Source organism: Equus asinus, chromosome 18 (assembly GCF_041296235.1).
Source record: "Equus asinus isolate D_3611 breed Donkey chromosome 18, EquAss-T2T_v2, whole genome shotgun sequence".
Taxonomy (NCBI): domain Eukaryota; kingdom Metazoa; phylum Chordata; class Mammalia; order Perissodactyla; family Equidae; genus Equus; species Equus asinus.
In genome coordinates this window covers 17,843,322-17,915,410 of record NC_091807.1, presented here as the reverse complement: position 1 = coordinate 17,915,410, position 72,089 = coordinate 17,843,322, and the positions used below count along the sequence as shown (strand labels likewise).

Here is a 72,089-nt window from a genome sequence, read left to right as displayed (position 1 = left end):
CCAACAAAAGGAACTAGGCCTCCTTGGGGAAGTTACTGATTGTAGTGCTGGCACATGGAATATGCAAGATGAGCCTGGAATATCTTGTTTTTTCAGAAAATAAGGAAGTGTTCAAAAACCAAAAGGAAAGACACAGGTCAAAGGGACACATGAGCTAAACTGAAAGAGCTCCTGATGGGTAAATTTAGAGCAATCTGAACAACAAAATAAGTAACATAGATTTGGATTATAATCCAAAATATAAAATAAGTAAGAAAGAACATACTGATATAAACCACCAAAAAAATAAATAAATGGGGAGAAGAGACAAAGCTTCCTTACAGAATTGCACATAATATATAGATACTGTCCCCTTCAGGAGATGGATTTTAATCCTCCTGCCCATCCTTCAGTGTGGAATATTCTTAGGGAATATGGATGGAAAAGGTAAAAAATAGAAACTTTAGATTGGAGAGACCTGGCAGACAACATCCCAATCAAGTGATGAAGTTTAACATCACGAATAATGAGTCATGTTGATATCTTGTGCCCCATTCTATCACTGATGCATCTCCTGTAGTGAGATGAGAAGGGCATTTCATCTCTGTGGTATTCTTCCTAAAATCCAGTCACCCCAGACTAGATGTGAGGAAGACATCAGATACACCCCAGTTGAGGGACACATAGAAATACCTGACTGATTCAAAACCATCAGGTTCATGAAAGGCAAGGAAAGACTGATAACTGTCACAATCCAGGGAGATGAAAGATTCATAGATGACTACATGCAATGCGGTATCCCTGTTTTGATCCTGAGCGGAAAAAGCATAGGGTGGAAAAACCAACGATGTCAAAACAAAACCTGGAGTTAAGTAAAACGTAAGGTGCCAGTATTAATCTCTTAGTTTGACACATGTACTGTCATTATGTAAGTGTTACTATTAGGAGAAAGTAGGTCAAGGATATATGGAATCTCTCTATTCTGTCTTGGGAACTTTTCTATAAATATGAAAGTATTTCAAAAATAAAATCTTTCTTTAAAATACAGGAGAGTATCAGGCCTAATCTTTAGGTCTTTGATCCATTTTGAGTTTATTTTGGTGTGTGGTGAAAAAGAATGGTCAATTTTCAGTCTTTTGCATGTGGCGGTCCAGTTTTACCAGCATCATTCGTTGAAGAGACTTTCTTTTCTCCATTGTAGGCCCTCTGCTCCTTTGTCGAAGATTAGCTGTCCATAGATGTGTGGTTTTATCTCTGGGCTTTCAATTCTGTTCCATTGATCTGTGGACCTGTTTTTGTACCAGTACCATGCTGTTTTTATCACTGTAGCTTTGTAGTATGTTTTGAAATCGGGGATTGTGATTCTGCCGGCTTTGTTTTTCTTGCTCAGGATTGCTTTAGCAATTCGCAGTCTTTTGTTGCCCCATATGAATTTTAGGATTCTTGGTTTAATTTCTGTGAAGAATGTTCTTGGGATTCTGATTGGGATAGCATTGAATCTGTAGATTGCTTTAGGTAGTATGGACATTTTAACAGTAAGTCTTCTAGAAGAGAATATAGGCAGTACACTCTTTGACATCAGTTTCAAAAGAATCTTTTCAGACGCTATAACTCCTCAGTTGAGGGAAACAATAGAAAGAATAAACAAATGGGACTTCATCAGACTAAAGAGCTTCTTCAAGGCAAGGGAAAACAGGATTGAAACAAAAAAACAGCTCACTAATCGGGAAAAAAATATTTACAAGCCACTTATCCAACAAAGGGTTAATCTCCATAATATACAAAGAATTTACACGGCTTAACAACAAGAAAACAAACAACCCGATCAAAGAATGGGCAGAGGACATGAACAGACATTTCTCAAAAGAAGATATAAATATGGCCAATAGACACATGAAAAGATGTTCATCATTGCTAATCATCAGGGAAATGCAAATCAAAACTACACTAAGATATCACCTTACACCCGTTAGATTGGCAAAAACATCCAAAACCAAGAGTGACAAATGTAGGAGAGGTTGTGGAGAAAAAGGAACCCTCATACACTGTTGGTGGGAATGCAAACTGGTACAGCCACTATGGAAAACAGTATGGAGATTTCTCAAAAAGTTAAAAATAGGGGCTGGCCCCATGGCTGAGTGGTTGGGTTCGCATGCTCCAGTGCAGGCGGCCCAGTGTTTCGTTGGTTTGAATCCCGGGTGCGGACATGTCACTGCTCATCGAACCATGCTGAGGCAGCGTCCCACATGCCACAACTAGAAGGACCCACAACAAAGAATACACAACTATGTACCGGGGGGGGGGGGTTGGGGAGAAAAAGGAAAAAATAAAATCTTAAAAAAAAAAGTTAAAAATAGAAATACCCTATGACCCAGCCATCCCATTACTGGGTATCTATCCTAAGAACCTGAAATCAGCAATCCCAAGAGTCCCTTGCACCCCTATGTTCATCACAGCATATTTACAATAGCCAAGACGTGGAACCAACCTACATACCCAGAAACTGATGATTGGATAAAGAAGATATGGTATATATACACAATGGAATACTACTCAGCCATAAAAAAAGACAAAATTGGCCCATTTGCAGCAATGTGGATGGACCTCGAGGGTATTATGTTAAGCGAAATAAGCCAGTCAGAGAAAGACGGACTCTATATGACTCCACTCATAGGTGGAAGTTAACATATTGACAAGGAGATCTGATCGGTGGTTACCAGGGAAAAGGGGGGTTGGGGGGAGGGCACAAAGGGGGAAGAGGTGTACCCACAACATGACTAACAATAATGTACAACTGAAATCTCACAAGGTTGTAATCTATCATAACATTAATAATAAAAAAAAAAGGAACCAGAAAAAAAAAAAATACAGGAGAGTAATCCCTGTACCTCTTCAAAACATTTTGTATGCATTCTATATTCTGTATATTATAAAAAGATATGACTGGGGACAGGCCCATGGTGGAGTGGTTAAAGTTCTAACTATCTTGCTTTGGGGGCCTGGGTTCTAGTGTTTGGATCCCAGTAGCAGACATACTCCACTCATAAGCCATGCTGTGGAGTCATCCCACACACAAAAAATAGAGGAAGACCAGCACAGATCTTAGCTCAGGGTAAATCTTCCTCAAGCAAAAAAACAAGAAGAATAAGATTGGCAACAGATATTAGCTCAGGGCAAATCTTCCTCACCAAAAAAAAAAAAAAAAGAAAGACGTACATAAGGGAACTAAACATTTTTTTTTAAATTCTATTTAAAATAAACTGAAATAATTTTAGCAAGAAAATAATATATCAAGTTTCTTTTTAGGTTCTATGTGGTTTTGTTGTTGTTGTCGGTATATTGTTCTACATATTCAGGTGCTAATGTTTGACTTGTCTTCATTTCAAACCTAACCAGGAATTCTGTGGAATCTAGATTTTTTTTGAACCCCATCACCTTTTTGGGTAGTCCACAGTGCTTCAGAACCTCCTATCTATTTTTTCATGATAGGATTCTTGACATCTTTTTGAAGTGTGAAAACATTCTCCTCAATTCCTCAGCTAAAACATCACCATCTCAAAGCATGCCCTTTGTGTGTAGTGATTGACCTCAGATAAATGAGATGGGGGTGTTGAGACTAAACCACCGAGCACATAGAGTCTTTAGCTGCTTAGAAAGATGGCAAGAATCGTGTCCCATGTTCCAGTGCAGTGAAATGTGGTCTACGAAGAAAAATATCTGCAGATGCAGGACACAGAAAGTCCAGATTAACAGTGGCCCCAGGAGATTTCTTCACAGGGATAGAGAACACACAGTGACAGTGCTGCCAGCCTTGTTTTCTAACCTGTTCAATCAGAGTTCAAGTTCCTCAGACGGCTCATGAAAGCCTGCTCAGCAACCAGCAGGAAAGTGCAATTTTTCGAACACTTCTGGTTTTTTAAGCATTCTACAGATTTTAGTGACTTACTTCAATTCACTTTAAGACTCATAATCAAACAAATCAACGTTCACATGTTCTCTAAAGTCCATGGAGTTGCAGATGGAATTTATACGATGATTTAAAACTTCATTTTCTTTAAATTTATCAAGCAGCGTTGCTCTATCTTTCTAAAAAGAAATCACCATTGCCATTTATGTTTTCTGTTGATAAAGTGTTTCTAGATGGGTGATTGTTGTACTTTCCATCATAGCTGCATACTTGAAAACAGCTCTCATCAATAGTATGAGTCATATAGGCTGATTGGCTGCATACCATAACAAAGCTAAAAGTTCCACAGATTCTTAATGAAAAATGAATTTTTCTGAAGTTTATTTCTTAACAATTATTAACATGCACATCTTTTACGCAGAATAGAACACATTATAAAAGAAACATGAATAAAAACGTAAACTTTCATTTTCTTGTATCTTTCTCTGAGGTATAAAGAGATGTGATTTTAAGACAGATTTTAATAATTTAGAATATTTCCTGATGAAATAATCAGGAAAAAAAAATCAATCTGGTACATTGCCCTTATTTTGATTATAGTTCTGAGTTCTATCAAAGCATTAAATAATTAGTATTTAAAATAATTATGTTAATTTAGGTGGAAAAAAACCACAGCAATTAATGATTCTCCGTATGGATTTCTAAATAGCCAGACAAGATATTCCTGCAATTTAGGTCAGAATGTACCTTTGAATCAGTTATTTTAGTTAATTGCAATAGAATTTTTACACTTTCTAAAATGTTATTCTGAATTTTTCTTAAATAATTTCACATATTAGTTTGTTGTACATTTTGGAAACTTCAGATAGAACTTTAGAGTAGCAATGTCCACACTAACCATTTTATTATGAAAGCGAGCCATTGACCCAACAAATCTTTTGATAGCTATATACCCTAGAAACTCTTACATGTTTCCTCTGGGAGATTAATACATTTAAAAAAATGAACTATAGCTCATGAATCTTGCAAATATATTCTGACAAGAAAAACAAAAGCCAAACCTGGAACTTTCCATAGAGTATGAAGCCATTTTTATAAGGACGAAATATAAGCAAAACTAAATAGCATATTATTTAAAAGATATTCACATAGGTAATAAAATTATTAAGAAAAGCAAGAAACTGATAAATAATTTATATTAGTGTTTTTTTGTGTAGGATGATGCAGGAATGGTAACACCATAGAACACGAAAGAAACAGAGAAGTCACTTCAATGATATTAATAATAGTATAGTTTTTCATTTTGTGCTCCATAGGTGTTCAATTATATCTTATGCTTTATGCCTTAGATATAATTACACATATTTTCTTGTATATTTCAAATATTTTGCCAAAAAAATGTATTTTTAAAAAACCCTTGTTCATTGGATTTTCTATTCTATATACTAGGCTATTAAACCAAAGGGCACTTGACTTCCAAAACATAAACAAATGCTTCTTTTGATCTCAGAGTCTTTGAAAAAGACTTCCGTCATCTTTTCTACTTAAGAGGGGGGAAATATTCAGAGTGTACTTGTTCCCGAACAGGAAAGTAGCTTCTTGTTGCTCATACCATTATTACTTTTGTTGATGCTAATACTGCCTACCACGTATACCCTCACCGAGTTCTAACTCATTCTAACATCCCTTTAGGAAAGAAGAAATGACCATGCAAATGTTAATGGCTTAGGCCTGACAAATGGTTAGCACTGACTATCTTGCTCCATGTCCTTTGGGGCACCCTCCTCTCCAAGTCATTTAATTTTTAGGGAATTGCTATTTATTGATTTTTCTATTACCCGTCAAGGGTGTCTTATTTTCCCTTTAGTAGTTTTCTTACTAAATCAGATTTGAGTCCATTTGGATCATATTGGGCAGGAAAAATGAATACTTATCAGGGGGAATATCATTTCCAAATGATCTCCTAATTAATTAAAATAAAAAGAAATTGCAATTTAGAAGTACTCCAGTCAATACTGGCATAACATATATTAATCAGGAAGGATAATGGACTTTAAATTTGATGTTGCACTTTTATCTTGTCATTGTTGCTTGTTCCACAATTCCACTGAGGTATACATATTCATATATGAGCAATTTAATTATCATGCTGTTGATCACAATACGGTTGAAATTAACTATACCCATCTCTTCAACAACTATGTGTGGCGAAGCCCGAATTAATGTCATGCACTTAAAGTATCAGATATGGACAAAGTAAGCTGACAATCCTAATTGTCTCTTGCAGGATTTTTGAAGCTTTACTTCTCTATTTTGACTTTAAACATACAAGATATCACTCTAGTAACCTAGCAGTGTCATTACACAGAAGACACTCTTCATCTAAACTTGTATTTCAAAATATTTACTAAGAATCAAAGAGGAACTGAGAAGATTGGAGGCCTCAAATATGTGAAATTAATCTTTACAAAAAATTTTTATTTGGGGCTATTATAAAGACTATATAAATCTACCAATGTCCGTAAATATCCTAGAACTCCAAATCATTATCGTTCCCTGTCACTTTTAAGTAACAGGGAATAATCCACTCATTACCATGAAGATCTTCGTTTCTTGATTTCATACAGAAATACAAGGAATGCTTGCCTATTTTTAATTTTTCTGTTTATTTTTCTATAACCAATTTGCTCTAATTCCTGTGCAATTCAGTTCAGATGGGGTTTTCCAGAGCATTGTGAATCTTGCATTTTTGAAGCATAATGTGCGTGTAATGATTAGAAGAAAATATAAAAACTGAGGATTGGAGCCAGAGAAAGGTTTTGAATGTCAAGGGCTTTGGATGAATACCCTGAGAATATGATCATTTGTTTTAAAAACAAGCAAACACTAACAAGCAAATCTAACGAGGATCTATTTTTCTCACATACCATAAAATCAAGGAATAAGAAATTGCTGGCACTGATTCAGTTACTTAAAAATTTTACCAAGGACTCCAGTTATTAATATATTTTCCTTATGCTAACCTTAGGCATATTGGCTTTGTCTTCATGATTGTTGCCTTATGGAATCAAGATGGCTACTGCAATTCTACACATTATGCTCCTACAAATCAGGCAGAAGTGTGGAAGGGTGACATTAGCTACAGCACTCCCATTTTATCAGGAAATTTAAAACTTTCCCACAAATTCCCAGTAGACTTATGATTCCATCTCATTAGCCAAAGCTGCCACAGAGCTAATGCTACTGAAATTGTTGCTCCAAAATGAATATGTATTAAAGTACATAGTCACCCCAAATACAACTTGTGACCTATTATCAGTTAAAGGTTTTTGTTTGAGATGGAGTTTGTGTAGAAAAATAGTAAGATTGTCAGGGACTCAAGAAAGTATATAAGCAAGTGAGAGTCAGGCCTAGAACTGAAAGGGATAAATATTAATCAGATAGTAGAGTGGCTGCTTTGTTTGTTTTGTTTTGAAGGCAATGATAACTCGCTGGGAAAATGGTCCCAAGAAATTAAAACTAAGAGAAGGAGGAAGTGACAATTAATAGCTGTTACTAGTTTAAATGATAAGGGGGAAGTAGAAGAGGAAATGTTAATGCATACCTCTAAAGTTTGAGATTCACTGATTTGGATCCTTATTTAAGCAGTAGTAAGAAAACCAGGAAAGTTACAAAGGAAAGCTTTATGGGAAATAGTGACAGGGAAGAATGAAAAGCTTAGCTTTTAAGAGTATCCCAGTTTATAAACATTCATCTGAAGTGTAGAACTGGATCTTGGGCCTAGAGACGGAGTCCTATTAGCAAATTGAACACAAATAATAGATGACCGTGTGGCAAGAGATAGTTCACCAACGATGAAATTATATAAAAATGTCAGAAATTAGGTCAAAATAGTACTTGACATTCTAGTTTGTAGGTGCTCAGGAGTAGCAGAGAAAAAACAAGGATGAAAAACAGAAAGAGGCAACACATACCTGTTACACAAAATTAAAGATTTCTCACACATCTGCTCTGCGCCTAGCATCAGGCTAGGGGTTAAGCATGCCACAAAAGAAGACACAGTTTCTATCCTCCTGTAGGTTTCCACTTGGAGAAGAAAACTAACAAATGGGCAATGCCAATGTAGTAAGATACAGGCCGTAATTGCAAACATACAATGCTCACTTGAAGGGAGCTTCACCCAGATATGGAGTCATTAGAGATAAAAAGTTTGTGGACTTAAAGAGACAGTATCTTAGCCAAAAAAAAAAATATATATATATATATATATGATCAAGTCCATGAAGGTTTTAAGAGTAATGTTAATATTCACTTGTTTTTTATACCACAATTTTTTTATCCATTTATCTGTCAACAGATGCTTAGGTTATTTCCACATCTGGGCTATTATGAACAATGCTGCAATGAACATGAGAGTATAGATATATTTTCAAGGTCCTGATTACAATTTTTCTGGAAATATACCCAGAAGTATGATTGCTGGATCATATGATAGTTCTATTTTTAATTTTTGGGGAAAACTCTGTGCTTTTCTCCACAGTGGCTGCACCATTTTACATTCCCACCAACAGCGTACATGGGTTCCAGTTTCCCCACAGCCTCAGCAACACTTGTTATATTTTGATTTTTGATTTGCTTATATCTAATACATGAAAAAATTATTTGAATAAACAAAGAAAATTATGAGAAAAATGTAATGTTAAGAAGATGGAGTTAACTGACAGGGATGCCAACAAAATGGGGAACTTAAATGGCACGCTTGCAACTACATATGAACCTAGGAGCTCAATGATGTTCCTCAGGAAAGCACTTATGACCTGGTGCAGGAGAAGGAGGGAAGAATGCAGAAAATACTAAGGACTGTGTGGGTAGCAGGGGCCCTGAGACAGCAAACACAGAGTATTCTTTTGAGAAGCCTATTGTTGACTAGAAGGAAAAAGGTAAAGATATAAATAAGTATGAGGATGGAGGCTAAGAATAGTTTATATTTATAGATGCAAGTGAATATTGCTTTGGATATTTAATATATTTCCAAAATATATATATGAAAGCTTATATTGCCAATTTCTTTCTTCCTTATGAAATTTAAACTCTGAAACAACCAGAGCAATCTCCATTTATTTTTTAACTTTCTGAAAAGTTGAAATCAACTCTATTTAGCAAAACAGCACACACTGCAGAAACACTCTTTAAAGTAATATAAATCTATATTTCTGACAGTGTTTCTGTGGGCAGTGTGATGTCACACAAGTACACAAGTTAAATAATTAGTGATTCAACAAAGGCCTAAGTGATGACCCTCTCAAATGGCATTAAGCATAAATGGTATAGAACACTGCGCCTCAGCTTGGCTGGACCACGCACTGTTCCTCTGCAGCTCCCCTGGTAGTTTGGCAGTAACCTACATTAACAAATATTACATTTACTATAAGCAATACAAACAAATTAAATTTGAAGTTTTTTCAAAAAGTTCTGATAGTCTAAGGAGTCAGGCTGTTTCCAGAAAGCCTGAAATGAGTTGTCTGTGTGTTTGTGTGCATGTGTGAAGGGAGGTGGACCTTGGTGCATCAATTGGTGTCACATGCAAAGCCACCTGGAGCATGCTTTTTTGTAGTCGTCTGTCACTGATAAGGGCTTGAATGCATGACTTATAATACACTTTAATAGCTTTGTGCAAAACTATTGCATCTTGAATGACAAAGAAGTGCAGAAGTTATAAAATAAATTTAAAAAGTCATTTAAAAATACCTTTTACTTTCACTTATTTGCTACTTCTAGGAAAATGTTACCTGCAATATGGGAAGTTTCTATCTGATTCCCCCCCAGACTCCATTAACTTAATCAAATCATCGTAACTCGGGGCTTGCCAACCTCATTATCATGTATTATGTAGTTGTGTTTTAAATTCATTAGACAGAGACCTTCCATTTAAAGCACATTAGTTTCTCCACTCTTCTGAAACCTTTTTAGCCAGAGGTGGAAATTTATAAGGTCTAATGCAGTATCCAAAAATAAAGACATTTGATTTGGGATTTTTTTGTTGGAGTAACAACTGAAGCAGTTTTACCTATGAAATTAATGAAGCCTATTCTTCACAGCCCCTTACGTATTCCTGTGTCTAATTTTATACTTTACACTTTTACTGCTTTAATTAGTACAGCATTTCTCAACAGGGGCACTATTCATACTTTTGGATGGATAATTCTTTGTTGTGGGGGGCTTTCTGGTGCGTTGTAGGCTATTTAGCAACATCCATACCCTCTGCCCACTAGATTCCAGTAGCTGTGCCAATAAACAATGCCCAGAGAATTTCAAACTCCTCAGCTTGGAGCCTGGGGATGATCGCCATTTGAGAATCACAGACTTAAAATCTCCCCTTCCTTCAAATTTTATAAGATTCCGCCACACAAAACCTGCATCTGGCCTGGATAGAAGTTATCAAAAGAAGCATCAAGGACCAGCTCCACGGCCTAGTGTTTAAGTTCATCATATTCCTCTTTGGTGGCCCAGGTTTGGTTCCAAGCAAGGACCTACACCACTTGTCAGCAGCCATGGTGTGGCAGTGACCCATATGCAAAATAGAGTAAGATTGGCACAGATGTTAGCTCAGTGACAATTTTCCTCAGCAAAAAAAAAAAAAAAAAAAGCATCAAAGTATAATATTCCTTTAATTATAACCTAGAGTACTATGTGTGAAGGACTTTTTTTCACTCCATACATTTTTGTGACTTTTAACTCGCAAAATACCTTAGAAGCTTGGTTATAAAGATTCAGTGGTCTAGCATGTAAATGTCGCTTAAATTAACTTTTTGATGGAGATATTGTTTAATGAAATAGAGAGAAAAAAATTCTACCTAGTATTTAAGACCACAAGTGCTTAACTACTATATGACTGACTAACTGGTACATCTCTGAACCTGAAGGAATTTTGCTCCAAATAATTTAGAGAATGATTCCTCAAAATGTCATTATTTCTATATGCTCTGCAATACCACAAATATAATAAATATCATTTTTTGCAATACTCAATAAGTAATAATCTCATACTTATTGATAACTCACTGTATGCTCAACACTGGGCTGATTGCTTTCCATGAGATCTCATGTCTCTTTTCATCTTTGCAACAACCTAGTGAAGCAGGAGCTATTATAACACGCATTTTATTGATTGGAAAACTTGAGTCTAAAGAGATTAGTTGGTTTCCTAAAGTTCAAGGTACTAGTATATGAAAAATAGCATGTTTCAAGTGTGGGGTGCTTGCAAATCCTACAGTGCTATGACTGATTTCTCCATCATAACTGTGATAACCTGCTATTAAATTACTAAGTAAGATGCAATTAATCAAAGGGAACCATCCAAAAAATGTATTCGAATTTATATTAGTCATTGTGCCATCAACTTTTTCCAGACACTCAACAATGCCAATAATTTCTCCTTCCAGACTTTGCAGTCGAAAGCAATAGAAGTATCTACAAACGTGTGTAAAATGTTTTCCTGCAAAACTGAACCAGGGCTTTTCCAAGTTATTGTATGGAATTCTGAGGAAGTCACATGCAGAAATACTAATCATTGAGCACTGAGCATTCAGCAATTGAGCATGTTCATTGCCTTTGCTATGTTGGAAGGAGACAGGAAGCATTGGAAAGGCATTGTAAAAATACCTGTTCTTCCCATTAAAATTGTGTAAGTTATCTGCCCTTTGTGGAGAGTGCCAACAGATTGTAGAGACAAGTGTCTCCGGATCACCAAAATCTCAGATTATAGAGACACACCAAAACCGTTACACACAAAACACTTCAAAACTGTGAAGAGACTAGATCTTAATTGTCCTCATCACAAAAAAGAAATGATAATTACGTGGTGTGATAGAGTTGTTAGCTAACGCTATGGTGATAAACATGCTGTAATAAATAAATGTATCAAATCAATATGCTGTATACCTTAAACTTACACAGTGTTATATGTCAAATACATCTCAATTAGAAGAAAAATACTTCCAGGCAAGCAGTTTCTCATTCAGAAGACAACTTTGATGCAGCTTATCTTTTTTATGCATGTCACTCATTGTATATACTCATATTCTATCTCAATTAATTCAAACTCACTTAATCTAAATAAAATCTTTCTGAAGTAAATGTCCCTATCTTGATTTCATATTCATGGACACTAAGGTTTAAGGATATCAAAACACTTGCACAAAACCTGTTTTCCCAGATACAATCTTTTGTTTTTAGCAACTTTTTTATAGCCCATCCTAAACTCTAGTATGGTCATCCAGGCAATGGATTTTAACATACCCTGTTTTTTCTTTTTTTAAGATTGACACCTGAGCTAACAACTGCTGCCAATCTTTGTCTTTTTTTTTTCCTGCTTTTTTCTCCCCAAATCCCCCCCAGTACATAGCTGTATATTTTAGTTGTGGGTCCTTCTAGTTGTGGCATGTTGGACTCTGCCTCAACATGGCCTAACGAGCAGTGTCATGTCCACACCCAGGACCCAAACCCTGGGCCGCCGAAGCTAAGCACGCGGACTTAACCACTTGGCCGCAGGGCTGGCCCCATAGCATACCCTATTATTTAATAATGTAGATTGAATCATATAATTTTACAGTTGAATATGTCTTAAAGAACACAAACAGGATGAATAATACAAGGGTGAAATTACTTGAATACTAAATTAAGTCCTCAATCCATAAACTATCTTTTGAAGATACAAAAAATATGTCAAAATGGACATATAGAAGAGAAAAGTGACTTATTTTACACTACTTCAAGAAGCAAAACTTAGAACAATAAATGGACTCAACAGGGAAACATAGTTTAGAAGAATTTTCTAGCAGGCAAAAAGAAATTACCTTTCTTATGAGACATTTAGATCCTAGATTGCCAGTGTTCAAGCAAATGGACAATGACTTGGAAGATAAGATATGCAGTCAACTTTGGTGTCTAATAGATTCTTCTGCTAGATGATATTTTCACTTGTATTCAACTCAGATGTTCTTTGAATTGCTCTGTAGTTATTCTAATTCAATGACATTTAAGCAAGTGTAATGCTCGCATTCTGGGAAAGACAAGACAAAGAATGTCCTATATACATGGATATTAGAACGCAAATCATCCCTGATATAAAGTAATCCAGCTAAAATTTTGACATTTCCATGCAAATAACACTAGAGATTAACCGAACATTTTTGTCTTTGGCATGGAATACTTTTGCTCCCTGGCTCTTCCCCTAGTTTAATGATTTTAAATTTCCAAATCAGGTATCACTACTTTGTGACAACTTCTGTCACCCTCTCTATGCTAACTTCTATTAATCCTAGCTGAGGCAATCACTTCCTCAGCTAGGCAACTTCTCCATCGTAATTATTTGCTTCCATGTTTACTTCATCTACCAAATAATGTGCTAGACGAAGAAAGTAAATAGCCATTTATTATTGCTTTTTATTCCCAACTGCCTAGTATAATATTTTGCAAATAATGGGTGTCAAAGAAGCATTTATTTTATAGAAGAAGGAATTAATGACTGCATGAATAAACGTTATTTGATATTATCATGTAATATATCTTCATATAAATGTTATAAGGTATTTATATTAATTTAAGACTTCATAGAGATATCCAATAAATTAATAATCTATTAAAAAAGAAATAGAAAAATTATCCATTCTGGAAGGAGATGTAGAAAGAAATTGGACCAGGAAGCAGTAAACTTGAACTTGAATTCTTGTTTGATTGTTTAAGAACTCTGAGTCCTTGTTTCTTTCAGCTTTAAAGTAAACTTATGTTATGCCTGCACATTATCTACAAATACCTTTAAATTAGCAATGTACATTGCCCTCAAACATTGAAAATACCTGATTAAAATTTCAACAAATTTAGGGTCTCTCTGATTACAAGGGAACATGATATTTCTAGAGTGAAAAAGCTATTTTAAGAGCTCCCTTATGCTAGAAAATATATTTAAAGTGCTAAGATCTAGTGAATAAAATATACTTGCTCTATTAGTTCATTTTCATAATATTAAAAATAATATTGTTTTAGATAATTCAGCATATTAAGATAAATTGCCTTAAAAGATTATAGAGAAAGAAGTTTGTTTTCTTTTTTCAACTAGACGCTATAAATATCAATTCAACTTATGGGTATAATGTGAATACCCAATATCCGCTTAAGCACAGGTTCAAAGATTTCAAAGGACCTTATTGACAAAATGCATCGTAACAGCTCATATAAGCTGTTATAGCCTAGCGAGCTAAACTCTCCCTTAATATTGATTTATAAAGCTGTAAGCACTATTAAAGAACAAAACATAGTGGTATTTTTAAAATTCTTTATTGGTTTACCTATCAGCTCAAGAATAGTAAATAACAAACATTTTTTAATACTGTAGACATGTGTGAAAAGTTTGTATTGCTGTATCTTACTGATCCAATATAACAGTTCAAAAAGGCGGGGGAGCGGGGGGGCAGGGGTGTTGGTTGATGAATTTTTATAGCAAAAGGAGAAAGTTGTGAAGAGATAGTAAGAATGAGTTTTGGGTCAGCCTCCATAGATCTAGTTTAGTGTAAGTCAGAATATATTTTCTTTAGTTCAAATCTTTAACTATGTAGCTCACAAAAGCATAGCCAAAGGAAAAATTTCTTCCATGTTGAAGAAAGGATTTTCATTTACAGATTTCTAAACTTATAAATAGGCTCAAAGATGGAGTTCTTAAATCAGCATGTGGTTTCAATTTTAGGAACATAATTGCAAAATGTCTTTAACTGTCCTAAACAAACTTCCTGATTCAAATCATCCAAAGGCAAATCATATTTCTGAAAGACCAAAAGTAAAATGCACGATATTTCAAAGCAAGATTGTGTATTTAGATTGACTTATACACATTTAACAATTATATTACATGAAGTGGTAATAGAGTGACTTCACTCTGCAGAAACAACACAAGCAAGTAGATTCAAGTCTTTAGTGTTGTATCTAGATGTAACAAACAATAAATTCCTCCTCCAAGGATCTTAAAATGACAGTAATAACATTCAAATATAATGTGAATTACAAATGCAAGAGCACACAATAACGTTCTAAAAAATTTGGCATTGCAGGATCTTTTGTGGTTACCCTACAGACATAGCATAGATTCCTCCACCGCAAATTGCGTGCGGACGTTGAAATTGGTGACACCACACACACAAATGAAGAAGTTAGGAAAAAGGTTATTCGTCACCTAACAGGCTTTCTAGGGAGCATAGGGAAGGCTTCCAAGAATGTCTGAAAGTGGCTTGAGAGCAGGGAAAGGAAACTGACTTGGAGTTTTTGGTGGTTACGGGGTAGGGGTTCAACGAGTGTTCCTCCGCGCTGGCTGAGGCCAGCATGTTTGAACTTCCCACCAGCATCGAAGGAGGGAGCACTGGACTTTCTCACTATCTTGTTCAGAAGTGGGCAGAAAAGGAAGAGGGGTGCTGAGATTTGAAAGTTGTTAGAAGTCAAACATGAAAAATGGAGTTAGACTCATTTTTACAGAAACAAATCCGGTTTTCAGCAGAGAAACCTCATATTTTCCACTAGTGCTGTCAATATCATCATCATCATTACCAGAACTATTCTCGTCAGCATATCATCATAATCACCATTATCACAATCATCTTTTGTATAAAAATCTATGCATTATAGATAAATTTCACAGTAATTTCTAAATACTTTTTCCAAGTAACAGAAGATTGACACAAATTTTAATTTTAAAGATAATAAAACCGGCTTTGCATGTCATCCTTAATGCACTTGAATTTTTCTGGTTCATACTTGAATAAAAATGAATAAATTATTACTTGCTTGATTATTTAGAATCTCTATAAAATAGATTTCATTTGGTTTAATTTAGAATCTGGTTATCACATCAAAAACCTTACATTTTAAGCACAAATGGTATTTTTAAGTTTGTAATAGATAAAATTTATGTACATACATTTTTGCTGCTAAGTAGATATATCTTGTTAGAGAACAAAGAAAAATAACCCATCACTATGTTATCACTGTATTCGGATATTGTAAAAAAACACGTTAAATTGTGGTGTATTCGGTCCCATATTTCTTATTTTTCTCTCTTGTGCAAAATGCTAATGAATTATATTCTAGACATATTGAATATATTATCAAGATCACTTTCAGCCTGAAATACAATCTTTCTTAAAATTATACCCTTGAAACATGTGGACAAAAAAAAATTGATTTTTCAGGAAGTTTGCTATAAGTTCCGCATTTCAAATTATATACCTTTTATCTGGTGAAATTTGTAACATGACAGTCACAAATATTATAATATATTTAAGATTCTGAAATCTGAAATATACTACTGCAAAGTTTTAGTCGACTATTGTAATATCACTAAGCCTTATTCTGAATCACTTTAATATCCCCAAATTTTCCAATATTTAGTTACTTTGAAAACACTAAGATAGCTATTTGGGCAGCTAACCAGTGGGAGTTATTTCTATGCATTTCTTTTAGATAATCTTATAACTGTTAAGTCAAAAGGATAAACTAACCAATCTAAGTCAAAATGCTTTCTAAGTAGGTCTCTGTGAACAAAATAGATAGTTTCTCTTTCTTTTGCTGCAGTTGAAATAGAATTTGTTTTATTTATTTCATTTTGTCATAGCTTGTGTGTTTGCCCTTTACAAGTATATGGCAGCTTTGCACTCTGCATCACCACAGCATATATGTAGTAAAAAACAGGTACGTTTTTTTCTTTTAGTTCAATAAGCCCGGTATATACATATCAATAAGTATAATTTGGGAAACATTTTGTACCTAAAGCTATTGGATTTCCAATAGTCAGAAAGAATCACAACTTTAGGTAATAAAAAGAAAAGTTTATCTTAACTGTGCATTTCTGTTTGTTTGTTTGAGGAAGATTAGCCCTGAGCTAACTACTGCCAGTCCTCCTCTTTTTGGCTCAGGAAGCCTGGCCCTGAGCTAACATCCATGCCCATCTTCCTCTACTTTATATATGGGACGCCTAACACAGCATGGTGTGCTAAGCGGTGCCGTGTCCACACCCGGGATCCAAACCGGCGAACCTGGGGCCGCCAAGAAGTGGAATGAGCAAACTTAACTGCTGCACCACTGGGCCGGCCTCTGGGTACTTTGTATTTTGAGGAATTATGGGGAGAAAATATAAGTAAAATCCTTTTTTATTCACATTATGCATTTTGTTTTTTTAGTTGGATTTCAAATAAGCTGTTCTTTTATAATTTTATCCTTTCACCCAACGTGGCTTTTTTTGTCATCCGAAAGCAAAGGGTATTAAAATAATAATAATAAAGAAATAAAGGCAAAAAATGTTTCAATTAAAAACATTTTTTAAAAAGTGTTAAACATAAAACTGTGTGTTGAAAGCTCTTCTCCCAGTTTGCATGAAGTAGCTGTTATTATTTTGCTAATGGTGCATAACAAAGTACCCAGAATTTAACTTCTTAAAAAGATGTCCATTGCTTAGCACATGGTTCTGTAGATCTGAAGTCTGGCATGGGACAGCTAGATTCCCTTCTTAGGGTATAACAAGTTTAAAATCAACATGTTGGTTAAGCAGAGTTCTTGTCCTGAGGCTCTAGGAGAAAATCTGCTTCCCTGACAATTCTTACCATTGCTATTATCAACTGTTAAGTCAAAGGGATAAACTAATCAATCTAAATCAAATTCTTTTATAGGATGGTCTCTGCACAAAACAGATATTTTCTCTTTTGCTGCAGCTAAGATTCTACTTCCTTGTGGCTGTAGGACTGAGGTGCCCCTTCCCTTGCTCCTTGTTACCAGATGCCGCTCTCGGCTTTTTGAGGCCTTCCTCATTCCTTGACATTGGCGCTCTCCATCTTTAAGGCAGAAATATTACTAAGAAGCCATCTTGTACTTGAAATACTGACTTCTTTGATCAGTAGAAGTACAGTAGTCCCCCCCATCTGCAGGGGATACATTCCCAAAGCCCCAGTGGATGCTTGAAATATCAGATAGTATCAAATCCTATATATACTATGTTTGTTTCCTATATATACATACTTATGATAAAGTTTAACTTATAAATTAGGTATAGTAAGAGATTAACAACGATAACTAATAATAAAATAGAATAATAATAATATACTGTAGTGAAAGTTACTGTAGACGTTAGCAACCTCAGGGTATGATTTTTTCTTTCCTTATTCAGGTGTGAACTTTCACCTTTTCACTTAAAGAAAGGACTTTACGCCTTCTCTTTGGCATATCTGAATTGCCAGCATCACTACTCTCGCACTATTCTTACTAATGCACTACCCTTGCATTATTAAGTAAAATAATGGTGACTTGAACACAAGCACAGCAATACCATGACAGTCAGTCTGATAACCTAAATGGCTACTAAGTGACTAAAACAGGTTATACAGCGTATACACACTGGACAAAGGGATGATTCACGTCCCAAGCGGGATAGAGCAGGATAGCACAAGATTTCATCACGTGATTCAGAACAGCGTGCAATTTAAAACTTATGAATTGTTTATTTCTGGAATTTTCCATTTAATCTTTTCAAACCTCATTGACCATGGGTAACTGAAACCACAGAAGGTGAAACCGTGCAAAGCAAAACCTCGGATAAGGGGTGACTACTGGAAACTCTCTGCTGTTAAAGGACTCATGTATAAGATCAGGCTTACCCAGATAATCTCCATATCATAAAAATCATAAAATGAACATAACCTAATCATGACAGTAAGATCCATTATATTCACATGGGCCCAGAGATTATGCATAATGTTTACACTACACAGAGGTGGGAAATCTTGGAGGCCATCTTAGAATTCAGCCTATTATAGTCTTCACACTATATCCTCACAGGTACAGAATACATTTACCCACTCCCAGTGTCTCCAAGGTTCTCATCCATCACAGCATTAGTTCAAAGTCCAAAAAGCTCATGTAAATCTTTTCATTACAAGAAAGTCCACAATTTCATTTTCTAAATCATCTGTCAGGAGCAGGTAACGCTACTGAGTGTCATCTGTTATTAAGTACAAATCCTAGGCACGGTTGAATCCATGACACTAAAAACACAAATAGTCTGAGCTGAACATTTCCAATATACAGTGGAATGGCAGGAATAGAATGACATTTTTTGACATTCTGGTTCAAAAAAGCAAAAAAAAAATGAGTAGTTAAAAAAAGTTCACCAGACCAAAGTAGTTTTGAAATCCAGACAGGAACTCAAGCTGGATTTCCTTGATTAGGATTCAAGCCCTGGGAATAATCCTCTACAGCGTTTGGATCGACCCTCTGAGCTCTTGGCTCTGCCCTCTGAGATTTTGGTTGTGAAATCTGAGCCATGAATATTTTTCATGAATGTTAGCAGTGTTTTTGTTTCTGAGTTGTTTTACCAGTCTAGTCGCCGGAAATAGAATTTATGGGTTTTAATAGCTTTCCTTTATTTTCTACTCTCTCAGTCCCTTTCAGTCCAAGTTGCCAGCGTCGTTGCTTATATAATCCTCTCTAAAGTCCTGTGGGCCTTTTGTGGAGTTCACTGATTTTCATCGGTTAGACAAAGCCATGTCCACATATCTTTCTGAGATAGTACCTTTGGCTCCTACTGATATGAATGAAGGATAATTCCTTTAAACTTCCTCGATGCCTTATGGTTGAATCAAGAATCAAGAGTTTGCAGTTTGGATAGGCTGAGAATTTCCCAATTCACCAGTACCTGATTCATCTTGTTTAACAGTTCTTCCCTCAATTCACCTCTTTCCTCTTTCGTTTTACTAAAAAAGCAAGAAGAAATCAAGACACAGCTTCAAAATTTTGCTTAGAAATCTTATTAGCTATATATCCAGTTTCTTCATTTACAGTTTCTGCTTTACCAATAACTACAGGACACAATTTTGCTAAGTTTTCTGCCACCACGTAACAAGAATCATCTTTCATCCAGTTTCCAATAACATCATTGTTGCTTCCCTCTAAGCCTTCCGCAGCAGTGTGTATGAAGTTCAGATTTCTGCTAACATTCTGTTAATGGTGATTTAGTCTTTCTCTAGGGCTATTTACAATTTCTTTATAATGCTCTTTACTTTTTTCTGAACCCTTACCTACAGCATCTTTAAAATCTCTATTTCTACTAAGAACCTGCTCAAGAAAGTCTAAGCTTTTAATACCATGTTCTTCGAAATTCTTCTGCCTCTTCCCATTGCCCAATTCCAAAGCCACTTGCATCTTTTAGGTTTTTGTTAAAATAGCACCCAACTTTGGGTACAAAAGTTTATATTAGTTTCCTGCTCTTGCATAACAAATTACCACAAATTTAGTGACTTAAAAGGCATCAATTTATTAACTCACAGTTCTAGAAATCAGAAATCTGGTACAGCATGACTGGACTCTTTGCTTAGACTATCATGAGGCTGAAATCAAGGTGTTGGACAGGCTTAGTTTTCTTCTGGAAGTGCTGGTAAAAAATCTACTTCCAAATTTAATCTTGTTTTTGGCAGAGTTCAGTTTCCTGTAGTTGTAGGACTGAGGTCTCCATATCCTTGATAGGTGTCGGTTGGGGATTTCTCTCAACTCTTTGATGCTGTCTGTATTCCTTGATATATGGTCACTTCCATCTTCAAATGAGCCACATTATATGGAATCATTTTTTGTGCTTTCAATCTATGACTTCCCCTTCTTCAGTTAGCAGAAGACTCTCTCCTTTCAAAAGGCCATGTGATTAGGTCAAGTCCACTCAGATAATCTCTTTGCCTTAAATTTGACCATGTTACATAAATAAGCTAACTACAGGAGTAAAATCCATAATACTTACAGTACTTGGGATTATGGAGCTCATAGAATCAGAAAATCTTGGCAGCCATCTCAGAATTCTGCATACTCCACCAAATTGTTACATTTTCAGGAAATATGTGAACCATTTGATGTCATTTTGACGTATCTGCCGTTAGTATTTACACTATAGATGTTAGCGATCTAAAGACCCAAGCTTTTTGTTGTTGTTGATTATTGTCTTTGTTGAATTTGTGTGTGTATGTAGAGAGTTTGCCAGCACATCATTTCATGTATGTATGAGATATATATCTATATCTATCTATCTATCCACCCATCTATAACAGATAAATACATATAGATAGAGAGACAAATACATGTAGATAGATAATAGATACATTGATGGAAAAGTTGAAAAAACAATACAGCACAATAGTCCATTCCTTTGCCTAGATTCACCAAATACAACATTTTGTCACATTTGCTTCTGTCTGTCTTGTTTTCTTATAGGCTCAGCCCTCTGTATCCACAGGTTCTGCATCTGAAGATTCAAACAACTATGAATCAAAAGGCCTGTGATGGTTGTGTCTGTACACATATAGACTTGTTTTCCTTGTCCGTATTCCCTAGATAATATAACAACTATTATATAGCATTTGCACAGTAGTAGGTATCATAGGTAATCTATAGACGATTTAAAGTATATAGAAGGATGTATCTAGGTTACATGCAAATACCACACCATTTTATATAACAAAAAAATCATCCACAGATGTTGGTATCCACAGGGGTTCTGGAACCAATCCCCTGCAGATACCAAGGGATGAATGCATGTGGAAATACTGTTATTGCATTCCAACAATAAAGGATTATTTCCTTGCTTTTCACTACTCCTTATTTGTGTGTTTCCTTTCTGACTGCGAAAGCCCTGGCTTCTACAACATCAATATATTTAGTCATTTGTTCAATACTACAATATGCACATGAACACAAAAGTAGTTTCAGAATATCTATACTCAGACCACTACAGCAAACAAAGGTAATAAGTAGAATTCAAAATTAGTATACAGTTCCTATTTTTTTTTTCCAGGAAGAGTAGCCTGAGCTAACATCCGCCGCCACTCCTCTTTTTGCTGAGGAAGATTAGCTCTGAGCTAACATCTATGCCCATCTTCCTCTATTTTATATGTGGGACGTCTGCCACAGCATGGCTTAATAAGCAGTGCTAGGTCTGCACCTGGGATCTAAACCAGTGAACCCCGGGCTGTGGCTGAAGTGGAGCACATGGACTTAACCACTATGCCACTTGGCTGGCAACTACAGTTCCTGTTTTTTATTTGACCAACGATATATAAGCAAAGTATTGTGTTTAAATTAACTTAGATGCTTTCTTTTCTTTTCTTTATTTATTTATTTAATTAATTTATTTATAATACAGTTAAATTTTGCATTCTGTTTGTATTCTATTTGAGCAATTTTTCCCTCCATCCTTGTTGAATATGTGAATTTTTGAATACGTGAAACACTAACATGGTTATAAAAGTGAAAACTGTAAAAAAATATATATACTGAGAAAACTGTCACTTCCTCTTACATGCCTTCATCTCCATTCCTATGCATCTATTCCTCTATAAATTTCATAAGTTCCTGGTTAATTTTCCTCTATTTTTAAAAATTACTAAAAGCACAAAACTATGCATGCTGAGGGTTATTTTTTCATTTTGTCACTTAGAATATCCTAAAATTCACTCCATATCAGTTCACAATTTATTCAACAATAATTTATTTATTTTAATTTTAATTTTTGTAGCAGTAACGTTGGCTTATAACATTATATAACTTTCAGATGTACATCATAATATATTTCGAATCCTGTGTACATTACTTACGTTCACCACCCAAAACTAAGTATAGTCCATCACCACACAAAGGGGTGAGCCTGATTACCCCTTTGCCGTCCCCCCTCCCCCCTTCCACTATGGTAACCATCAATCCAATCTCTGTTGCTATGTGTGTGTTTGTCGTTGTTTTTATCTTCTACTTATGAGTGAGATCATATGGTATTTGACTTTCTCCCTCTGACTTATTTCACTTAGCATAATACCCTCAAGTTCCCTCCATATTGTCACAAACGGCTGGATTTCATCATCTCTTATGGCTGAGTAGTATTCCATTGTGTATATATGCGGCATCTTCTTTATACATTCAGCCCTTGATGGGCATCTAGGTTGCTTCCAAGTCTTGGCTATTGTGAATAATGCTGCACTAAACATAGGGGTATATGTAACATTATGCATTTGTGTTTTCAAGTTCTTTGGGTAAATACCCAGCAGTGGAAAAGCTGGATCATATGGTAAATCTATTCTTAATTGTCTGAGGAAACTCCATACTGTTTTGCATACTGGCTGCACCAGTTTACAGTCCCACCAGCAGTGTACAAGGGTTCCCTTCTCCCCACATCCTCTCCAACACCTGTTGTTTTCTGTCTTGTTAATTATAGCCTTTCTGACCGGAGTGAGGTGATACCTTATTGTAGTTTTGAGTTGCATTTCCCGGATAGCTAATGATCAATTTCTTGTAGGAACATGTATAGTTTTTATTTTCTCTATATTTTGCAATAATAAATAATATGGCAATTAATAACATTGTACATACAAATTTTGTAATATTAGAGGTATATAACCTGGGTAGGTTTCTAGAAGTAAGATTGCTGGATCAAAGAGTAGGGGCATAGATACTAATGATACTGTCTGGTTCCTCTCCAGAGGAGAGTCTATGGTTCTGCATTGCCATAGCGATGTATCAGAATGCTTGTTTTCCTACAGCATTGCCAACCAAGGATATTGTCAGACTTTGTAATTGTTGTCAAACCAATAAGCTAGTAATGTGTATTTAATTGTGATTAATTTATGTAATCTATATTATGCAATGATTTTTAGCACTTACACATATTCTACGAATATTAAAAATTTTAAACTTAAAAATAAACTCATTCTAAAGAAATATGCATGTATACCTATTGCTCACTTAGAACAAAGGTTATATAAAAGCTTCAGGCTGGCTGGTGTTTAATTAGGCATGTAAATTTACTTTTAACGTGATCTATTTCTTCAGAGAAGTCTGATTAGCAACATACCTCATATTCTATAATAATTAGTATATTATGGCCAATGACTGAGTATGTGGAGTTTGTTGGAGAATGTAGCTATAGATAACAGCGTAGAAAAGAAATATATATGTGTATACATATAAAGGAGAATATGCCCTTTTTTCCTTCTTGCCCGATTGCTTGAGCTGGACACTAATCCGCCTCCCTTGGTGGTCCAGGTTCTCAGGCCTTTGGACTTGGACTGAATTACACCACTGTCTTTCCTGGGTCCTCAGCTTACAGATGGCAGATCGTACGACTTCTCAGCCTCCGTAATTGTGTGAGTGAATTCCTTATGATCAATCTTTTCCTATACGTATGTACTATTGGTTCTAGTTCTCTGACGAAGACTGTGGCCACCAGGAGAGTCTCATTTTCAGGCTAGCTCACAATTCATTCTCCATAAATTCATCAAAATTACCATTTACATGTTCCTATGACTTTATGGTTCTGGGAGCTTCTGATCCAGGCAATCATATCTTGGAAATATCTCTCTGAATGCTCAAAATCTGGGAAGCCAGATGTTGGGGTAGCGATTTGACCTACAACCTAAATCTCCAAAGGATCTAAAAAAAGATTTGCTTTCAGTTTATTCAGCTTTTTCTTCTTCTAACGGTGGGGTGATGACTTCCAATTTCTTTACATTTTAGAGCTGAACCTGGAAGTCCCATGATTTTTCTTAATAAATTCTTTTATTATAGCTCCAAACAAAATCCAAAATGTATACAGATTATGAATGCATACTTCAATGAATATTACAAAGTAATTACATTTGTGTAAATGTGATCTAGATAAAGTTACAGAAGTTGAGCAGAACCTTAGAAGTACCCCCATTGACATCTCCCAATCACTATTCTATCCTTTCTCTACAAGGGTGACCATTACACTGACTATACATGGTACTACTAAAATATTTGTATAGTGTTGTTCATTTGTGTAATTTATATAAGTGGCATTGTTCATCATTTATCATTTTGTGTCTGGTTCTTTCATGCAATCATTTATTTGAGATTTATGCATGCTATTGCATGTAGCAATAATATTTTTATTTTCATTGCTATATAGTATTCTACAGACTAGAAACATCGCAATCAAATACTTTTAACTATTCAGTGGCCGTTCAATTTTTCCCCCAGTTTTTAATCTGTTTCAATGCTGGTGATCATTCTTGAATGTGTTATTTGGTACACATATATATACACATACTTTAGCATTATTTCAGAGTGATGACTGCTAGGTCAGTTACATGAATATTTTATTTCATGGATAGTGCCAATCAGCTTTCCAAAGGGGTTGCACAAATTTATACATTTTAATACATTTCATTGTATATGTTATATGAATTTAAAAAAATTAACTGCTTTTGTTATATAAGGAAGATAAAATCACATGTAATATAAGTTAATTTATTACAATTGTATTTTTTAAAGTGTTACTAAACCAAGTTTTAACAACTCTTACTGAGGACGTGTCAGTTAAGACTAGATAACCATCTGCTGTTATGCCTATAGGAAGGTTGCTGGAATATTCTGAAAATGATATGGTGATTTTTAAGTCATTTATACATTCTCTTACATACGATTCGACCTCAATATTCATCCTTGGTTATGAATCATTATTTTTCACTAATTAAATTAACTATAATGTATACCTCTTTTATTTTATCATAGCAAATTTATTTAAAAATTGTATTTGTATTACTAGGTTCAAAATAATATTTGTATTATGAGGTTTAAAATACTATTTTAAGCACTACCATAGTTGCTTTACTTACTCTGGCATGCCTGTAGGCTGAGCTTAGCTTCTTAAATTTACATACTTACATAATAATAGATTCATACATATGTGTGTGTGCCAGTGCTGCAGGCCTTCAGGGCTGGGCCCTGTTGCTGCTTCTGTGCTCCCTGTACCCTGGGGGGCTTCCCAGAAGGATGATGCTGCCTAAACACCACCAGCTGGAGGCCCGGGCCTGTGGAGACCACAGTAGAGGGCTCTGGCCCCGTCCCTCTCAGCCCTTGGCTCAGGCTAGTCTACAGCTGTGATGTGATGGGTCCCACATTCTATAAGTAATTGGTATATTACCCTGCAGGGACGTGCGCTGGGCAAATCCCCTGGCTGGGCCCACAGAAGAGAGGTTTAGGGGAGCAGGACAGCCATGACAGCAACCTCCAGAGTAGGCTCCCTCAGGAAGCCCAGTTTTTCTCCCAGAATTGCCATATGCACCCTCCGCTCTGCATCCCGACTCAACTTACCACAGACCCAGAGAACCAGGGATGAAAGGCTCTTAGCTGGAGAAAGCCAACAACCACCCATGGGGTTTTGCACCCCGTGGGCCTGAACCCCCCAGTCTAACCATGCCTCTGACACCAGGAGCCCTCCAGTGCTGGAGTCCAGACAGACAGCATGTCACTGCGCCTGTGTGGATTGCATCTGGGAGGGCGGGCCTTCTCAGCACGTGGGGACCCTGGCAGCATCAATGACTTCCTCTTTTCTCCCGCCTGCTGTGGCTACCAAGTGCAAATGCATCTCCCGAGTGGCCTCTGCTGGCCTCTGAGGATCACAGTCTCCTCGGTCACCCTGCCCCAGCTCGGGGTTATATTTTGTGGCACCTTTGGCTCCAGTCTTAGGGGCAGGTGGGCTCTGGGATGGGCTAGTGAATGCAGGATCAGGAGAAGCCGCTGTCTCTCGTAGGCCTGGCCAGGGTTCGAACTGGTGACCTGTGAGCAGAAGGCTGTCACAGGATCTTTCATAAAGGTGACTTCAGTGTCCCCAGGCTGTTTCTGTTATGAGGCCAGCAGATACTTTTATGGTGGTCTGGCAGGCGCTGCACCTCGGTTTTAGCCCCTTTCAGGCAGGTGGAGCCTCAACGTGAGAAATTTATCCAAAGAACTTGAAAACACAAAGGCATAAAGATACTTGCACCCCTATGTTCATTGCAGCGTTATACACAATACCCAAGACATGGAAGCAACCTAGGTGCCCATCAAGGGACAAATGGATAAAGAAGATGTGGTATTTATACATGATGGACTACTACTCAGCCATAAGAAATGATGAAATCTGGCCATTTGTGACAACATGGATGGACCTTGAGGGTATTATGCTGAGTGAAATAAGTCAGAGGGAGAAAGTCAAATACCATATGATCTCACTCATAAGTAGAAGATAAAAACTACAAAAAAAAAAATCACATAGCATTGGAGATTGAACTGGTGGTTACCATTGGGGAACGGGGGTGGGGGGAGGGCAAAAGGGTTGATTAGGGTCACATGTGAGGGGATGCACTATCATTAGTGTTCGGATGGTGAACATGATGTAATGTATCCAGAATTTGAAATATGATGTACATCCGAAAAAAATAAAAATTAAAAAAAAAAGAAATTAAGGAATTGTGCCTCCAGAAAACATATACTGAGGACGGCAATCTGCTTTACTGAGTCCATGGATTCAAATGCCAATGTCATTCAGAAACATCCTCATAGACACATCCATAAATAATGTTTAATTGCACACCCTGTGGCCAGTCAAGTTGACACATAAAATTAACTATCACCAAGGCCCGCACTCTTTCATGGGCTTTACCTCCAGGCATGCCACCTGGTTTTCAAGAGGAAGATCCCGAAAAGATTCCCTCATGGTTCTGACAGACGGAAGGGAAGAATAATCATTTTGAAATTTTTTCAGAGTTCTGCATAGTAAAGTCTTGCTTTGCAGTGGAAAAGACTTTACTAGAGTCTTATCTTACTGAGTGAGGAGCATTCCACCAACTACAGCCCCTTTTAGCCTCATGTCCTACTAAAGTGGGAAAAAGCTGTACCTCTAGCGAAAGACTTGTGAAGGGCACACCTCAGAGACACATGCTCATCAAAAGACTGAAATTTAGGGGGCCAGCCCTGTGGCTCAGTGATGAAGTTGGCGCACTCCACTTTGGCTGCCTGGGGTTCGCTGGTTCAGATCCTAGGGGTGGACATAGACACTTCTCATCAAGCGATGTCAAGCCATGCTGTGGTGGCGTCCCACACGGAAGAACTAGAATGATTTACAATTAGGATATACAACTATGTACTGGGGCTTTGGGGAGGAAAGAAAAGAGAGAGGAAGACTGGCCATAGATGTTAGCTCAGGGCCAATCTTCCTCACCAAAAAGTATACCTTTAAAAAAAAGAGCTAAATTTAATCATAAGATTCTCCTGCCACACAGCTTACTACCACACCAACAGGGATAAAGTATAGTTGATTCCCATTATTTGCAAATTCTGTATTTGTATATTCATCTACTTCCTAAGAATTTATTCGTAACTTCAAAATCAGTACGGTTGGAGATTTTTTGGTCATTTACGGACATGTACAGAGTAGTGAAAAATATTAGTCTCCTGACATGCATGTCCCAGCCGAAGTGGAAGAAGGAGACGCTCTCTCTTCTTGTTTCTGCTCTCATACTATAAACGTGCCCTTTTTTTTGGTCTATTTACTGCCACATTTTTAAAGTTTTTGTGTTGCTTTTGGCGATTTTGCTGTTTAAAATGGCCCCAAGTGAAGGGCTGAAATGCTGTCCGGTGTTTCCCAGTGCAAGAAGGCTGTGCCTTTCCGAGAAAATTAATGTTTTACATCAGCTTCACTCAGGCATGAGTTACGGCACTGCTGGTTGTGAGTTCAGTGTCAATGAATCACAATATGGTACCTCCATAAAAAGGGAGAAGAATTGCACTGATCTGCACATGAGGCTGCTCTGGAAAGTGCTAAAGAATCATCTATAGTGTGTGATAAAACTATTGAAAATATGGAAAAGTGGCTAAATTTTTGGATTCACAAGAAAAAATATACTAAAAAAAAGATAGTGAGGCTAAAAGCTAAAGAAATTTAGGATCATGTTACCCAGGGTCAGGAAAATGCTAGACCCTTCTCGGTTAGTGCTCGCTAGCTTGAACATTTGAAAAGGCAACATGGCATAAAAATGTTCAGCTTATAGATGAGGCAGTTTCTGCAGCCCAGGAGCTGCAGAAAAACTTTTCAAAAATATCTGTAAATGCCGTACTGGAGAAAGGTTATGTGAAAGAGCAGGTTTTCAATGTTGTGAGACTGGTTTGTTTTTAAGGATGCTGGCAAATGGACCTATATAATACAAAGAGCATTCCAGTTAGGGGAAATGTTCTGATCAGAGACTCAGAGGAGCCTAGCCCTGTCTGTCCTCTAACAGCATTAGTTCAGTATATGTTAATTCAGTGTCCTGGTGACTTTATAGAACATAAACTATGGTGAATGATGAGAACTGACTGTATAGTAACAGTGGTTTACAGCTGAAAGAGTTTCAAGACACAAACTGTCTCTAGGGCTCGGAGAGAACAAAGGCAAGAGGACACAGATGAGGACAGTAGAGGAATTTGATGTTTCTGACACCTATACATGCATCAAACATTAAATACAGCCCAGCTCCTAGCCAGACTAACACAAAACCGTACACTAAACGGCCAGTCGGACAATGTCAAGGGATCGAATGCAGAAGCGAGCAGTAGAAGAGAGGAGAAAGAAAATATATTTGAAGAATAACGCTAAAATTTTTCAAATTTTGAGGGAAAATATAAGACGTCACACCTAAAAAATCTTAAGAAACCCCTTAGCAAACACAAAACTGGCATGCAGAAAAAACAGCAAATTATAACATAAACAAATTCCTGAAAAATAGTGATAAAGACAAAAATCTTAAATGTTATTACGTATCCAAAATTTCAATGATCCTCACAAAGAAGAAATATGAAAATAACAGCTGCAAGAAACGTCACAATATTTGGATTTTTGAAAAACAGTGATAAAAAATATTAAAAACAGTCACAGAAAAATGACACATCACATACAGGAATTGCAAAAAAGAATTGTAGACGACTTCTTGTCAAACACTATGCATGCCAGAAGACAATGAAGTGACTCTTTAAAGTCAGGGGAAACAAATGAACAAGCAAAACACAAATTCTAATTCAGAGAAAATATTTTTCAAGAATGAAGGCAAAACAAAATCTTTTACAGACAAAACAATGCAAAGAGAATTCATTACCAGCAGACTTGCAATATAAGATACGTCAGAGGAAGTTCTTCATGTAGAAACTGAGTTTTACAACGTGATATTTTCTAAGCTTGTAGAGAGTCAATGATTCTAAAACAGGAAAACAAGCCTACTAATAAAATTGTGAATTGAATATCCCAAAGCACCAACTAACCTCAGAAGCAAACTACTCCAAAATACAGTAGTTTAAAACATCAGCCTTTTTTTTTTTTTTTTTTTAAATGTTCCTGGATTCTGTGGATAAGCAATTTGGACACGGTACAGCGGAGCTTGACTGTTTTGCTCCACAGCATCTTGGATCTCAGCTTGTGAGTCTTGAAGACTATGGGGTACCACAACAGCTGGAGGCCAGTATCAACTGGAGGCTCCCTCACTCACATGTCTGGCACCTGAGCTGGAATGACCCAAAGACAAAGACTGCCAACCAGAGCACCTGTCGTTGACTAATCTATTCTCCTGGTTCCTCATAGCATGGAGATCTTAGGCTACTCAGTCTTCCTGCATGGAGGCTCAGGGCTCCCAGTTTAAATATTCCAGTGCCCAAGGAGAAACCAGCATTGCTTTCATTGCCCATCCTCGACATCATTTCTGTCATAGCAGTTAAAAGTCTACCCAGGTTCAATGGGATAGGGCATTGATGCTATCTCTCATTTGGAAGACTGTCAAAGATTTTACTGCCATTTTTTAACATACACATCTACCTATACTCTCCAATTCTCCGTTAGTCTCTATCACTATCTTTTTCCTTTTCTGGAGCCATAAAGTCTGTAGTTTGCTGCCTTTCTCTGAATATCTGTTCCAACTCTCTCCTCACCTTTTTCCTCAACCAGCTTCCCTTTCTTCTTGACTACAGCTCAAATGACTACCAATGGTCATTTTACATGTTAACATAGAGCATACTACCTACAATAAGAGAAACTACCCCTTTATGACTTTTTGAGAGAGTACATGACTGATCAAGCACCAATTTTAAATAAGGCCACTTAATTCACGAGTCAATGACCAGCATTGAATTAGAGAGGACCAGCAAAAGGTGGCAGGAAATGCAGTGGAGGAATTTTATGGCTTCCCCCGTCAGGGGGGATCTGTCTGATGTTTCTGTGAAAGTCTTCCTGGAATGCTGGTAACTCTACGCTATGGTAAGTGATTTACCAACGTCAACAAACTCTTGGTTTGTGGGAGACTATCACCAGGAAATAAGAGTCTTGCTATAACAAAAGTTTTACCAGCACAAAACCATTTATTTAAAACAGCACTAAATATGCAAAATGTGAGTGAAAACTATCTACATAATTTTCTCTTTTTGAAATGTCGAGGCTGTTACGCATTTGGATAATCTATAGACAAGGCAATGTATTTGAGGTAATGTTAATGCAGAACTATTTTTCTGATCTTTGAAAGGAAAATGAAGGACCCAATATCATGCTTTTATAATACAATAAAACCAATCTCCTTAACAAAGAGGAAGAAAAAAAAAGGCTTTATCCTAAAGAGGATTTTGAGTAATTTTTTTTCAAGGCTTCAAGATGAAAATAAATTAGAGGAAATTCTCATTTCTTATTGAAATGATATAATAAAAACCTTACTTTCCAAAAATTTAATTATAATATATTGAACATTTACTATATAACAGATACTATATAAGCAGTTCATTTCTACTTTTCATACTAAAAGTCACAAAAAAACTAGGAGATGGCTATTATTATCTCCATTTTCCAGATAACATTACTGAGACTTAAGAGTTTAACTAACTTTACTGGCACAGTATATCAATAAGGACAAAAGAAGAAATTAGGTTTAAATCTGTCTTATTCCAAAGTGGAGGAATATAAAAAAGAAAAAGCCTGACAATGGACATTCTACCAAACTGGTAGATGAGAAGCATAAAGCCTAGTTATAATTTTATTTGGATAAAGAAATGTGACTTTTCTTATATTCAGACATTAAGAAGATCAAATAGATTAGATAAAAATAGGGATACTGAAGCTCAAGAAATTTAAGGAACTTACTGAGGGCATACATCCTGAACCATGGGCCACAACTTGAATCCAAATCTCATTTCTCCCTTGCTGTAACACTGTCACCTGTGTACTTTGTTCTAACATTTCATTCATTTGGAAATCCTATTACAATTACCTTCACAATAACTATGTAAGTGATATATGATCTACTTAAATACCCCTTACACCACAGGTCTTTTTTATATTACTCCACGAAAAATGACTTCCAAGAGCATTAATCCATGATACTATCCAATACTGTATTTACAGTACCTTGCCATCTTTTATTCTAATCAATTATTGTAGTGGCATTGCTTTCATGAGTTTGGTACTTTCAAGATGATATGGGTCAATATTACTAGTCTTACATCCCATGACACTTATGACTGTGCCTTGTAATGTGGGGGTGCTTATTAATGCAAGCTAACATTTTGGGAATAGAACACAATTTTAATATGCTGGTTTAAACCAGAAAAAAATTGTCTCAAGAATACTCTGCCTTAGTTTCTGGAAACAAAACAGTTAGCTCAAGAGCAAACTATATTTGCTCAATTATATTAAGCTTTGATATTATTATTTAAAGATCTTATTTAGATAAAGCTTGCTCTACTGTGCCATTTTGTTCTTTTTAAAATGAAGTCGATATGTTTATTTTAATCACTGTAACAATATTATTAATTTTAAGAAATTAGGAATAATAATTTAATAGATATTAACTCTCCGGTGTTCTTTCCTTACAGATTGCACTGAGCACAAGTTGTGAACAACTTTCATCTAGTGCAAACAATGTACCACAACCACTATTAAAATGCTTTTCAACAAGTCAATTCTATGCTGCAGAAAGGCTGGCTTATGAATAGAATTTCACCAAGATCACCTTAAGTTTTCAGTTGAAATTATTCAGTCCTCTCCATCAAGATCTTACCAGCCAATTCACTCTAAATTGTTACTTACATGCTTCCAGGCTTTACCCCCCAAAATTACTTAAACATATTAAAAATTGAAATGTGTTATATCCTTTCATCATTGCCCTCATTTTCCTAATAAAAAAAAAGTTTGCTTGCAAAATATTAAGAAACTCAGATGATGACTTTAAATATGTCAGATCAATGCAGTCTGTTCGTTTTTAAATATTTCTTTTGGACTAATTACACATATGCCAAAGTTCAAGTGTCTTTAGTTAAACACACACAGAGGTTTTGAGAATGTCTCCACTAGGAGGTGGTTTTGTAACCCAGATTACAATACATCCTTTGACATGCACATGACTCAAAGACTATTCAGTATTTCACTGGAGCACCACATCCTCTTAATCTTTGAGAGAGTTGGTGACTACCATAGCTTTAGAGCTCTTTAAATCATCCCCAAATCAGCACTCTTTTTTCTCTTCAGTTTGATTGGTATCGTGCTCCTTGCTTCTATTTGCATATGGAACTCAGTCACTTTGCTTGGATTCTTTAAAATTAAACATGTGGAAGGTGAAAAGGCTCATCCTTCACCCCTCAACATGTAATAAAGAGTCAAGCTTTTGTTCAGTGGAAGCATTACTGAAATCACGAATGACCCAGATTTGAATCACAACACAACAGAAAGCATAAAATAAAATTGAGTGTCTTGACAGTCCACAGTTCTTTCCGCTCTGCTATTTTGAGCCTCCCACTGTATCACAACTCCTCCTGTCTGCAAAAACACACCACCTGCTACCTAGTCACTAGCACCACCCCAACACCCTTATTATCACCCCCACTAGTGCCATTTACCCCAAGGAAATTTCTTTAAAAAAAACTTAGTAAATAGAAATGAAGAGAAAGTTTCCTATTTTTGTAAACAAAGTAGTTCAGCTCTTATCGAAATGCTCTGCCTTACCTTCCTCTTTCCTACATTGTCTAGTTGCAATCGTTTCAACACCTAAACAGGCCAGCAGGTGTTTTCCTAATTCAATAATGTTTCTCTACTCATAGGTGCCAGTTTTTAAGATACTTTAAACATATTTTTCTCAATTGTATGCATTTGAGTACATTTTATATGTGACCATATTAATGATAATTTAAGTATATTCTATAGAGATTATTGAAAAAAGCATTAATCACACAGGTCATTTCTTTAAAACATAACTGAATTTAATCCTTGCTATTAGTGATTACACAGGATATCTACATTAATAAATTTTTCTGAGTTTATTGAATCTTCAAATATTTTAATTAAAATTTTCATGTATACAGAAATACATGCATAGGTACTTAGATGAAAGATAATGGTTTTTCATTCACCAAATTGTATTTCAAGGAAGAAAGAAATGGCTTAAAATACTGTCTGCGGTACCAAGAAAGGAAGTGTATATTTTAACATTGAAATCAAAGGGTTATTCTCCGCTGAATAAGAAAGGATGTATAAGAGATAGCCTTTCTTGAATTTTAGCACAGCATCTTCCTTACAAATCGTCTTTCACTACCTGTGATTTATGCAGTACAATAGCTTTTTTATGACACTTATATTAATCTTGTTTCCCCTTTCTATTACCTGCACATATCAGTAGTATGTTTTCTTGTTGAAATAATTTGGACTAGTAATTTGCAAATTTCCTCTGACAGCCCTTAAGCTACAAATAAATTTCTCAAATCAGTAGGAGCCCTTGAAATGTGTTTGCAATATCCTTGCTACAAATGAAACCAGTGAGCTACAAACGTGCAAGAGAACAGAAAATCAGAAAGAATGAATTTTTCACTTAATTTATTTTCACAGAATCAGATGTTTCCTTAATTATTTGTAACCCCAGGCCTTAAGCAAGTTTCTCATTATACAATTAGATTTTACAACCAAGACTTTTTTCTCATGTGCCTTTACTAGATTTAATGAGTTTGGATCAGAAAAAAAGAAAGACAAGCTTGACCAAAAATCAAAATACAGCATACCTTTTAAATAAGTTTTAAAATATACCCCATATATAGTATTACACCTACATATAAAACTTTACTACACCGAGGGCCCATAAAATAGAATAACAAAAGGCTCTGTCCAATGTAAGTTTTGAAGCATAGTAAGGGGTTTTCTTTTTTGTGACTAATAATGACCATGGCAGGTGCAGGTGGTAAGGAATCTAATACACTGCTGAGAGTTTCTCCACAAGATGGTATTCCATACCCTCTATATTTTTAGAAGATTCTATGATTATGATACATTTCATGATTTTTGGTGTTTAAGAAAGTTTTATGCTCTTTCCCATTTTTGACAATTGCCCTATTGCCCTTGGGGCAGTATGCTGCAATGATTAAACTGTAGGTCCTGAAATAAGACAATAGGGATATGAATCCCTGCTCTTCCCTTCCTAATTTGGGCAAATAACTTAATTTTTCTAAGATGCATGAATCAGGTTTAAGATTGGAACACATATAAACAAAACCATCATAATCACATTTTAAATGCATAAGTATCTACTTTTCTCTGACATAGTTTAATTCCAAAGTTAGAGGTCTTGAATTGCTAGGATGACTCGATCTTAAGTCAACAGGAAACCAGGCACATTTTATCTAACTATCTCCACTGCCATCCTCAAGATTCTATTCCCAAGGTTACACAATAGTTGCTGGAGCTCCAGCAATGACATCTTTATTTCAGGAAGCAGAAAGGGAAAGACGAACACTACAACCTAGCCCAGTAGCTTCTTTCCTTTAATAAACCTTTATGTAATTCCCAACTTCCACTTATATCTCATTGGCTCAGACTTATTCACTTGGCTATAGTTAATTACTATTCCATTTACTGACACTGATTACCTCAACCTAAGTGGAATACAAGAGAAACTACTTTACTACTCCGATAATTTTCCTCATTGAGGAATTTAGCATGAGCAGAGGAAGAATGACTTGTCTCTGCTCCACGATGTTTGGTTCTTCAGCTAGGAAGACTCAAAAACTGGAGTAACTGGATGACTGCGGGCCGTATAATCTGAAGGCATCGCATTTACATGTCTAGAAGATGATAATCACTGTTGACTGAGACCTTGACTAGGACATCTGCTTGTGTCATCTCCACAGGGTTCTTGAGCTTCCTTAGAAAATGGGCTGGAGTCCAAGATTAAGCATTCAACATAAAGCAGGCAGAAGCTATGTGTTCCTGTCTAATCTAGATCTGAGTATCACATAGTGTCATTTGAATGAAACCTTTTCCTGCAAGCATACCAAAACTTTCCTTCCCAGATTAAAGAGGAGGGGGATTAGACTCCGCTCTTAGTGGGGTAGTGGCATATTTCCAGAAAACCAGACGTGCGAGATATTGGTTAAATCATCTTTGGAAAATTCAATCTCTTGCTTTTATGACTGACTTGCAGAAAATCTAGTCCTTTATCTGGGTGCATTTCACCCCTGTAAAAATTGAGGTTTGGCTTCTTCTAATAAAGAAGGAGAAAAAGGATATTTAGCAGTATTTGAAAGACCTTTGTTTACCCACTTGTAAAATAAGTAATATAACAGTACCTATCTCTAAAAGTTATTATCAGCAATAAGTGAAAAAATACCAGTTATCAATTGGGGGACACTGCACAGTAATATGGCAATAAAGAGGGTCCCCTGAAGCCTGATGTTTTATTCCACATGGATACCATGAGTTTTTGGTGACACAATGACCTTTTACTGCCATGGATATCTTTCAATGTATTATCACAACCCAATGATTCTCAACCTTTTCATACCATAGTTCATGTAGAAAACGATAATATTTTACTGAAACTAGTGTGGCAAATGTTGCTCATAGCTCATGAGAACAAAGAGCTCTGGGCTTCTCAGGCCCAACCTGATTCACCTGTCTGCTGAGGAAATCAATACCTGTACACACCTTTAACACTCTCCACCATTACCAACATTTCTTGGGCCAAGAACCTCTATTCTATAAACTACTTCACATCATTTTCCCTTTTACCTCCAAGTTAATGATCTACTTCATCAATCAAAGACATAAAATTTAAATAGGGATTTATGTAACCCTCTTATTCTCTCTGCCACAACACCCTTCCCTGATAATGACATGGTTATGAGAATCAAAGTTGAGGTGTGAGCACAGGGACTCCACAAGTGGGGCCAAGTGTTCTAGCTCTCGTGTAGAGATGTGGGGCAAGTACACCTGGCCAATAGTTACAGTTTTCCTATGATTTGCTGAGTAGCTGTTTATTAACTGCATTTTTGGATCAGAGCACACATAGTTTCCCAATGGGGCCATTATGAGTGTCACCAATTGGTGTCTGATTTAGGGATGACCGACTGTCAAACTGGAGGTTATAGGATTTGTGCTTATTAATATTTCAGATTTACTTGTTCCTTTCATCCCTTTCTATCTATGACATTCTTCTCTGTGCCTTTGTATACATCATTTATTCTATCTTTTACTTTATATGACTTTCCACTTGTAAGACACCTTATGAATTCTTCCTTTGTCTTACCAGCTACTTGCCTACTCTATGCTTAACACATCCTATGAGTTTTAACTATTATATTTTTTGATCATCTTTAGAAGAACTAAATATTCTTCAACAATAGAGCAGATGAACATTGTACTTCAATAATACAGTTGTTGGAAACTATGACTATGTTTAATGCAGGAGAACTTAGGCACCAGACAAGGATTCTGAACTCGAGATTGCCCACACCCCATTCTGAAATTCAACCATCTTGATCCTATTTCACCTGCCATTGAAATCTCATGAAATTACTTTTAGGTAACTACTGACCAGGAAAATGTGTGAACTTACTACAAGGAAACTTCTCTGGTTCCTTGACAAACGGTGCCTTTAAAAAATTTTACTTGCCCATTTGTGAAATTTGAGTGAGGATTCAGGCCTCCTCTGAGGTAATTAGTCTATAGTTCTAGATTGTCAGTAGCTCTTGGCAGAGGCTAATGTGCAAGACACATCAGGTAAAATAAACGTCTATTTTTTTCCAGAGACAATTCATTTATTCACACACGTTTACTGACTACTACTATGACCCATGCACTGTTGTAGGTGATGGGGACAGGACAGTAAACAAAGCTGCTGTGCTTGAATAGGTAGAGGCAGCCAGCCGGTGGCAGCCCTGAATTGTGCCTCTCAGATCCCACTCAGAACTCCATTTGTAATTGACTGCCAGCTAAAGCCGCTGCATTCCAAAATCTGTCACTGCATTTGTGACATTCCAGGCCATGCTTTTTGTGTGAATCTCCCTGCCAATGACTGAGGCTGGGATATTCAGGTGGGCCCATTCCCGGGAGATTGTCTCTCCTCGATGGGACATTCTAGCTCAAGGACTCTGCAAAAGCCTTGCCAAATTCACTTAGGTCTGTACAGCAGTCTAAGATGTCTCACCCTTTCCTTCCTTCCTTTCTTTCTCCCCTCTTTCCTTTACTCTGAGCCAACTGGCATCAAGGTCTGACAACTCAGACTCCTCCAGCTCCTTTCTATTTTTCCTCACAGGCGTTGTCCCTTACAGATCTTCGCACGACTAATTCTGTCTTGTTATCTGTATCTCAGAGGAACCAGACTAATCCACAGAACAACAGCAAAGAACAATGAAATATATAGCATGTTGGATTTGATAAGTGCTGTGGAGAAAAGAATAAAGCAAGAAATAGAAGTGGGTAGTACAAGGTAAGTGGAATTGCTATTTTACAGTATTTGGGCAGTGGAGGTCACAGACTTCAGGAAATAAAGCTGCCAGTATGTGGATATTTCAGAAGGACTGCATTTCTGACCTGAGATTTTACACCGAAAACTTTGGGCAATGCTGTCTCAGTTCAAATTGGGGGTCACATCTAGAGGAGTGGAGACAATATTTTTCCCCATTCATGGAGAAGTTTATCTTGTTCGTACGACTACATGGTGAAGAAGTGCCATGGAGTAATACGTATCAAATCTAAATAAAAACACCAGGCTCACATATTCTCAGAGGAAAGCAAGGAAGAGAAATCTAGTAGAAGATAGTGGCATTGTGTAAGACAATATTGTATTTTTCATCCAGGTAATGTGATTAAAATTAGAGAACTTCATTGAGAGACCGTGGTAACTTATGGTAAATGAAGTTACTCTAAATGGTTTAGTGTTTGTATAACAGACGGGCCAGCATGCTCGCTAATGGGGAATTGGTTCCCCATTTGGGGATGCAATAGGCTCTTTAGCTGAAGTTAATAACAAAACTTGATTCAAACATTGACAAAAAGTTATAATTTTGCATGTTAAGTTGGCAGAAACTATCAGAAATACTTTATTTTATATTTATTTTCTTTTGTTTTTACTTATTTTTTTTAAAGATTTTATTTTTTTCCTTTTTCTCCCCAAAACCCCCCAGTACATAGTTGTATATTCTTCATTGTGGGTCCTTCTAGTTGTGGCATGTGGGACGCTGCATCAGCGTGGTTTGATAAGCAGTGCCATGTCCGCGCCCAGGATTCGAACCAATGAAATACTGGGCCGCCTGCAGCGGAGCACGCAAACTTAACCACTCGGCCACCGGGCCAGCCCCTTTACTTATTTTTTTAAGATGACTTTGTGATCATATTGACCTAAGTATTATGTCGATAACATTAGGTATGCAAGACAGTTCAGCAAGACAGTTTTTACTAACTACTTGAGTCATGGGTAAAAGTAAAAGGAATCCAGCATTTTAATTTCTCATAATTCATTCCTTGGAAAATTACTTTCATAAGTTCTCAAGTAAAACCACCTCTTAAAATACATGGAAATAAGAAAAGAGATTTTTAAAGTGGAAAATCTATAAGTTACTTGAGATATCTTTTGATTACAAGGTTATGTTGAGTATATAATTTAAGAAGCAAAGATAATTTGAATTGTATAAATATTTCCACTATTACTTTGAAGAATTAAAGAAAGAAAGAAAATTTAGCTCTGTTCTGTCCTTTGCAACAACATATAAAAGTTTGTGTACTTGGTGGCTACACACTCCAAACCAGAAGTTCAAGGCTTATTATTGTGGAGGTTTTTAAGTTAATAAGAATAGATACAGTGTGCCCAATAATGATGAGCTAAATTACCCTGAGCCATTTTTTCCCCTTAGGAATTAACACTATTTTTTAAACATTATAAACAAGTATAAATATTAATTTAAAATGGATTTGGTAAGACCTGAAATTGTAAAACTTCTAGAAGAAAACAGGGTAAAACTCCTTGACATAGGTCTTGGCAACAATTTTTTGTCTATAAACACCAAAAGCACAAGTGACAAAGGCAAAAATAAATAAGTAAGACTACATCAAACTAGAAAGGTTCTGCACAACAAAAGAAACAGCCAACAAAATGAATAGGCAAGCTAAGAATGGGAGAAAATATATGCAAATCTTATATCTGATAAGGGGTTAATATCTAAAATATATAAAGAACTCATATAAATCAATAACAAAAAAAAACAAAATAACCCAATTAAAAATGGACAGAAGAACTGATTAGACATTTTTCCAGAGAATACATCCAAATGGCCAACACGTACATGAAAACATGCTCAGCATCACTAATCATCAGGGAAATGCAAATCAAAACCACAATGAGATATCACTTCACACATGTTGGAATGGCTGTCATCAAAAAGACAAGAAATCACAAGTATTGGTAAGGACGTGGAGAAAAGGGAAGACTTGTGCACTGTTGGTGGGAAGGTAAACTGGTACAACCACTATGGTAAATAGTATGGAGGTTCTTCAAAAAATTAAAAACAGAACTACCATGTGATTTAATAACACTATTTCTAGTATAGATCCAAAAGAAATGAAAGCAGGATATTGAAGAGATACCTGTACACTCATGTTTATGGCAGCATTATTCATAACAGCCAAGATATGGAAACAACCTAAGCATCCATCAGTGGATGAATGGATAAAGAAGATGTGGTGTACATATACAATTAAATATTATCAGCCATGAGACAGAACAAAATCCTGTCATTTGCGACAACATGGATGGACCTTGTGGACATTATGCTAAGTGAAATAAGTCAGACAGAGAAAGACAAGATATCAAGCCAAGATATCACTTATAAGTGGAATTTTATTTTTTTAATTTTTTTAACATTTTTGTGTGTTTATTAGTCCACTATTTTCTTTTATAAATGTTCTGTTCTTTTTTTTAACTTCTTTATTTATTTTTTAATTTTTATTTTTTTCGGATGTACATCATATTTTGAATTCTGTATACACTACATCATGTTCACCACCCGAACACTAATTATAGTCCATCCCCTCACATGTGAGCCTAATCACCCCTTTTGCCCTCCTGCCTCACCCCTTCCCCAAAGGTAACCACCAGTCCAATCTCCAATGCTATGGTGTTTTTTTTTTTTGTCATTTTTATGTTCTACTTATGAGTGAGATCTTATGGTATTTTACTTTCTCCCTCTGACTTATTTCACTCAGCATAATACCCTCAAGGTCCATCCATTTTGTCACAAATGGCCGGATTTCGTTATTTTAAAAGGCCAAACTTATTTAAAAAGAGAGTAGAATGGTGGTTACCAGGGGCTGGGAGGCAGAGGAAATGCGGAGATGTTGGTCAAAGAGTGTAAACTTCCAGTTAGAAGATGAGTAAGATCTGGGGATCTAATGCACAGCACTGTGATTATAGATAACGATACTGCACTATATACTTGAAAGTTGCTACTAGAGTAGACCTTAAATATTCTCATAACAGAAAAGAACTGGTAATTATGTGACATGATGGAGGTATTAACTAACACTAAGGTGGTGATCAAATTGGAATATAAAAGTGTATCAAGTCATTATGTTGTACACCTTAACCTTACACAATGTTACATGTCAATTATATCTCAATAAAGTTGGGAAAAAAAATGATCTGAATAGCAACGGACCCAGAAACCAACTCAACATTGAAGAAGAACAAAGTTGGAGGACTAACACTATCTGATTCAAGACAGAGTCACATACTATATAGCCACAGTAATCAAGCCAGTGTAAGAACAGATAAATGCATCAAAGGAACAGAAAGAAGAACCAAGAAATAGATAGACCCACATAAATATGGTCAACTAATCTTTTCAAAGGAGCAAAGGTAATACAACGGAGAAAAGATAGTCTCTTCAACAAATAGTGCTGGAAGAATTGGACACTTGCATGCAAAAAAAAGATTCTATACACAGACCTTACACCCTCCACAAATATTAACTCAAAATGGATCACAAACCTACGTGTAAAACACAAAATGATAAAACTCCCAGAGATAGCATAGGAGAAAATTAAATGACCTTGATTATGATGACTTTTTTCATACGATATCAAAGGCATGATGAATGACAGAAATAATTCATATGTTGGACTTTATTAAAACCAAAAGCTTTCTGATCTGTGAGACTCTGTCAAGAGAAGGAAAAGACAAGCCATGAACTGAGAGAAAATATTTTCAAAAGACACATCTGATAAAGGATATGTATCCAAAATATACAAAGAACTCCTAAAACTCAACAATAAGACAATGAACAGCCTCATTTAAAAATTGACAAAAAATTTGAAGAAATACCTCATAAAAGGAGATATACAATGGCAAATAAGCATAAGAAAAGATGTTCTACATCTTATGTCATTAAGTAAATGCAAATTAACACAATTAGATACTACTACATACCCATTAGAATAACCAAAACCTGGAACACTCACAATACCAAATGCTAGTGAGGATTTGGAGCAGCAGGAACTCTCATGCATTACTGGTGGGGATAAAAATGGTACAGCTTCTTTGGAGTAGTTTGTGGGTTTCTTACAAAACCAGACATACTCTTACCACATAATCCACTAATTCCACTCCTTGATATTTATCCAAAGGAGTTGAAAACTTACGTACACACAAAAACTTGAAAGCAAATGTTTGTATCAGCTTTATTCATAGTTTCCAAAACTGAGAAGCAACAAAAATATCCTTCAGTAGATAAATACACAGTGATAATTAAAATGGTGCATTGAGACAATGAATATTAAACAGTGCTCCCAAAAAATCAGCTATCAAGTCATTAAAAGATGTAAAAGAGACTTAAAAGAATATCGCTAACTGAAAGGACTCAATCTGCAAAGGCTACATATCGTATGATTCCAACTACATAACATTCTGGGAAAGCTGAAACTGTAGGCACAGTAAAAAGATCAGTGGCTCCCAGAGAGAAGAGGGAACAGAGGAATAAATAGGCAGAGCACAGACGATTTTTAGGGTAGTGACACTATTCTGTATGATACTATAATGGTAGATACATGTCATACATTTGTCTAAACTCATAGAATGTACAACACTAAGAGTGAACCCTAAGGTAAACTACAGACTTTGAGTGACGATGTGTTAATGTAGGTTCATTGATCATAACCAATGTACCACTGCAGTTCAGGATGTTGATTCTGGGGGAGTTTGTGCATGTGTGGGGGCAGGGCATATATAGAAAATCCCTGTACTTTCTACTCAATTTTTCTGTGAATCTAAAACGGCTCTAAAATTAAAGTTTATCTAAAAAGTTACCTGAACTCTCATTTCTTGTTTAGGAGTTCCAAAGGAAACTGTAGTTCGCACATGAGTAGAACTGCGCACTCTCATAATTCTGTTACAATATTCTTATAACAGCCACTATGTCAACTACTGGAAAATCTATGACTTTGCACCTTTTAATAAACATACCAACCAGTGGCAAGACTGATGAGGAAGGAAGGGAGAGATGAGTTAAATTATATTAGGAATATGAAAATGAGACACTTCAACACGTACCCTAGAAGATCATTCTTATAAAGGCATATTTTGTGGTGGACACACCCTAAGGTTACCTACAAAAAGCCATACCCTTGTATAGTCCCCTCCCCTTAAGTATAAGCAGAACTTATGTCTTGCTCCTAAACAGTAGCATACAGAAAAACTAAAAGGATGCTGCAGTTGTAAACAAACTCCAAATCTGGTGATTTGGGTTTAATCAAAAGAAGATTATCTCCAATAGGTCTGATTTAAAACAGGTTAAAGTTCTTAAAAGAGAGACTGGGACCCTCCCTGAGGTGAGAGACTCTCTAACTGGCATTTAAGAAGAAAGCTGCCATAAGTTCTTCATCAACAAAAAATTGATTTTGCCAACAACTCTAGCAAGCTTGAAAACTAACCTCTCCCCAGTTGAGCCTCTGATGAGAATGCACCTCTGCAAACATCTTGACTACAGCCTTTGGATGCCCTGAGCAGAGGACCCAGGTGAGTTGTACCCAGATTCCTGATCAATGGAAACTGAGATAAAAATATGTGATGTTTTAATTCAATAAATTTGCTGTAATTTGTTATGCAGCAACAGAAATCTAATACAATTACCCAAGAGCGCAGAGGTGATTTAAGAATGATAGGAGAGGCTGGCCTGGTGGTGACGCAGTTAAGTTTGCACGTTCCACTTCTCGGCAGCCCAGGGTTTGCCAGTTGGCAGCCCAGGTGCAGACATGGCACCGCTTGGCAAAAGCCATGCTATGGTAGGTGTTCCATGTATAAAGCAGAGGAAGATGAGCATGGATGTTAGCTCAGGGCCAGTCTTCCTCAGTACAAAGAGAGAGATTGGCAGTAGTTAGCTCAGGGCTAATCTTCCTCCAAAAAAAAAAAAGAAGAAGAAGAATAGGAAATCCTAATAAACAAATAGCCTTTTACAAACATAATCAAAAATGGTCCCTCTGAAAACAGAGGTGTGACACATATTATTAAATTTTAATTTTAGGAAAATAACTGGGATAGACATAATCTCATATACTATATAAATAGGTTGCACAAAGAGTAAAAATAGAAAGCTGTTAAATTTATTACTCAGTATAATTTGCCCTGTGGATGCAAGAATGGGTTGGTATTTAAAATTTATCATTCTAAATCATCACATTAACTGATCAAAGTTAAAAAGAAAAACTCTCAGTAGATCCAGAAAAGACACTTGATAAAATGTACCAATTATGATAAATCCTAGCAACTTGATAAATCTCTCTGCCAAGAATCAAAGAGAATCACACGGAAGGGGAAAAATGTAGTTATTTCCTTTACTGTAAGAAAAAAGCCAGCTTACTCACTAATATAGATCATAATTAGCAGGGTACTGAAGGTTCTAGCCAAAGAAATATAATGAAAAAGTTGAGGAACAAAAAGTGGAAATGAAAAGAAAAAATGTGATTTTCTTAAAAATCACATAATGATGCACAAAATCCAACAAAATCAATACTTACTCCTCCATATCTAAAATGTACTTAGCGGAGTAAAGTATCAAAATATAAAACTAATAGCATTCAAATGAATCAGTAATAAAGAATTAACGTATACAAAAGGGAAAACAAGAAAAGTTATCATTGAACATGATAAGCAAATTAATACACTATATGAAACCACAGCAGCTTTCAAAGTTAATGGAGAACTTTGCTAAATCTCACTGCATATCAAAATTTGATTCTATTACAATTTTTAAATCTGTGATGTCAAAAGCATAATGGGTAATGTAAAAAAAGTTTTTAAAGAACTGGGGAAAGATATTTACATAAAAGACAACAAAAGGCTAAACACAAAATTAAAAAACAATGACTATCAAAAAGAAAGAGACAAACATCCCAGTATGAGAAAAAATAACAAAAAACAAAAAAGAGGGTCAACATAAGAGGAAACCAGAGGTTAATGACTATACTAATGTATCTAGAATTGTGATGATATTTTATTCTATTAAGTTAGTAAATATTAGATATTCTCAAAATCCCATGTGTTGGCTCAGATGTGGAAAAACAAGAAAGACATAATAATAAACTGCTGATGGGTTTGTAAGTTTTCTAAATATTTAAGTGAATTTCTTTAACAAATGGTAAGATTTAAAGTACTCATTCCCTATACCCATCTGAGTGCCATAAGGAAACAAAGATTTAACGTGGCATTGTTTGCAAAAGCAAATTTGGAAAGAATTCTCCTTAAAAATGGAGAAGAATGGAGTACATGATAATCTCATAATCTGTGTGTGCACAATTCTACCTTTATACTTTCCTGGATAATTTATGTACTTCATAATATAAGTGAATAATAGTGAAAGTCTTGTAATGAATTTAAGCAGCCATATACCTAAGTGATAATGTGAAAAAGTTCATTTACAAATGGGAGGTTGAATGACTTCATGAACATCAAGTCCCAAAATTCTCAGGTGCATAAATGGAACACAGTTTTCCTTTCAAAAAAACAACCTAATATTCAAGCTTGAAAAAACAGGAAGTGTATGTTATTAGAGTATAGCAAGTGATATGTGAGAATAACATGGGAACACAAAAAAAGAAATATATGTTAGATTTGCTTAGGAAAAGTGAAGGAGGTAAAGCTCAAGCTGAACTTTAAAAGACGGTGATAATAAGATCATATCACTCAATACAAGTGATTGGAATGAGAAGAACAAAGCTCTAAACGAAACCTGTAGGAAAACTTAACTTTATGGAGTACAGGAACATAAGTAGACACTTCAAAGGAGTAAAAGAAGTGCTCATTTATCACATGCCCAGCCACGCAGTAGGCACTTCACACATATCTGTTTCCTACATAAGCCTCGTAAGCACATATTATCTTACATTAAGATAAAAAATTAGGCTTAGAGAATTTAAAATGGTTAAATAAGAAACTTCCCATAGAGACAAACATAAGCGTTTCCTGATTTTAAAATTCCTCTTCTAAAAACGAAGCTCAATAAACCTTATAAAAGTGTGGCTTCACAGAGGCAATAAAGACTCTCAGAAGAGACTTACAGATACAACAGAGAAGCACGAGGAACTTTATACAATTTCAGGGAGTGATGAATGGCATTTGCAGTGTCACTGAAATAGGACGCAGGAAGCCAGTGTGTGTTCAGTCATAAAATGGCTGAGAAGCGAAGCAAGGAACAAGGAATACCGTGTGTGCTATTTTAAGTGACTGCACTTTGAAGGGAAGGAAATGAGAGAATGCTTATTAAAAAAGAACTATATGGCTTTTCCATCTGGGAACATTTTATGGATATTAAAAAAACGATGTTGTGGTCTATCGACATCATACTGGAGGTCTTAGCCAGTGCAATAAGGAAAGAAATTTTTTTTAAATGTGGTATAAAGATTGGAAGGCAATAAATCAAATTGTATTTCTTTTACAAATAATATGATAATATATAAAAGAAAAAATATACATAATCATAATGGAATTTAGCAATGGCAATATGCAAAAGTCAAGTTCTATATATGGGAAAATTAATTAGGAAATAAGACAAAAGATAACATTTCCAATGGCATAAGAAAGATAAAATGCATAGTAATAAATATAACAGAAGAGGAGCAACAGCCCTCCCCTAAGAACCACAAAATGTGAATAACATTAATTAAAGAAAACCTAAATAAATGTGCTATTCCAGGTTTAAGCTTTGGAAAAATCACTATTGTAAACTTGTAAATTCTCTCCTAATTAATGTATTAATTCAAAGCGATCCCGATAAAAATCCCAGCAAGTCTTAGTAAACCTGATTAGCTGTTTCTAAAATGTATATGAAAAAGTCAAGAAAAGTTTGGGTAATCTTGCAGAAGTATAAAAAAAGCTGAAGACCTTCTATTCTCAGATATAAAGATGAATTATAAATATATAGCAATTATGATGGTGTATTATTAGCTGAGAAATAGACAAGGAGAATATAAGAAAGAGCCCAGAAATCTGACATGAAAAGTTATGTGGGGAAGAATTTGGTTTTGGTAGTAAGCCAACTAGATATTCATTTGCAAAAATTAGAATCTTGGGGCCGTGGCAGGAGTGGTGCTGTGGTGTGTCCCGGGCTGGAACCCCGTGTGGTTCAGCTCTCCGGTACCGACCTTGGTCTCCAGCATCCTGCTCTGGCCCTCGCCACCTGCAGCCTGAGCACAGCCGCGTCCCACAGGTGGGGACCGGGCAATAAGAGAGCTTCAACAATAGCAGCCCAGAGACTGAAACGCAACTATCTTCTGCTTAAAAAAGACCCGGTGCCTTACGTCTGTGGTCCCTTCCAATATTGCTGAATGGCACTACGTGATCTGAGGCCTTCAGATGACTCCTTGCAAAGGTGGCTATTATCACGGACAAGTAATTTTTCCCAGAGAATTTCCTTTTAAACTTCGTAGTATTTGTACGGTAACTCCCTGTGGAAGGTTTCAGTGCTGTACGAGGCTGCGTCTTCCCGTCATGGATCTCCATCCAGACCACCTGGCCTGGTCCGTCTCCACCCTGCAGACCAGGATCCTTAGCTTCCGGATGGAGAAGGGCCCCACTCTGGGCATTTAGAGACGCCTGACTTCATGAAAAGATAACTGGCAGCACATAGTTTAGCGTTTAACTCAAAAGACAAAGTCTTTAGTGGGTAATTTCCTTAAGTCGTGGAGGAAATGAAACAAAAACAGAAAGCACGAGACAACGCAGTAGCAGATCCCAGACCCTCCCCTTATCAGACGGGGCTCCGGACGGGGAGATGCTCCGCGGCCAGGACCAGCTTCAGCTCCTCAACCTCTCTGGCTTCAGCAGGCCCACTGGTCTCATGGCCTCCTGGGCTGGCCCTGGCCGACTTGTCTGTCATGGTTGGGTGTGCAGCCTTCGCCTGCACAGTCAAGTACGTGCAGAGAAACAGAGGCAGTTGAAAACAGGGGAACCTGGGCGCAAGCTTGAGGTGGGTAGCCTGGCACGCCGCACTGTGCTCAGCCAGCACCTGCCAGCCTCCGGCGCCGGGGGGCGGGGGAGGGGGGGTACTTTTTAAAAACCTTTAAAAAGAAAACTAAAATCAAAGTGTGAAGTTTGGATTTGGAGGAAATACTAGCTTCTCAGCCCCCCTCTTCTCGCCCTGGGGTCTGTCAGGGTCTGTGTAGCTCGGGTGTCCATGATGAGTGGCCTCATGCTTTGGTTTTATAGCTTATCTCCTGTATTGTCTTTTGAACCTGTTTTAGTAAACCTGTTTTTCATTTTATTAGATTTAGTCATTTAGAAATATAAAACTTGATACCTATACCCCAATTTTTGTTTTCAGTATTAGAAGATCACAGTTTAACATTTCTGAGTATTAAATGAAAATAACATTGGCTAAAGTACCTGGCCAACAGAAGGCATCTAATAAATGTTTGTTGATTCTCAAACTGAATGCCTTTGCTAAATAAAAATAGCAAATGCATCCATATGTAACTATTTTATAACAAACAATTGTAAACTATTCCACAGATCCTTTTAATGGTGTTTCATCCTTAAGAGAACCATTCCTCAACCATTAGCAAGAGATTGCTTTCAAAATACTTTAAGGCACTAAAATAGATTGATACATATCGTATTTTCAACACAACGAAATGCAATGAGAAGTATTCTGAATAAGAAGTATATAAGGTAAATAAAATCACTTTTATAACCTGGAAAATACATACCTAATTACATCACTACACTCACATTATCTAGAAGAAAGTATATAGATGCTTATGATCACCATGGTATTGAGGTAAGCAAATATTTTTTAAAGAGGACATGAAGCAAAACAATGATAATTTGACCTACATTAATCTAAACAGATTTTATTCATCAAAAGATGCCATTAAGAGAAGGAATAAAGTCTCAGACTAATTTACAGTTCATCTTACTGACAAAGAACTCATATCCAGAGTATACACAGTACTCTTACAAATCAATTAGAAAGAGACAGTGTATTAGTTTGCTAAGGATGATGAAACAAAGCACCACAAATTGAGTGACTTACACAACCGAAATTTATTGTCTCTCAGTCCTGGAGGCTAGAAATCCTATATCAAGGTGTCAGCAGGGTTGGTTTCTTCTGAGGGCTGTGAGGGAGAATCTGTTCCATGCCTCCCTCCTAGCTTCTGGTGGTTTCTGGCAATCTTTGGTGTTCTTTGGCTTTTGCTACATCACATTCATCTCTGTCTTCATCTTCACAAAGCATTGTCCAGGTGTGAGTGTCTGTGTCCAAATTTCCCCCTTTCTGTAAGGAGACCAGGCATATTGGATTAAGGCCCATCCTAAACCAGTATGCCAGCATCTTACCTAATTATCTCTGCAAGAACTCTCTTTCCAAACAAGGACACATTCTGAGGTACTGAGGTTAGCACTTCAACATATGAATTTTTGTGGGACACAATTCAACCCATAACAGACAGACAAAACATGTAAACATTAGAAAAGATTCTTACAAAATGATTCAGCTAATAAACATATGAAAAGGTACTCAACCTCATTAGTCAACAGGAACCCGCAAGATAAAATTATATTTTGCTATACAACCACTAGAATGGATAAAATGAAAAAGACTGACAATAGCAGGTGTTCTCTAGAATGTGGAGTAACTGGAACTCTTATACATTGGCGAGGGTAGTGTAAGTCAGTACAACTGCATTGGAAAACTCTTTGGCATCCTCTACTAGAATAAAGTATTCAGTGGTTCCATTCTCAAGGACGTGTTGTAGCAGTGCTGCTTGAAACAGACAAAAGCTGGAAACAACCCATTAACAGTGCTTGTGTGTATATTTTTACACATGTGTATATTTATATTTGTATATATGCATATATGTAAATATATGCATTTGCACGTACTTATATATGTGTGTGTATATATGTATTTACATACGTATATAAGTTTTGTAGATTGATTTAATGCAATATATCATAATGAGAGGAAAAAAACTTTTGTTTGAATGCGTCTGGAAAACAAGTTTGAGTAAAAAATGCCAGACACAAAAGAAGACGTGCAGTAAAATTCCATTTGTACAACATACAAAAACAGACCAAACCACTTACGTTGTTAAACATCAGGGAGATTATCATCTTGGTGGAGAATTGTTAGTGACTGGGAAGGAACCTGAGGATGACTTTTGGGGAGCTGGTAATGCGCTATTTCAGGATCTATCTGCTGGTTATATAGAGAATTCACTTTATGAAAACCCACCCACCTGTACACTTCTGATTTTGTACAGTTTCTGTACGAATGTTGTACTTCAATAAAAACTACTTAAGATGTTGAAAGTTATTATCTACTGTAATGCTCAATATCACAAAAGACTCACAGGATAAGTGAAACACTTCTACATATTCACTTGCAGAATAAATCTGTGGTTCAAATGAATAGACTTGTGTTTTTAAGAAGATGAACAAACATGTGAAACACGAAGGGATGTTTCTTTTAAAATTATTTTTGTGCTTTAGTTGCAAGAAACATTGGAATAAAAAAATAACACAATTTTACACGAGTTCTTCACAGTTTTCCCCTTCTTATTCTTATTGTATCTATTTTTAATGAATTCACCTTTTATCTACATAGAAACTATGCTTATAAATCTTGGGAAATGAACATATATTCACTTACTAAAAGTACGTTATTGAACTTGGCCCATGTATTTGATATATTTATACACCCATTGACAACTTCCCTGTGACTCTTAGTTTATGTGAATAATATTTAGGTTGCAAATCCAACTTCAGGACTCACTGATGAGGCATTTTTTAGTTGTTGTTAGTTTGCTTATTTATTTTTACCTTTTAACCATTTTTTTATCTTTAAGTTGGTTTACTTGAAAGTTCTTCAAACCATTTAGGAGGTACAAAAAAATACACACAAATATACATCACTGGAGTTAGCAACTGACATCCAGAAATATCATTTCTTCTTCATTTTTGTAACCATCAGTATTATCTGTATAAATAATATTATGACCTATAACAACTTTTTAAATTCAATTGTATTATTATAAATACACTTTCTGAACAATGGAATCTCACTTTTAAGAAAATTTTGCTTTTTTTATTTGTTTGTACAAAAGTCCTAATTTCCAATATACTTAGTACATCCTACATGCATTGCACACAAATATTTTTACCATTATTAAAATTTTGAATTTCCTCCTATTTGGGGCAACAGAAAGTATACTTGGATCTCATTGTACATTAGAACATTTACACTTAGCATCAGTTTTGGTCAAAAGTATCATATACCTATGAAGAATTAAAAATAAATTTATAGACAGAAATCATCCATACCTGGAAAAATGTGCACTTCTTCCTCCCTAGCCCATGACGAGCATTGATTTTTTCATATTTTGATGATGAGCCTGATTGCGATCTTAGAAGCTTTCTTAACACAATATTCTAGAAATAAATATGGAAAATTTAGAGTTGGCATTTAGAGGAAAACATTATTAATTCAAACTTGAGAAAACTGATGAACAAATATTATTTTATGTTTTATTTTAATTTCAGTAAAATATGATAATAGTACATATACATTTTTATCCTTGTGGTTAAAAATCTCTCTTAATCTTACACTTTTTACCTAAAGTGCTATAAAAAGGCACATTATAAAATATTTTATAGTGAAGAGAGAAAATTAGGTACCCAAGGCCCCCATTCTATTGTTGTATTCTAGAGTTTAGGATAAAAATTGAATTATAACTATAAATATATGTGGAATATATATACACACATATATTTGTGTTGTATGTATATCTGTATATATAAACATATATTTTGTATGAATATGTGTGTATGTGTGAGTATATATGTGTGTATGTGTATACATATATACACACACGTACATATCTCCTTTCTCAAGGGAGAAAGTGCACCCTCCCAAAATAGGATGCACAAACACAATCAACTTAAAACATAACTGGTGTTTTAGCTCTTCCGCTCCCCAGAGCCGCACATCTGTACTTTATCCTAAGACTTAATTTGACAGCTATAGTTTTCTTTTTTCAACCATCTATTCTATATTTTTTTATCCTTGCTGGAAACCTGACAAAACGGGTTATTTCTTGGGGCAAGGGTGACCTAAAACTACTTTTTTTATCCTGAATTGTCTGTGTCTAACTTGGTACTATCTCAGTAGAAGTAATTTTCCACCGGCCAAGTCTTTTGAGCAGAGGAGTATTAAGAACACTACTGATCCATTGGGGTCCCCTTTGCTCCCATTTTGTAGCAGCATCCCAGTTCATGCTTGGTAATTAGAATTATTCACCTTGGCCAGCAAGTACAATGACCCCTTTTTCTGCATGTTGGTTCAATGGTATGAGATTTCAAAAATGTTGGTAGGTGAATGAGGAGTCAGCCTCAGCTTCTAAACCATTGGAAATATGTATCTTTTCCTAGACGGAAATATTTGTCCATTGAGCACTGAAACTTCCAAATACTCCAAATGATTTGACTCAGGATTTGGAAAAAAAGAATACCTTAAGCAGATAATTACTTGTAATAGTGAGAGAGCCCACATGCTTGTCTTCTGCCTAGTTCTTAGACCCATGTAGTCCGGCTAAAGAGTAGATGTCGTTACATCCAACCTAGTAGGCGTGGCTCCTATAACTAAGTCTTTAGTGTTTTATCCCATCATTCTGTTAAGCCTGCTCTTTCTAGTCATGCGTTCAAACTAATGAATCCTGTGCATGTGATCTCACTGTTATACTCCTCTTACCATAAAGTCAGCAGAGATATTCTAAGGGATTACATCTTGGTGGATAAGGCATTCTGTAAGACCATGAATGGTGAAGCTCTGCAGACAGGAAGGGAAATTTAATATTCAGAATATATCTAAACCCATGAGAACAAACCTTTGCCTCCTCCATGATTAAATAGCCCAATATAGTCAGGTTGCTTGCAGGTGGCTGGCTATTACCTCTGAGGAAAAAGGCTCTATTGGAGCTGAGTGTTGGCAGGTTAGGCACTTCTTAGTGACAGTAAACAGATCATTCTTGGTGAGGGAAAATCCATGCCTTAGTGCTCATAAATAGCCTCTATCTCTGCCACCATTATCAATTTGTACATGGTACTACAGAGTAAAAATTAGCGTGGCTGGGGAAAATGGCACACAGATGTCCAGATGTCCACAGATTACTCATAACAGACTACTATAAAATTTCTATTCTCCCTGCATCTTTGGATTTCTTACTCTTCAATACTCCAGGGATATTCTGGAATTTTTCTCTCATTGACTAAAGGTCATATTTGAGTTCAGAATGTAATTAACTATCTAGTCGACATAATTCCATGGTGCTTAAACCAATCCCTAATTCTGAGTTGGTGCATCCATATCAACCCATTTGGGCTAATTTCATATTTTGTTCTTTTTTCATTCAAATACCTTTCAATCCACTCCCATATATCTTGCCTTAACTCCTGCTGATATAAACTCACAGGGCTATGCTACGTTTTTAGTGTGTAGTCTACTTTGTTCAGATCACTTGTTTCACTTTTCCATCTCAGCTACGCTGAATTCCAATTCTTGAAGGCTGGAGGTGGAATGAGAACTTATGGTTGTGAATTTTGAGTAGAATGAGCATCTCATCATGAAGAAACTGTCCCTGGTGAAGTCATTGGCAGGATTTTATGAAGGAAAAGGCTAATTCCCTCAGACAGAAAGGGTGAGCTATTTCCAAGACAAGGAACATTGAGTTACTTTGGAGATCAGAATTATCTGTGTCTCATCTGTGTCTCCCCAAATGTTTCCATCCAATATCTCACACCTGTGTACTTATCCTTAAATGTGTATTTAATGGCCTTTCAACTCTGCAACCCTGAAAATAAGCCTCTTGGTTTTCTTCAGAGCTACAATTACCAAGTTTTCTGATTTTTCACGTGTTTTAAGTTCAGTAGTCAAGATCCTTACATTTATTCCCTTTCACTCAGTCTAGGAAAGTTAAAAAAAGCTAAATCATGTAGGTTGTTTATAATTGCCACAACTACTTGCTCTTTCAGCTCCCTCGACCTGTATTCCATTCCATGCCAACAGCAGTGATGATCTTAGTATTAATGATGCCACTATCAGTGTTCCATTGGCTCTTGGCATAGAGGTTATCCACATGTGATAGCCACGTATCTGATAAGAAATAGGTAGTACACTCAAGAAGAGTAATTTAAAATGCCTTAATAAAGGGATGATTTACAAGACAGGGATGGTGAATTACCCTGGGGCTATTGATGAAGGAGAGCCTTTATCAAATATATCTAGTATCTGCTATCCAGCATCCACTATGACTTTTTCATCTAAGGTTCGTTGTTTTCTAACTGCTGCATCCATTTCTATGAAACAGAAACAGAGACTAACATTATATTTTGTCAAATATATATAGTAAACTATAAACAAAGATTGCATTACTACAAATATTTAACAGCTAATGTTAGGTTCTTTCTAGTTGCCCATATCCAAAATATGTGACTTCAGCAAGATAGAGTTATTTTACCATCATAGTAGTCAAGAGCTAGGGAGCCTAATGATGATAAAGCAGTTTGTCCATGAAGTCTCTAGATTGAAGTTCCTTTATGCTCAATAATTCGTCTCATCAAAGATGTTGTGCATAGCTCCAGGCAATAGGAAGAAAGAATGACAAAGTCTTCCATTTGAGCTGTCTTTCATGGAGAGTTCTTAGAAATTTTCTTTTGACACTTTCCATCACTTCTCGTTTGCTAGAACTTAGTCACAGGCCAGACCTCATGCAAGACAGACCAATGCTGTACTTTTTCATCTTTGGTTGTTATGTTTACAGCTAAAATATTCTTTTCCATACAAGAGGGGAACACGTTTATTGGGGTTCACCTAGTTGTCTCTGTTCCACAACACTGACAAATTCTAGCCTAGGATAACATAAACATGAGTAAAGAAGGATCTAGATAAATATTTTTATTTTTACATTTGACTCAGGCAAGCCGTTGAAATATCACTCAGGAACCATAAGGACAGGGAAAACGTTTTCCATGCAAACAATCTATGACAAATACATTTATACTTGAAGGAGAATCTTGTCATGACACCATAAAAATCGTTGTGAAACATAAAATGTTTCAAGTGCAATGAATATACTTCTTTTTTTGAGACTATCAATAAACTTTTCATAAGGTACTTTTCTAATTCACTAAAATTCCACATTTTGTACAAGTAAACACCTGTCTATGAAAATTAATATTTAACATAGCCCTAGCTTATATATACAAAATTTGATTACTTTAAAACATTTTTTCTAAATGATTTAAAATAACAGCATTTTGGCCATTCAAGGGGGTAACTTATATATTGTGCACTATAAGAAGAATTAAAATAAAATCGGTAATATCATCATGATTTAAGACAGCAAATAGTATACAATGTACAAAGCCCTTACAATATTATTCAAAACATTAAAAATATCTTCAAAATGATTTACAGCATGGTTACAAATGTCCTTAATTATTCTAACATTTGATAATGAAATTCAGCATTCTTGTGTTATTCTGCTTTTATTTCTTCTTTTATTCGCTAATGTTTTCCAGTTGAATTTTATTCACAGATTAATAAAAAAGAAGAAATGTCACATGATAAAACTTGAGTTCTGGGGCCGGCCCCCTGGAGCAGCAGTTAAGTTCACCTATTCTGCTTCTCAGCGGCCCAGGGTTCGCGGGTTCGCATCCAGGGTGCGGACATGGCACTGCTTGGCAAGCCATGTTGTGGTAGGCATTCCACTTATAAAGTAGAAGAAGATGGGCAGGGATGTTAGCTCAGGGCCAGTCTTCCTCAGCAAAAAGAGGAGGATTGGCAGTAGTTAGCTCAGGGCTAATGTTCCTCAAAAAAAAAGAAAAACAAAACAAATTAACTTGATCTTTGAGAAATAGCTCTATAAAAAGAAAAGAACTCAAGTTTTTGTTTTCTTAAGGGAAATAAATACCTAAATAAATACTGCAAAGAGCAGTATTTAAAGTATTAAGAAGACACCCTTATCCACATGTCATAAAATCATAACTATAGAGAAAACAGTAAAAATGAACTGAAAATGAAAACTGTCCATCATTTCTCAGTGAAAACTATGCAATTTGTTTGATTGTAAATACTATTTTGCATAGGACAATAAAGAAAACTTCATATCTCATTTTCCAAGTTAGGAATAAAATGTGATTTTTTTTCAGGTAAGTTGTCACCATAAAATTTGAAAAAGTGAGCAAGTAAAGTAGAAATAAAAATAATCAGGAAATAAAGGATGTTTATTCAAGGATTAAACTAGAACTCATTTACAACATAAAAATAACACAGTTACATTAGACAGAAAAAAGTGCCATATAATTTTGACTGAAATATGCATCACATATCATTGAAATATGTAAAGCTCTAATAATATACCTTTGAAATTCTTTGGAAAAGATGGTTCTATCAAGCTATAAAGAATTGGAATTGCAATTTACTTTATAATGTATGTCTACTTGTAGAAAAGTTTACAAAATAGAAACTTTTAGGAAGAAGTTACTCTAAAAAGTTGAATAGATGATTTTAAACAAGAGTTAAACTTTTTCTTAGTGTGATTCTAAAAACTATTTAATTAAATAGAAATATGCTTTATGTTTCAAATAAAATAAACTCACTCCTGTGTGATTTTTTTTTACATTTTGAGTTGAAGATGCTGCACGATGGTCCCTGAGGTTTCATATTTGGAGATGGTCCTCCTCTCCTGATATTGCCCTTTATGAAAATTTTTTCAAGAGTAATGTTCTGAGTAATTAAACCATACAGACTTACTCACAATTGCCTCATTAGTATAAATAGTAATGATATCTAATTGATAAAAATTGGCAGGTCCACATGAGGATAATATTCTTCATAATTTGTGGTTAGCAGGTTGCCTTGTATATGTCATTCACTGATTCCTTCATTCATGCAGTCATTTGCTCTCATTTCTCAATTCTTCATTCATTCATAATGCATTAATTTGTTTCAGAAACGTAAGCGCCTTTTCCATATTTAGTCCTATATGCATAGGTATTACATATTTTGCTTATGTGCAGCAATTCAGCAAAAAACCCTGAGTATTGGAGGGGATGGTAATCAATTCCACCTACATCCACAAAAAAGAATTGGACTCAATATTAATTTTGGAAGTTGTCAGTTTGAGATATGATAACCATTGCAGAAATTGCAGGAAAATAACATACAAATGAATATGAATGAGTAATAATGTTGAGTGAATAGACTATAAAAATGGACACATTTTTCACCAGCATTTTTACTTTTATGGAAATACTAAGTGTCTTGTGTTTGAATATATTTGCTGTGGAGGGAATATAGAGCAAATAATTCACCTAGAAATTGCAAATACAAATAACAAAATAAACAGTAAAATGTTTATATAAAATGTTTTTATATATTGAAATATTACTCTAAAATAAAGACAACTTTTTAAAGCTTAATTCTATTTTCAGAAAGGGTTTTAGATTGACTTATAAGTAATGAATTCAAGAAAAGTAAGAAAAGGTACATAATTGCAGATTGCTAAATTTAACTGAAAATTTAAATTTCTTAATATTGAACTTAAATGTGATGATCTCCTAATATTCATTATATTAACCATGTAGGGTTTTTTTTTTTTCACTTTTGGTGAGGAAGATTGGCCCTGAGCTAACATCTGTGCCAGTCATCCTCTATTTTGTATGTGGGATGCCTCCACAGCATGGCTTGATGAGCAGTGTGTAGGTTCCTACCCAGGATCTGAACCTGTGAACCCCTAGCACCTGAAGCAGAGCCCACAAACTTAACCACTATGTAACCAGGCTGGCCCCCAACCATGCAGAATTTTAAGACATTATGTCTCTCTTTCCAAATTTCTCTATTACTCTGCTTTTATTAAGTTCTATTCTAGGAGCCACTTTTGGTAATTTTTTGATGATTTATTCTCTTTCTCTGCAAAAACTGAGCCATCGTTTAGCAGTAGATATCTAAGTGATAAAATGTTATCTTCATTCAACTGTCGTTGCTTCCTTCATCTTGAGGTTGAAATTACTTTCCTGGTAGACATTCTTATTCTTAATTGAACCCTGAATCTACAGAAGTCCTCTGCCTTATTTCTCTCTCCCTTCTAGCACAAAGCATCATGTTCTACTATATTGCCCATTCAATATTTTTCAACATCATATATATCAGTAATAAATACAAACTTTGAAGTATCCTTCAGTCTTAAGATAGTACATTGGCACGACATATTTTAAATATATTATTAATTTTAAAACAAACGTATTTAATTGAATGAGACAAAGTAGTTCATATTTTCTGCCCTTTAATGCCTCAACAATTTATTTTCTCCTTGAAGAATTAATGTGACGAACCCCAAGGCTTTTCATTTTATTATGTTCAACAGGATGTTTTAGCTCCACTTCACATTCTAGCCAAGACTTTGTAAAGGGCCTTGTAGGGAGAATGTTTTGGGAGAAGTGTCGTTTCTTGCTGTAATGAGTTGAATTGTGTCCTTCAAAACTTCAGATGAAGTCTAACCCCCAGTACTTCAGAACGTGATGTGATTTGAGAATAATGTTATTGCAAACATGGTTAGTTAAGTTGAGATGAGATCACACAGGAGTAAAATGGGACTATAATCCAGTACACTTGGTGATTTTATAAAAATGGGAAATTAGGCATCACGCAATGCCATGTGAAGATGAAGGCAGAGCTCAACGGGATGTAGCGGAAGACAAGGGACACCAAAGATTGTCAGTAAGCCTCCGGAAGCTAGGAGAGGGGCATGGAGCCGATCCTCCCTCACAGCCCTCAGGAGGAACCAATGTTGCCAAAGGCTTGATCTGGAACTTCCAAAATAGTAAGAAAATAAATTTCTGTTGTTTAAGTCACCCATTCTGTGATACATTTTTACAGCAGCCTTAGCAAAGTAATACAATTGCTATACCTTAAAATATTTGAAAATACTTTCTATTTAGTCATTCATAGCAATGTCATTTCAAAAGATTATAATTTAGTCAAATAACATCATTTTTATTTTGACCATATGTGTTGCTTTATTAAATATTTGCCACAAATGCTTATTTTCAATATTTTAGATCATTGTACATAAATATAACATGTGGCAGAAGGATTAAACTAAGATATTTTATTCTTTTTTCTGTTTCTGCCAAACTACATGCCAGGCCTTTATTTGATTAAAGTCTTTTTTTCCATAAAGTAAGTAGTTATTATCTTAAAATATATTTAAATCTATTAGTTCATATAAATCTTCTCAATAGAGAAATGGTCAATATATATCAATGATTGGATTACAATACTTCTCATGAAATGATTTTTTCCCCCAAATGGCAGCGTTTGTGAGGATCAAAGACTTCCCCAAAGTATATTCTTTCAACATCTAGATTCTTCAAGGCTTCTCGCAGGATGACTGCACAGAATACAGACCATAAAAGTTTGGTTGCTACTAATGAAGGTTTTCATTTATTTTTTCCTGCTTTGAGTAATTTCTGTCATTCATTGATAGAAGAATCTGTCTGATTATTGATATTTGTCAGGATTCATCTTAAAATGCCATTTTTTATTCTCTTTAGCTGCGAGTCCCTTGAAATCCATTTGAAGAATTTATCTCCATGAGTTTAAATATTTTCTAACACTGGATGCAATAGCTGACTTTTAGAAAATTGTTTCTCTTTACATAAAGAAATATTCTCTTTTCTTTTACCCAAGTTCCACATCTTGCATCATTTAATAATATTCTTATTAGCACTCACACAACAATAGTTCCGGCATTCTATCTCGACTACAGATCTATTCTTATGTTACCTTGCCCTGGCTGAAAACACAAATTATATATTGGAAGTGAAAAACCAATTGATAACAATTTATGTGACTACTGAATGCGTAATACTATATTCTTTTGTAAGATAGTATAGATTAATATATTTATTTATTTTTATATAATTCCAGTACCACTTAATTATTTAGTACAGAATTTTGGCTTCCAAATTCAAAACAGCATGCTAAGCCCGTAAATTGACTTCCTTTGTCATCAATTTCCTAGTGAGATGACCAAACCAATGTAATAAATCAAATGTTATCATCTGTGACACTGCTGGAAATCAGGATTTTACCCACATACTGAAATTTCCACAAACTTGACAGATACTGGGTGTTGATGAGAGAGAAGAAGGGATGAGGACTCCTAGACTCCACTGGGAAGATTAGGGACTCCCAAACTTGAGCAGAAATCCTCCTGGGAATTAAATAAAAAAAATGTTATCCTGTCAGAGCTCCACACACGGGATTAAACTGAACGCAGAAAGACCTATGTAAAAGATGAAAAAGCAAAAAAGAAACAAAGGATCCTATGACTGAGGATCCAGATTCTGAGGGGAGGAAGAATGGTATGGAGCAATTTACTCTTGACAAGTGTCAGGATGGAAGGATGAATGTGGTGAGGAGGAGCTGGGCTTCTCGGAAAGGAAGCAGTTGAAAACAAGGACTCTGTGCACTGATTTCTGACATCCTAAGGACATATGAATGAAAAGATTATGCCTGAGTAAATAATAGGAAGAATACAGAAAAATAATTTATATAACCTAAATTAGCCCAAAAAATTGAACAAAAAGTGTGTACTCTGTAAGGACTAACAAATATGATCGCGGTCAGCAATTCCAAAGAAGGGAACCAAACTTGTATTCAGAACAAACAACCTGCTTTTCAGAGGGGGGAGAGGTGCTAGTAGCTGTAACAAATACATCCAAAATATATAATAGCTTAGCACACACACACAAAAATGTATTTCTTTATCATTTAAGAGTATAGAGTTTCTGGACAGGTTGTCAGGACAACCATCCTCCATGCTTCCAGGTCCATTCAGGGATGCAGACTGCTAGAGATCTTTGTATCTTCCACACGTGGATTCCAAGGTTGGCTTGGGAGTTGTACCCATTCCGGCCAAAATGAAAAGAACAGAGGGGATTTAGCAAGGGTGATTTTAATGGGCCAGGATTTTCACAGGTACACACCATTTGCACTCATTTTATCGACTTAGTCACATTGCCATACTTAACAACAGCAGAGGCTGGGGAATGTAGTCATTCTGTCCACTCAGAAAGAGAGGATGATTTCGATGTTCAGCTAGCAGATGGTGCCACATAACAACTGTGAAATAATTCTTGCAGCAAACCTCAAAAATCTTTTCAAAACCTCCACAACTTTTGAGAAAATATTACACAAACCAAAAACAAAACAATAACAAAAAACAAGTAATCATGGAAAATAAACAATGTTAATTATTAAGATGAAAGCATGATTTCCAGTTTTAAACAAACACCATCACAACAGAATAAAAGCTGTGGATATTATATAGAATTATTTAGAAAAGGTCTTGTGTATTTAAAAAAAATTTAAAAATTATTCATGTGGAATAAGAAGAAAAAATTGCACTTACTTTAATATAAATTTATTATACCAGTTACCTAGCTATTGTGAGTGTTGCAAAGGAACTCTGAGCTTAAGTTTCATCGTCTATAAAACTAAGGTTAATAATAATCAATCTTTAGGACTATTGTGATATTTAAATGAAGCAGTAGACCTAAAACTATCTGGCAAACATCTTTCCATCAATAAATATTTACTGAAGTTAGCATGTTTCTGAATGAAAATACATCAATTTTTATATAAACTCATACAATTTCAACCTACAAAAGAGAAATTAAAACTGATTAGCATTAAATTCTCCTAAGGCAATTTATGTTACCAAATGTCTAATTCTGTTGTTTTGCTAGTTTTATAGTTTTATATGTAAAATTATTTGAAAATTGTCAGTAGGCAATGTTTGAAATCATTTTAGGAGTTACATTTATGGAAATGTGTTTTTGAGATCTGGCTTCTTAGTTTTTAGTAATAAGTGATAAATACTTTTATGATTTTGTTTTGAAATTGGTTTAAAATTTGATTATTCCAATGACTATGCTTGCCTTTATCATTTAGTCATTAATTTTTTCCCACTTACTATTAAAGCATAGTTTATTTATATGAAAATTCAAGGATGTTTTCGTTCTTTACTTTTTATAGCTGCAGCTGTATCATAACTCCTGAAAATATTTTATTAATTCATTAAATTGGAAAGTAGATTCCTACTCTGAAAAATTTGTAGTAACTATGATTTTGTATATTAGAAGAATGTGATGGGCCGGCCCGGTGGCGCAGCAGCTAAGTTCGCATGTTCTGCTTCTTGGCGACCCAGGATTCGCTGGTTCGGATCCCGGGTGTGGACATGGCACCGCTTGTCGAAAAGCCATTCGGTGGTTGGCGTCTCACATATAAAGTGGAGAAAGATGGGCATGGATGTTAGCTCAGGGCCGGTCTTCCTCAGCAAAAAGAGGATTGGCAGCAGATGTTAGTTCAGGGCTAATCTTCCTCAACAAAAAAGAAGGAGAAGAATGTGATGAAGTGTTTACCTTAACATTTTATATTTACAAGTTATAGTGTAACTGGTAACTGGATGCAGTGTAAGTACGTAATGTAACTAGATGACAAGGTAGGGAGAATAATTATTTAGGCCTTTGAATTGAGTTTCTGGTAATGTTTTATGCAGCAATAGAAAATCAAAAAAGATTTTGGTGACTGAAAGTGGAGTGCTACTAAAAGAAATACCTGAAATGCAAGAGTGGCTTTGAAATTGAACAGTGTGTGAAGGCTAGAAGAATTTTGAGGAGCATGGTAAAAATATCTGGATTTCCTTGAACAAATTGTTAGTAAAAATATGGATGTTGAAGATAGTGCTGCTGAGGACTCAAAAACAAGTGAGGAACATTATCGAGCAATTTCAAACCGCCCAAGAGAAAGTCTAAATTGTTACGAACAGATTGTTACCAGAAATCTGTACTTTAAGAACATTGCCTGAGAGGTCTCGAAAGTAATGAGGAACATGTTATTCTATGCTTGTGGAAGGAGAATCTTTTTTATATAGTCAAAAAAACTTAGTGAAATTGTGTCCTACAGTTATTTAGAAAGCAGAACCTATAAGTGACAAACATGAATATAATAGCTAAGGAAATTTGTAAGCAAAGTGTTGAAAATAATGTATGGTTTCTTTTTGCCGCTTACAGCAAAATATGAGAGGAGAAAGATAAATTAAGGCAAGAGCTGGTAAACAAAAAGGAACCTGGCTCATAATGTTGGAAATTTTAGCCTCCCTGGATGGCAATACTACTAAAAGTCTGAAATGCTAGGTGAAAGTGTGGCACAAAGTAAAAGGAGTGACACAATAGATTAAGGATGTGCCCTTAATCTCAACCAAATCAGAAGGACTCTACAAAGTTTAAAAGTGTTGTCACACAGCTATCTTGGTAGGACCCAAAAATAAAGAAAATATGATCTCAGATATAACTATGTAAATGTCTTTTATCTAATGGAGAAAAGCTCAGTCCAATTCACGCACAATCCAAAAGTTTCTTGATAAATTTAGACCATCAGAAACAGCGCCATCTTGTAATACAGGGGACAGAGAGAGCACCAAATGGAGGAAGGCTGCTGAACTCCCAAAATTACAGGGGCAGATGTAGGCTGATAAACTGCTCAATTGAAAATATTTGCTACTTTTCATGAAAAATGAAGGATGATGTAGATGGCAGAAGCTAGACCTTGGGGAGTGGAACCAAGAGCTGAGAGGAGGAACTGAGAACTACAGAGAAATAATTCCAAGCCTTGAATCCTAATCAAAGAACTCCAGCTTGAGTTCGCCCAGGGGCTATCAAATATGCTTTCAGTCAGTTACTCCTTTTTGCTTTCTTTTTTCCCCCTTTTGAATCAGAATATCTGTAACTGTTATCCTACACATGTCCCATCCCATATATAGGAAATGTTGGGGTAAGATATATTGTCCCTTTAGTTTCATAAGCCCATGGATGGAGAGGACTTGTATCCAGGATCTTGACTCAATGGATTACATACAGGACCTTAATTTGTGCCTGATTTAAATAATTTAGAAAAGGAGGTTTTGAACTTTTGAGCTGATGAGATTAGATGGGATTACACTGATGCTCTAATGGGATAAAAAAACTTAGAAAGTTTGGTAGGAACATGAATATATTTTGCATACAGAAAGGATATGAAAGATGAGAGTCAGAGGGTAGACTGAGCTAGGCAAAATCCTAAGACATCCCCATTATCTCTACATTGTGGTGTTACTCCTGTGATTATGTTACATTACACGGAAAAGAGATTTTGCAGATATAATTAAGGCTGCTTTTTAGGAGGATTATGTGGGACGGGGCTAAGCTAATTACATGGGCCTTTTAAAGGCAGAAGTTCTGGGGCCTGCCCATGGCACAGAGGTTAAGTTTGAAAGTTCCACTTTGGTGCCGGAGTTCGCTGGTTGGATCCTGGGTGCAGACATGGCACCGCTTGGCAAGCCATGCTGTGGTAGGTGTCCCACATAGGAAGTGGAGGAAGATGGGCACTGATGTTAGCTCAGGGCCAGTCTTCCTCAGCAAAAAGAAGAGGATTGGCGGCAGATGTTAGCTTGGGCTAATCTTCCACAAAAAAATAATAATAATAATATTAAAGCAGAAGTTCTTTAACTGGTAGCAGAAGAGTAAGTCAGAGAGATTTAAGTGGGAGAAGCATTCTACTACATACCTTTGTTGTTTTTTTTTTAAAGATTGGCACCTGGACTAACAACTGATGTCAATCTTTTTTTTTTTTTTTTCTGCTTTATCTTTCCAAATCCCCCCGTACACAGTTGTATATCTTAGTTGCATGTCCTTCTAGTTGTGGGCTGTGGGACACCGCCTCATCGTAGCGTGACAAGCAGTGCCATGTCCCGCCCAGGATCCGAACCCTGGGATGCCACAGTGGAGCGCGAACTTAACCACTCGGCCACGGAGCTGGCCCCTCTACTACATACCTTTGCTGACTTGAAAGTGAATGTCGCCCCCTGGCAGACAACCAACAAAGAAACAGGGTCTTCACCAGCACAACAAGGAGCTAAATTCTTCCTAGAACTTGAATGAGCTTGCAAGTAGATTCTTCCCCAGATAAAAGCCCAGTGTGGCCAACATCTTGATTTCAGCTTTGTGAGAATCCCAGAAGAGAATACAACCAACCCTGCTTGGATCTCAGAAATGAATAGTCACTGTTTTAAGTTTCTAAGTCTGTGCACAGCAATTTGTTATGCAGCAATAGAAAACTGGAACAAATATCTTCCCATTAGTGATAGGTTTCTATAGTACCTCCGTAAAAAGAAATGTCTAATTTGTAGCATTTGCTACAGTAATATTGCCAACCAAGGCTGACTTCACACTGCCAATTTGACTTCATTTAACTTGGAGTTGGGAGAGGTATGCCTAAGTGGCCATTTGAGCCCTTAGGAGCCAGCAGAAGTGGAATACAGCACATTACTACTGCCCATCACTTATGTGTTGGGGTTCATGAAAAGATGTAGGCATTTCGTTTGGTTTTAGATGTTGTCCATGTGTTTTCAGCTATGTTTTCATCATTTCTCTCCTTCGAGGGGAAGGTTGGTTGTGGTGGGCTTAGGTGAGCTTTAAAAAATACTTCACCGCCACTACCATATTGCCTATGCCCCCCTTTTCTACGCTAACCAAACTAGAGTAGTATTGATTTATTATTTCTACATGTGTACATTAATAAAATAACCAAATGCAATTTTATAGGAGAAATTATCATGGACACTTGAAGGAAATGTTTATTATATTTACAACTTTTATTGTAAGTTACTCATCATAACCAATAAAAAGTGTTCTAAATTTCTATGTGAAATATTTTTGCTTAATTTTAGGTTTATATATAAAATCCCAGAGAAAACTATGCTTTTGTCATTTAGTACATTTGCAATTATAATGCACTTAAAAATGTAAAAATTAGGAAATTGCATAACCTCTCTGTTAACGGAATAGTAAGAATTTAATAACTTTATAGAGATACAGAAGAATCAATCTAAATATATTCTGTCGAGGAGAGTAAGAGTAACAGGAATGAGCCTTTCTCATAGTATAACAGAGCCCTCTAAAGCAATGTCGGTGAGCATGTGTGTGTGTGTGTCTACAGTGTGGAATACAGTTTTGCTTTTAACAAATGCACAAATTACTTTTTATAAATTTATATATATTATATTTAGCAAAATGTTACTGAGTATCATCACACTCTCAAAATAATCAGATATTGTAAATAATTAAATAGTTTTCGTAATTGAGTTCTTTCCACTTATAATTACCCCCTTGTTTCAATCATTTATTCTCACACACACACACAAGAAAACATACAGAAGTACTGTGACATGGACAAGTAGACAAAGACACACACACAAAGAGAGCTTCAGCATAAACTTCCCCCAAAATACCAGGTACTAATATGTTCACTTCCCCCCTACTTTTCTTTCAAATTCAAAAAAAATTCTTATTCAAGTAGAAGCACATTGTCATCAATTTTATTTAGTTGTTCAAATATGAGAGCAAAATTAATTTCTTTTTTTCAAAGCCAAGTAAGTTCAAATACCCTGTTCAAGATATGATTCTAGTTGCTATTACCTCTCAATAACTCATCAGCTTGCATTTAACAAAAGCTAGGCCTATATCTTTTGGGCAGAGGCTCCTTCCCATTGGAAATCTTTATAATTATATAATCTTTTTCTTACAATATTTACAAAAATAAATAGAGGAGGGGCCGGCCCAGTGGTGTAGTGGTTAAGTTGATGTGTTCCCCTTCAGTGGCCTGGGCTTGACAGGTTTGGATCCTGGGAGCTGACCTAACATTGTTCATCAAGCCATGCTGTGATGGCATCCCACATAAAATAGAGGAAGACTGCCACAGATGTTAGCCACAATCTTCCTCAAGCAAAAAGAGGAAGATTGGCAACAGATGCTAGCTCAAGGCCAATCTTCCTCACACACACAAAAAGTAAAAATAAACAAATAATAAATAAATAAATATAGGAAATGAGTTTTTGTCCTTGAGTGGAGTTCTTGTATGTAAGAATGAGGAATTAGTAGATTACAAGTGACCATCAAAAGGACCATAATAGATTAGCATTAATTTACTTAATATTTTTTCTACTTCATCTGGGTGAGACACATAATTCTCTATTCAACCAGGACATATAAAAATGCACACTATCACTATCATTCGTTTAAATTTAATCTTCCCTAAGTTATTATATATTTTTATTATATATTATTAATATATTGTATATTTATTATATTCATTATAATAATTATATTGTATTAGTATGTTTTATTATATTATTAATCATATAATTATGGTGATTATATTATTCTATTACACATTTACTTATTATTATATATTATTATAATTATATTCCTGTAATAATTATAACTCTTGGGACCAATCTTATTCAGATACATTCTTTTTTAAATATCTGAATTCTAGTAATTAGACTTATAAGTCAGTTTTGAATTTTAGACTTCTTTGAAATATCTCTCTAAACTACAATTTTTATGAAAACAAAATTACTATAATGTGAATGCTTTGCTGAGGATTTTCTTTTGAGTTAATCATTAAATAGTTGTTTAAAATTATTAGTTTTAACCTAGTTTTTAGTAGGATTAATTGTTCCAAATTCACCTCACCTCTCATCTATGAGAACCTCCAAGCTTCTCCACAACTCAATTCTTTGATACTTTGATCTAATATTACAAAACATAAGAAGATAAAGCTCTTCTTTGTCAGATCTACATTCTGCCTAATTCTTTTCTGGCAACGAATAAGAGACAGTGGGAATAGCCACACAGTGGAAACCCTCACCCTGAGTGTGGTCTGATCTCCCTATTGGTTAAGACATAAGGTTAAGGTGCTGAAACAGATTCTCAAAAATATATTGCCAAAATAGAATAAATGCCTCATCATCCCTCACATGACGGTATGGAAATAAATGAGCTTTCTGGGATAGGTAAGCCAATTCTGTTCCATTATTTCTTCCATTTCTTGCTCCACCCTCCTAGAATGTTGTGCCTGTGGCATAGCGAGAGCTGGTGAATCGTCATGCCCAAATTCCGGCTGGCAGAAAGCAGGATAGAGATGAAATGAGTAGCTAACAAGTGGTCCAGAATTTGCACACATCATGTCCACTCACATTCTACCAGTAAGAAATTAGTCATGTAGTCAAAATTACTTGCAAGGCCAATTGTGAAATGTATTCTTCACAAAGCCACATGCAAAGATAAACTTCTAATACTGTGTAAGGTGGAAAGAACAGACTCGAGGAGGACAGAGGGAGTGATCAACCAGCATTCTGGTACAGTCTCCATGACAAAGCAAAGCAATCACAATATTTCAGTATATATTTCCTAAAGTCTGAGAGATTCTTTTTGGAATGACATCACCTGTGAGTTTTGACCCAGTGACTTGTGTTTGTTGGAGCCACTGATGGCACAACCTGAAGATATGCCTGCCTCTCCTTCATTACATCAGCCAGTTTCTATTCTTGATTTTGATATAGTCTCTTGTAAAGAACATGAGCATACATTTCTATCAAGGCAGAAAATAGGATTCAGAATTTTTGTAAAGCATTCCTCTAATCATACCAGGGTTTGATAGATTAACCAAAAGGATTTGACCCAGATAACATTTTTAACACTGACATCTTACTGTGAAGCAGATGGCCCCAAATCTATGGATAAGTAGTGATTTATATTTTCATGATTAAAGGATTCATCCTAGCTGTTCTTCTCAGAGCAAAGAGAACATATGATTCTAGAAGAGATGCCACGCGTGACTAAATATGCGTGACTTCTAGCTTCGTTATATCTAAGGTCTAGTCTCCAGAGGTACTTTTTGATTGAGAGTAACCAAAATCAAAGCATTTTCATGACGCAATAGGTTCCAATCTCTTTCTATAGAGAAAATAAAGTAGATTATCTTTTTCTGACTGTTATGTGTCAGTTGTTACTTCAAATTTTCTGAATGGATACTTGGTTAAATGGCAAAATTGGGGTAAAAACTTCTGTTCACTTTTTTCTCATTTCAAACACAAAACTGAAAAAACAGAGGCAAGCTAAGATATTCTTTAAATATATGTTTTTAAAATTTAATGTTATATGGAGACCATGTCCAACATACGTGCATTCTGTAAAGCTTATTTTCACAAGATCACAAAAGGTGAAGTTTGTGTATGAGGAACTAAAAGATTTATTCTTGACATAAAGGACTTTCATGTGACAATAAAAATTAAACTAATGTAGAGATTAATGAAAGTGATATAAATTTCAACTGATTATATTCCACATTTTCAATATTGTTACTTCTGTTCTACTCATCTTATGAGAAACCTCTACAAGAATAAGCACCATATATGATAACGCAACAGGAAATTATAAAGCTGGTCACCTCCAAAAGCAATGTATGTGCACGCATATACGTCTTCAAAATCAAACACCAATCAAATGTAAAATTTTATTCATGTCTTACTGTACATTACTGACTCTCTACAAGTAGGATATAACTGACACTGTATTCAGTCTTCAATCTACTTAGTTTTATGCAATTAAAGACCATTTTTCACTGAGTCACATTGTCATTCTCATTTAAGCGAAAGTTATGATGCAAAATTGCTTCTGTTGTAAAAGTTCTGTTGTGATGTGGGTATGACTTCTTGCACATGTTGGGACCTACCGAGTTCAAGAATGCGTGGCCTTTTTAGCTCAAAGTAGAAAAGGTGTGGTCACCTCTCCTATATGGATACCAAACAGTCTTTCACTTATATCACAAACCTACACACTCAAAGGGCTGATGGGCAGTGCTGAGAAGAATGGTGAAAGGACTGTCTGAAGAGCCACCAGTAAGCTGTGTAGTTGTTGTATATTGTCAAATGGACAATCTCCCTTTGGGGGACAAAGTTTACTTAGAGAGGACACTTGGTAAGATTTAAATAAGCTCCCCCAAATCTTTCCTCATGACTAGGGAATGACGGTGCTTTCAATGAAAATAAATGTAATGACCCAATTGGTACACAGTTGAAGCTGAATAAAAATGACTGTTATATAGAAAGGTAAAGTTTCACCAAAAATTGAAAGCCTGCAAAATTAGGTCTCCCTTTAAATCCATTCAAGCAAGAGGCCATGTAATATAATGGCTAGGAGATATGATGATTAAATGAGTTTATAACTTTAAAGCACTTACACACTGTTTACTGTGTTCCATGCACTGTTGTGTGTTTGTTATATACATATTTAAAGGTCATATTTTAAAAACATGCTTTAAGAATATATTTCTCAAATGTATATAAAAACAATGATTGTCTTTCTCAAGTTAATGCACAGAGAAACAATTGCACAACATTTATTGAAGATATTTTATGGTCAATTTGTTAGATTTTTAGATATAAAACCTTATGAAATTATGGCTGTCATTCACATCAGTGTGGAACCATTTACTTATCATCAGTTAGTATGTGGCCATGAGCAAAAGAGAAAATTCAAAATTGCTATTAAGACTTCTGGATGAAATGGGTTTCATAAGTATGTTACATGACTCTGATTTTAATGTGCAATTAATTTGCCAATTCAGGTATTGATTTTCCACTCACTATTTCATGGTTGCTCTTCCAAAGAAAAAAACGATTTTATGACATCCAGTCATTAGTATGGTTTTAAAATGAGTAGACAATTTCTGTTAACTGTAACAGAGGCTTTATTGGAACTGAGGTAGTTGATATTAGCTTATACTATACATATTTTTTTCAGTAATATGGATTGTTTGAGTAATAGTATAGTGGTTAATATCAGTACCAACAATATTATTAACAGTTATGACATCAAAAAAGTCCATTTTGCAAAAAACATATGTTTATATATATTTTTTCTTTTCTTTTCTTTTCTTTTTTCTTTTTTGCTGAGGAAGATTCACCCCAAGCTAACATCTGTGCCAGTCTTCCTCTATTTTGTATGTGGATCCCCGCCATAGCATGGCCACCAACGAGTGGTGCAGGTCGACGCCCAGGAACTGAACCCAGGCTTAGGAAGTAGAGCAGGCTGACCTTAACCACTAGGCCATGGGGCCAGCCCCAGAAAATATATTTTTAAAATCTCAACAGATTTAACACCTATACAGAATGTAAAGAGTTTACATGTAAACTCTATTATTAAATGACCACGCCTTAGAATATAAAACACTACATTACCAGGATCACGGAGGCTGTAACGTGTAACACAAATAAACAGGCTAGTTTTAAAGAGTCAATAAGATGAAAGCATTTTATAAAACTTATTAGATGGGCTCAATTTTTCTATAGCAACATCATTCATTTGCAATCATTTATTTTGGAAAGACTACTTTAATGGGAGTTTGATAAGCGAGATAGCTTAATAAAATGAGGAAGGCAAGTATTTTCTAATATATTTTACATATTATTACTAATAATTCTGATAAATTTATTATAAATATCATCATTATATAGTATATAATTAACATTAGTATTCATTCATATAAAATTATTAAAAATCCAAAATTTTATGAGGCAAAATTTAATTTTTCTACAACCCCTACAGAACCCCAT

The 72,089-nt window shown here is 35.7% G+C and overlaps 1 pseudogene; it reads left to right on the top strand.

Annotated features, from left to right (window-relative positions):
- Positions 1-47,759: 47,759 nt before the first annotated feature.
- Positions 47,760-48,470, top strand: LOC106848211 (ubiquitin-conjugating enzyme E2 J2 pseudogene; annotated as a pseudogene).
- The last annotated feature ends 23,619 nt before the right edge of the window (positions 48,471-72,089 follow it).